This window comes from Bubalus kerabau, chromosome 9 (assembly GCF_029407905.1).
Source record: "Bubalus kerabau isolate K-KA32 ecotype Philippines breed swamp buffalo chromosome 9, PCC_UOA_SB_1v2, whole genome shotgun sequence".
Classification (NCBI taxonomy): domain Eukaryota; kingdom Metazoa; phylum Chordata; class Mammalia; order Artiodactyla; family Bovidae; genus Bubalus; species Bubalus kerabau.
In genome coordinates, this window is record NC_073632.1 from 55528063 (window position 1) to 55600151 (window position 72089).

The window sequence follows — 72089 nt, forward strand, 5'->3', positions numbered from 1 at the left end:
TGACTCATAGCGACCCCATGGACTGCAGCCTACCAGGCTCCTCCATCCATGGGACTTTCCAGGCAAGAGTACTGGAGTGGCCTGCCGTTGCCTACACTACTGTAAAAAATCTACTGTCAGACATCATGATACAAACTAATACATACATTTGGCTAAACTATTGATAGTGACACTCAAAGAAGTTTACCATTTTTTTATTTTAAAACTCCTTTTAATTAATATAGTAATTTTATTCTGAACATCAATATCTTGAAATGAATTTTGACAGTGTTTTTCCTCCTGAGTTGTTTTTAAAAATACTGTGTAATAGATATAAGAAAAATCCTTCTAAAATAGAAAAAGTACTGCCTATCTAAGCTACTCAATGGAGAAGGCAACGGCACCCCACTCCAGTACTCTTGCCTGGAAAATCCCATGGACGGAGGAGCCTGGTGGGTTGCAGTCCATGGGGTCGCAAAGAGCCGGACACGACCTAGCGACTTCACTTTCACTTTTCCCTTTCATGCATTGGAGAAGGAAATGGCAACCCACTCCAGTGTTCTTGCCTGGAGAATCCCAGGGATGGGGGAGCCTGGTGGGCTGCCGTCTATGGGGTCGCACAGAGTCGGACACGACTGAAGCGACTTAGCAGCAGCAGCAAGCTACTCAAATATAATCCGCTCTAACGTGTGGGTCATTGATTACATTTCTGTTAGCTTCTTAAGTTGTTACTAGCACTGACATTTTAATATTATCTTTTGTTGAGAGAAAATTTAGGTAATGAAAAGTTTGTATTTGATTAGCTTGCATAGATTTTATTGTTTGGATGCCAAATCAATTTCTTTAATATATACAACTAAAGGAGAAACAAGCACTACCTCATTTAGTCTATTGATTCCCCCCAGGTTTTTGCTACCTCACTTTTGGTTATTTTTTTTTATAGTTTTCTTGTCATGCTTGGATTGAAACCTAGACCTCTAGCCACAGTAGTGACCGTTCAAGCTAGTCCTACATGCAAAGTAAAGTATAGTCTCCTTGCTGACCTTCCTGGCCTTAGCTTAGAATTAGACAACTTATTTTCTTTTCTCTTATGCCAGTGGCAGAGCTACTTCCTTCATGAAAAGCTCCTGCATCCATATGTATTAGACGAAGCATGAAGCCTTGGCTGCTGTGTACTGCTTTTCTAGCACATAGAGCTTGCTCAGTGCTTATATCTCAGCTCAGGAGACAAATAGAAGGCTTAAGAAGGCTTCTATTTGTTCTTAGGTCTTAGTTTACTCTGCCAAGTAGAACAACAAAGGGCTTTGTATTTCTATATCTTTTTGATGATGAGTCCACAAAGGAAATAATTTGTATGCTTCCCTCCTGGTGTGTTCCCTCTTCATCAAAAGAAATACACTTAAATGCAATAGGTATAATTAAATTAAACACTCCAATACAGGCATAAACTCTAGGCTTTGTTTATAAACTGATGATCAGAATTCCATGTTAATGCAACAGAGCTATTGCTTTCTAAATTGAGGCTAAAACAAATGAAAAGGCAGTCCTCATTTGTGCGTTGTCAAGTTGCATTATTCTTCTGCTGAGGTGTAGCAGTACAGCTATTCTGAAACATTTCCACGTGCCAACCTCAATAATGATAATACAGCTACAACTATGTCTATAAAAATCCTTTACACTTCACAGTGTATGTATTGGATCCTATGATATGTATACATATTTAATTTTATAGTCACTAAAACTGGGACTGAGACCACTTGGATCCAGTAGTTTCTTAACATTAAAAAACGTTACTGGATAGATCACACTTTTATTTTGCAGCTGTTATTTTCCAGAGGCAATATGTCATAGTGGTTAAGGACTAGGATTTTGAAGTCAGGGTGTCTGGTTCTTTGCTTGTTTGTTTCACAAATTCTGTCAGTTAGTAGCTGTGTATTTTTGACAGTTTACTTAACTTTCTATGCCACCTTCTGGAAGATACACTGAGAGCTCAATAGAGCAGATGGAATATAGGAGGACTCAAAATCAACAATAGCTGTGTGTTTGTGTGTGTGTTTTTAATATAATTTTCTTTTTTACCTGTTGTGTAATTTTGCCACATTGTCTATTTGTGTTGCACTACAGGGTCCCCTAACCAGTTCTGAATGGCAATTTCCGGCAAGCATTTAAGTAGGCACAGCATGGTGGTGTGTGATGGGGAAAGTATGAAAGAATTGAAGAAACAGTATATCTTCCCTTTGCCACACAGACAGATCAGGATTGGTACCTGGCATGTATTAAATTGCATTATGTTTAAATTTGTATTATCTTCCACAAATGGTTCTTTAGTTTAAATTTCAATATTCTCTTAACAACAAAAAGGGACGGAAATTTAGTAGGATGTTCTTTCTTGTAGGTGTATGTATGTCTTCTATTTCTATAACTATATAGTATGTTCATCCACAAATATAAACATGTACTTTTCTCTTTCTCTGTATGTGTCAAAGGATAAGGACAAGTATAGGTGAGAAAGTTATCTCAAAATAGGTAAAATTAAACTCTACCAACAACAGGGAAGGCGAGAACATACTAAAGAGCATACATGATAATCAGGTAGGAAACAGGATCTACTTCCAAAGTAGATCTTCCAGAGTAGACTCACTTTACTTTAAGCCCCCAGCAGATTGATTACATCTTTGCAGCCAAAGATGGAGAAGCTCTATACAGTCAGCAAAAAAAAGACCAGGAGATGACTGTGGCTCAGATCATGAACTCCTCATTGTCAAATTCAGACTTAAATTGAAGAAAGTGGGGAAAACCACTAGACCATTCAGGTATGACCTAAATCAAATCCCTTTTGACTACTGAGTGGATGTGAGAAATAGATTTAAAGGAATAGATCTGATAGAAAGAGTGCCTGATGAACAATGGAAGGAGATTCATGACATTGTAAGGAGACAGGAATCAAGACCATCGCCAAGGGAAAAAAAAAAATGCAAAAAAGCAAAATGGCTGTCTGGGGAGGCTTTACAAATAGCTGTGAAAAGAAGAGAAGCGAAAAGCAAAGGAGAAAGGAAAAGATATACCCATGTGAATGCAGAGTTCCAAAGAATAGCAAGGAGAGATAAGAAAACTTTCCTCAGTGATCAGTGCAAAGAAATAGAGGAAAACAACAGAATGGGAAAGACTAGAGATCTCTTCAAGAAAATTAGAGATACCAAGGGAACATTTCATACAAAGATAGGCTCAATAAAGGACAGAAAAGGTATAGATCTAACATAAGCAGAAGATATTAAGAAAAGGTGGCAAGAATACACAGAAGAACTATACAAAAAAAATCTTCACGACCCAGATAATCATGATGGTGTGATCACTTACCTAGAGCCAGACATCCTGGAATGTGAAGTCAAGTGGGCCTTAGAAAGAATCACTATGAACAAAGCTACTGGAGGTGATGGAATTCCAGTTGAGCTCTTTCAAATCCTGAAAGATGATGCTGTGAAAGGGCTGCACTCAATATGCCAGCAAATTTGGAAAACTCAGTAGTGGCCACAGGACTGGAAAAGGTCAGTTTTCATTCCAATCCCAAAGAAAGGCAATGCCAAAGAATGCTCAAACTACCACACAACTGCACTCATCTCACACACTAGTAAAGAAATGCTCAAAATTCTCCAAGACAGGTTTCAGCAATACGTGAACTGTGAACTTCCAGATGTTCAAGCTGGTTTTAGAAAAGGCAGAGGAACCAGAGATCAAATTGCCAATATCCACTGGATCAGCAAAAAAGCAAGAGAGTTCCAGAAAAATATTTATTTCTGCTTTATTGACTATGCCAAAACCTTTGACTGTGGAAAAATCTGAAAAAGATGGGGACATCAGACCACCTGACCTGCCTCTTGAGAAGTCTGTATGCAGGTCAGGAAGCAACAGTTAGAACTGGACATGGAACAACAGACTGCTTCCAAATAGGAAAAGGAGTACTCCAAGGCTGTATTTTGTCACCCTGCTTATGTAACTTATACTCAGAGTACATCATGAGAAATGCTGGGCTCAAGGAAGCATAAGCTGGAATCCTGATTGCTGGGAGAAATATCAATAACCTCAGATATGTAGATGACACCACCCTTATGGCAGAAAGTGAAGAAAAACTAAAGAGCCTCTTGATGAAAGTGAAAGAGGAGAGTGAAAATTTTGGCTTAAAGCTCAACATTCAGAAAACTAAGATTATGGCATCCAGTCCCATCACTTCATGGCAAATAGATGGGGAAACAGTGGCTGACTGTATTTTTTGGGGCTCCAAAATCACTGCAGATGTTGATTGCAGCCATAAAATTAAAAGATGCTTACTCCTTGGAAGGAAAGTTATGATCAACCTAAACAGCATATAAAAAAGCAGAGACATTACTTTGCCAACAAAGGCCTGTCTAGTTAAGGCTATGGTTTTTCCAGTAGTTGTGTATGGATGTGAGAGTTAGACTGTGAAGAAAGCTGAGTGCCAAAGAATTTATGTTTTTGAACTGTGGTGTTGGAGAAGACTCTTGAGAGTCCCTTGAACTGCAAGGAGATCCAACCAGTTCATCCTAAAGGAGATCAGTCCTGGGTGTTCATTGGAAGGACTGATGTTGAAGCTGAAACTCCAATACTTTGGCCACCTGATGTGAAGAGCTGACTCATTTGAAAAGATCCTGATGTTGGGAAAGATTGAAGGCAGGAGGAGAAGAGGATGAGATGGCTGGATGCCATCACCGACTCAATGGACATGAGTCTGGGTAGACCCCCGCAGTTGGTGATGAAAAGGGAGGCCTGGAGTGCTGCGGTTCATGGGGTTGCAAAGTGTCGGACAGGACTGAGCAACTGAACTGAACTGAGCAGCAACTTTGGCATCTCTTCAAGACACGCCTCCCCCATATTATGTTTTCTGTCCACTGCTCATTCTCAAAGTAAATGCCATACATTTGGGTGTCATATTTCTTTCTTTCTTTTTTAAGAGCATTACCTCAACCCAGTCACAGATTTCTGTGCTGGGTATTATTTATATGTACAAATTATCCTAAAACTTAACAACTTAAAGCAATGATTTATTTTTATCATAACTTGATGAGTCAGTGAGTCATGAACAACTGAGTTTGGCAGTTCCGACTTGGCGTTTCTTTTGTGTTTGTGGCCACATGTCAGCTAGGGCTTTAATCTTCTGTAAATTCTTCTGGGCTGAATGACCAAAATGGCTCCCTCACGTGGACACCAAGCTATAAACTGAGGGGCTCCGCGGGAACTGTGGACTGGAACCCCTATACGTTGCATCTAAGGCATGTAAAACTTCTTACACAAAGGTTTTGGATCCAAACTGGAAAACAAAACAGAAACTGTATTGCCCTTTATAACCTAGCCTTATAAGTCACATAGTATCAATTCCCTCATAAATTATGCTACAAGTGTATCACAAGCCCACCTCAGTTCAGTTCAGTTCAGTCTCTCAGTCATGTGGGACTCTTTGCAACCCCATGAATCACAGCATGCCAAGCCTCCCTGTCCTTCACCAACTCCTGGAGTTCACTCAAACTCAAGTCCATGGAGTCAGTGATGCCATCCAAGCGATCCCGTCCTTTGTCGTCTCCTGCCCCCAATCCCTCCCAGCACCAGAGTCTTTTCCAATGAGTCAACCCTTCTCATGAGGTGGCCAAAGTACTGGAGTTTCAGCTTTAGCATCATTCCTTCCAAAGAAATCCCAGGACTGATCTCCTTCAGAATGGACTGGTTGGATCTCCTTGCAGTCCAACAGACTCTCAAGAGTCTTCTCCAACACCACAGTTCAAAACCATCAACTCTTCGTTGCTCAGCTTTCTTCACAGTCCAACACTCACATCCATACACGACTACTGGAAAAATCACAGCCTTGACTAGACGGACCTTTGTTGGCAAAGTAATATCTCTGTTTTTCAATATGCTATCTAGGTTGGGCATAACTTTCCTTCGAAGCAGTAAGCGTCTTTTAATTTCATGGCTGCAATCACCATCTGCAATAATTTTGGAGCCCAAAAAAATAAAGTTTGACACTGTTTCCACTGTTTCCCCATCTATTTCCCAAGAAGTGATGGGACCAGATGCTATGATCTTAGTTTTCTGAATGTTGAGCTTTAAGCCAACTTTTTCACTCTCCTCTTTCACTTTCATCAAGAGGCTCTTTAGTTCCTCTTCACTTTCTGCCATAAGGGTGGTGTCATCTGCATATCTGAGGTTATTGATATTTCTCCTGGCAATCTTGTTTCCAGCTTGTGTTTCTTCCAGCCCAGAGTTTCTCATGATGTACTCTGCATAGAAGTTAAATAAGCAGGGTGACAATATACAGCCTTGACGTACTCCTTTTCCTATTTGGAAGCAGTCTGTTGTTCCATGTCCAGTTCTAACTGTTGCTTCCTGACCTGCATACAGGTTTCTCAAGAGGCAGGTCAGGTGGTCTGGTATTCCCATCTCTTTCAGAATTTTCCAGTTTATTGTGATCCACACAGTCAAAGGCTTTGGTATAGTCAATAAAGCAGAAATAGATGTTTTTCTGGAACTCTACTAGACTCAAAGAAGTCAATATAACCCCTACCTCTTGGTGGAAATGTGACAGGTCAAATTGTATCTAGGTGAGATTGGGAATTTTGTGGCCATTTTCATGGCAAAACACAATTTTTGACAGTATAGAATATTCTTTTAATCTTGATACATGTTAGTGCTCTTAAAATGTGTTGCCTCTAAGTGAATATTTTTAATTCTCCCTTAGTAATTAACACATTTAAAATGTATAAGACATAGGTGATTCTTAACATGTATGTAAATATTTTTATTTGATTTTAAAAGGTAATTATGTTGACAGGCAGTTGATTTGAAAATGAAAGATGCTTGTGAAAGATTAATGTCATTATTAATGAGCATAAAGGCTCTTAAAAATACGATAATGAAATGAAATGTAGAAGTCACTTTGGCATAATTTCTTTGGCATAACTTTTTTCAGCTTTATATTTTATCACATAACCAAACAAAGAAATCTTTCTTGAAATCTTTACTCACAGGTCAAATTAAAGATTAGTAATTAGCTATATAAATGGTGAGAGAAGATAATAGTATTATGAGCCCACATAGTCGTGGCAAGAGATACTGCCCTATTCTCAGTGAACTAATGGTGATTCAAAGAATTTAATGATAAATACTTATGTACTGGGAAACTTTACAAGATGGAAAGAGAGCTTTGGAGTATAAAATTAGACTTATGTGGTAAAATGTTACTGTATGATATAAGCTTTCGAAATAGTTAAATAACTGAAGTTTCCTAGATGGCACTGGTACATTTCCTACCTGCTGTAAGTTTATCTCGCTATGTACTTTACATAAGATTCATGATAAAGTAATATGCTTTAACTGTTTAAAGCTTTGCTATTTTTCAAATGGCTTAATGATTTCATCCTCTAAACCACAATAAAATCACAAAGCTGCAAGTGAACCAGCTAGCACTCTGGAAGAATTATAACTTTATCTTGTATAATATAGAAAAACACAACAACAACAAAAGGGAATGCTAGCCTTTTATGATGATTGAAACCCACAAGCGAGAAGAAGCTGACTGTAGGTACTAAAGCATAGAGCTGGGTATTATTAAATAGATGAGAACAGACACTGGTGGTTTAAAATATAAATTTTAAATTCTAGAGAGATCATTTGTTTTGAGAAAACTTAATAGCTCTGAGAGTCTTTAAAGCTCAGAATAAGCAGCAAATGTGTACTAATAAGTTATGTAATACCTTCATTCCAACTATTAGGTGCATATAAGCAAAAACAATGGTCCTAAAAAAAGAGTGGCTGAGATTTATCATAGCTAACAGAAGGATAAAAAATACAAAAACAAGCAATAAGACAGATGAGTTGCAAATGAGAGCTGTGGTTATTAACGCAATCTCAATTTCAAATTAGACTTGTTTCTTTTAACACTTACTCTAACGTTTTTCATTGGATGTTTAAAAAAAGAATTAAGCAATTTGGGAGATATTATCTAAAGAATGAGTACTATTTTTATGTATTAAAAAGCACAACTAAGCAAGGTAACTCTTATCTAATGAAATTATATATCTCTAGTTTCTTCTTCTACCCATATTGGATATATATCATTTTACTTATTTCAATTATTTGTATCTAAATTCTCCAAGTCATGCTTCAGCAATATGTGAACCGTGTACTTCCAGATGTTCAAGCTGGTTTTAGAAAAGGCAGAGGAACCAAAGATCAAATTACCAACATCCACTGGATCATCGAAAAAGCAAGCGAGTTCCAGAAAAATATCTATTTCTCCTTTATTGACTATGCCAAAGCCTTTGACTGTGTGGATCACAATAAACTGTGGAAAATCCTGAAAGAGATGGGAATACCAGACCACCTGACCTGCCTTTTGAGAAACCTATATGCAGGTCAGGAAGCAACAGTTAGAACTGGACATGGAACAACAGACTGCTTCCAAATAGGAAAAGGAGTACGTCAAGGCTGTATATTGTCACCCTGTGTATTTAACTTCTATGCAGAGTACATCATGAGAAACGCTGGGCTGGAAGAAACACAAGCTGGAAACAAGATTGCCAGGAGAAATATCAATAACCTCAGATATGCAGATGACACCACCCTTATGGCAGAAAGTGAAGAGGAACTAAAGAGCCTCTTGATGAAAGTGAAAGAGGAGAGTGAAAAAGTTGGCTTAAAGCTCAACATTCACAAAACTAAGATCATGGCATCTGGTCCCATCACTTCTTGGGAAATAGATGGGGAAACAGTGGAAACAGTGTCAAACTTTATTTTTTTGGGCTCCAAAATCACTGCAGATGGTGATTGCAGCCATGAAATTAAAAGACGCTTACTGCTTCGAAGGAAAGTTATGCCCAACCTAGATAGCATATTGAAAAACAGAGATATTACTTTGCCAACAAAGGTCCGTCTAGTCAAGGCTGTGGTTTTTCCAGTAGTCATGTATGGATGTGAGAGTTGGACTGTGAAGAAAGCTGAGCGCCGAAGAATTGATGCTTTCAAACTGTGGTATTGGAAGACTCTTGAGAGTCCGTTGGACTGCAAGGAGATCCAACCAGTCCTTTCTAAAGGAGACCAGTCCTGGGTGTTCTTTGGAAAGAATGATGCTAAAGCTGAAACTCCACTACTTTGGCTACCTTATATGAAGAGTTTACTCATTGGAAAAGACTCTGGTGCTGGGAGGGATTGGGGGCAGGAGGAGAAAGGGACAACAGAGGATGAGATGGCTGGATGGCATCACTGACTTGATGGACGTGATTTTGAGTGAACTCCGGCAATTGGTGATGGACTGGGAGGCCTGACGTGCTGCAATTCATGAGGTCTCAAAGAGTCAGACATGACTGAGCAACTGAACTGAACTGAACTGAACTGACTGAGGGAGAGCTCTCAGGAGAGGAGTGTAGGAAACAGAGAAGGTTATGGGAAGAAAGGTGGAAAAGAGTGGTATATTGGCAGAGGATTAACTCTAACTTGGAGCTTCACTGTTTTTCCTATTTCTTTTCCCCACCTCCTCTGATTATTTAATCACCAGATTACCCCAAGGAGTAGGCATTCACACTGTTAATCCTAAATACACAAAGAGGGATCATAGAAAATTCTTATCAGTTTCCAAAGTTATCACTCTTATGTCTGACTTTCTTTTCTGCCCTGAGGGACTTCTCTTTCCTTGTCTTTTATATGAACCCGCACACCAACCCCTAGTTTAATACCCTCAAGCTCTGCGTATATCAGACATAAATAAAATAAATAAAAGTTGTCCCATCTAATGCCAGTGGCCAGATTTTTTTTTTTTTTTAACTTCTTAGGTGAAGAGCATAGTATTTCCTCACAAGACAGAGTGTCTGCCTGTTAAGAGCTGTTCTCCAGGAAGTAGTAGGTCAGAGTTGCCAGAGCATCACTGGCTGAAGTAATAGGGAGGAAAAACATCAACTGCATTGGTGACAATTGAAAACCAGATTTGTGCGTTTACATGTTAATTTTGTATTTACCAAATATGAAGCTTCCATAGAACCTCTTTTATACTACATATGTGCTACTACATTTAAAATTATATTACATCTTCAAAACATAGCTCAAAATATATGAAAATTTCTTCTTACTCTCATCTATTTCATAATTTCCAGTTATCCAGTGTTCTTTCTAATTCAGTTGGAAAAAATATATAGTTACCCTTTAAACATTAAATGCCAATCTAAAAATGTTCATATTACAGTTTTCAATCCTTGAAAAAATAGAGGTTACAGTGGAAGTGCTGATAAAACCTTAATTATAGCACTGGGAAAAGTAATGCTCTAATAGCTATATAGCAGATTGTATTTCAGGTGAAGAAACAATAAAATTGTAAACCACGAAGTGCAAGCAGGGGATAAGACATATGTCTCAGGCATTCAGCCTCGACTAAAGTGACAATTTTCAGGCACTGTTGGGTTCTTAATCAGATAACTTTATCAGGTACAAAGAGCTGTCATTCTCACTGGCCATTAAAAAATAGCCCTTAAATAGTGCCAAAAGAAGATCATTTTTTACTTTCCTATTCATTGGCACTGGAGTTTTCCAGCAGTATATCCATGCCACTAAAGAATTTAATCATGCATCATTCACAGCAAAAGAATAACTAAAATATTTTCACATTTGCAGTGCTTTTTTTTTTTGAGGATAAAGTCATAGACTTTTTTAAAAGTGATAACTTTTTAATTCAAATAAGGGTTGAAAGGCTTCTGGATAGCAGGTGAAGAAATCTATTTGTCTCGTGTGGGTCACTGTGACAACAAGCTGTGAAGATCTAAAACAACTGGGTAAAACTAGTTCAATGTTACATTCAGTGCCAGAGTTTCTCTAGAAATGAATTAAGATGTAAACATAGAGGCAAACAAACTACATAACCTCCTTTTTTCCAAGATACAAGAAGGAAAGGAAGACTTAAAGATAAGAAAAAAAGGAATATATTCACATACACAACATCTTGCTGCTGCTGCGTCCCTTTAGCCATGTCCGACTCTGTGCGACCCCATAGACGGCAGCCAACCAGGCTTCCAGTTCCTGGGATTCTCCAGGCAAGAACACTGGAGTGGGTTGCCATTTCCTTCTCCAATGCATGAAAGTGAAAAGTGAAAGTGAAGTCACTCAGTCGTGTCCGACTCTAGCGACTCCATGAACTGCAGCCCACCAGGCTCCTCCGTCCACGAGATTTTCCAGGCAAAAGTACTGGAGTGGGGTGCCATTGCTTTCTCCGACACAACATCTTATACAAGTCTTATTCCCAACCACAAAAATATGAAGCATGTCTTCATTTATCACAATGAAACCTAAATTTGCTTTTATAATCAAGTTTGATTCCTACTGTATTTACTAAAAATTTTTGTATAAGGGATGATAGGTAATAGTTTATACATTAATAAAAGTTTTGTAATGAGTTTTTAATTTCAAAAATTCCTTCAGATTTATGTTTTCTATTTAGTAATCCAGTTTTCCTTCTGATAAGCATGAGAGTGACAGACTGAATGAATGTGTATTAATTTAGAAATGGAAAAGACAGGCTATATGAGTGTCTTAGCCAGGAAAAAGGGAAAGAAGAAAGCACATCTCTTCTGTTCCATGGATTGTCAAAAGCAGAAGGGGAAAAGCTGACTCCTGCCACTCAGTGGAATTGGGGGAGGAAGAGTGGGGATTTTCAGAAGGCAGAGAAGCTGTGACCTCTCATTTTTTTGCTTGACTACATTCCCAGGGGCCCTGAGGAATGATCAACAGGTTGAAGACACAGACTAAGGAAGAGGGGTTATTTCAGTTTAGTTTCATTTGTTGTGGGAAGATTTCTAGACTTGTAGACTGTATCTTTCACATTATACCCGCCATGAGAATAAAATGAGTTTTGAGACATGCTGAGACAGAAGGAAGACTTGAGGGTCTCTTCCGCACCATGTCACATGAGTCAGATTGTTCTGTTTGGAAAGCTTACTGGGGATTTCAGTGAAGTGAGAGAGAAAGTACCTTGTAAGTGGAATCTCCAGAGCAGAAGGCCAAGGTCAGACCTCAGGGGGATTGCAGTGCTGGCATAATCAAGCTGAGGTTAAGCGACCTCTGAGAAACCAAGAGATCCCAGCAGCCATCATCTTGACCTGCACAGGCCCAAGAAGAGGTTCTGCTCTGCCTTTTTTCTGGGAATAGTAGTCAGTATATATTTTCCAAAATATGATTACACAAAATTCAATATACTGATACTATCTTGGAAAAAATATGGGAGTACAATTCAAACATGAAATGTTGAATTATCATAAACAGATTGACCACATAAACCAATGGTAAAAACTATTTGTCCATTCTAAGCTTATCAAATAATCTTACACTACACTTGCAGTGTATGCATATGTGTGTGTATGTTTGTGTGTGAGTTGGGTGTGCATGCATGTGAGTGTGAATCTGTTTAACATTCGAGGGAAGAAGTTACATGGAAACGATCAAATCAATTATGGAGAAGTTAAAGAAGCTAAATTTGCCCACCTGAGTAAAGTGTGGATAAATCTGCAACTTCATTGTAGTCAACAATTAGAAATTCTAACTGGAATACCAATTCTCCAGCAAAACCATAAAATATGAGTATACATACCTTACAGTCTCCCATGCCTGCTTTTTGTCATTGCTGCTGCTGCTGCTAAGTCGCTTCAGTCATGTCCAACTCTTAGCGACCCCATGGACTGCAGGCCACCAGGCTCCTCGGTCCCTGGGATTCTCCAGGCAAGAACACTGGAGTGGGTTGCCATTTCCTTCTCCAATGCATAAAAGTGAAAAGTGAAAGTGAAGTCGCTCAGTCGTGTCCGACTCTTGGCGACCCCATGGACTGCAGCCTACCAGGCTCCTCCGTCCATGGGATTTTCCAGGCAAGAGTACTGAAGTGGGGTGCCATCACCTTCTCCGGTCACTACTTTAGCTATTACTGAAAAAACTAAAGGAGATTTGTGCTTGTGTTTTTGAATTAGATAAAAGGCAAATTATTCAAAGCCTAATATTCTATTCTATTAATATTCCTAGCCAGATAATCAAAGTGTGATTCTCAGGACACAAATCATCCATAAGTAATTTAGACTCAGTTTTAAAAGTATCTCAATATTAAACACTTTGTGCTGAGTTCCTTCACAGTTGCTTTTCATTTCCTTATTCCATTGTCACTGCAAAGGGATACACATTGTACAGATGGGAAGACTGAGGTTCTGAGAGGTGAGATGAATTATCTATATTCACATCATTGTTGTTTAGTCACTAAGTTGCATCTGACTCTTTTGTGACCCCATGGACTGTAGCCCGCCAGGTTCTTTTGTTCATCGATTTCCCAGACAAGAATACTGGAGTGCCATTTCCTTCTCCTGGGATCTTCCCAACCCAAGGATCAGATCCATGTTTTCTGCATTGGCAAGTGGCTTCTTTACCACTGAGCCACCTAGGAATCCCCTGCATTCACATAGCTAGAAGTAACAGTCTCTGTTTGAATGCAGAGACCATGGCCTTTTTGCTACAGGTACTCATAAATTACATTCTCAAGGGCAGGGATAGTACTAGAGAACTTTGATTATAGCCAAGAGATGATATATGAGGGAACATAGCAGAGAGCCCCTACTCTGACTGTGGGGAATGGGATTTAGAAGATGGGGACGGGAAACTATGAAGCTCTGGAAGAGAAATCGTAAGGGCAAATATAAATTGTGCCATAATGTGCATTCATTAGAATCACTTTACAATTTAATATCCATTACAGAGCTAATAAGAAGATTAAAAACTAAAGCCAATTGACCCCTCTCATCCTAACCAGAAATTGAATTGAGATACAGCATTAGTTTAGATTATTGGTCCCCAGTCATGTCAGAGTGATTTTAAACTGACTATATGCATTTCTAGAAGCACATTAGTAAGAATTGCTGTGGTATTTTAAAAAGCTTGTACTTCATTAGAAGTTCCAATCCATCTTAAAAAGTCCCCTTCCTAGGAAAAGCAATTCAGTTGCTATTTAATAGAGATAGCCATACCTAGCTCCCACGGACCAGTTTTTCCAGTTTCTCCTGAGGCATGGGCTTCTATTTATTCACCTACTTCTGACTGCATATATGATTTTATATTCAAAATCTTTGGAGATGTGTTTCATTTTTAAAAATAGAATACAAGTGATTTTATACTTTATGAACTGAAGAAGTAAAAGGCTTAAGAAGATTATAGATTATCATAACAATCTGCATATAAGATGTCTTTCATCTGGAGAACATTAAAAATCAAGAGAGATTAAAGATAACAAAGAGGGGGCAATGAGCCATTAATACACAGAACACCATCAGAATTTGCCACATTCATAAAACTTATTTAGAATTCAGTGAACTAGAAAATGAAAAAAAAAAATGGTAAAGCAACCCACTCAAAAAATAAAGGAGGCAAAAAACAATTCATTAACATGGCAAAGCTTGATATAACCAAAATGAGAACTGACTATTAAAACTATAGCTTATGAAAAATCAAATATGAGTTTAAAAAACTGCATGTAAACATGCACCATGCACTACTCTTTTTTTGTGTTTACAGTGTTTGTAAATAACCCTTCAAATGCAGTAAAGATTACATATAGGAGGAAATTCCAAACAACTTAATTTACCTAAGTAATCATATAGTAGTACTGAATGTGAATGGTTATACATATATTTGTTTCAACTAAATGGCCAAACTTTTTTTTTTTTTTAACGTCCATTCATAGATTCTATGAGTGAAAATTTTGTTGAAAGTAGATCAGGGGATTGGCTCAGACAATAAAGAATCTGCCTGAAATGCGGGAGACCTGGCTTTGATTCCTGGGTCTGGAACATACCCTGGAGAAAGAAATGGCAACCCACTCCAATATTCTTGCCTGGGAAATCCCTTGGATAGAGGACCCTGGCAGGCTACAATCTGTGGGGTCACAAAGAGTTGGACATGACTGAGTGAGTGACAAACAGGGGATATGGATGATTCATTTTCTGATTGTAAAACTTACCCATTAAGAAATTTCGCATAGTACTATGCACAGGTATTTATTTGGAACTAATCACATTATTAGACGCTAATCACACATGAGACGCTTCCCTGGTGGCTCAGACGGTAAAGCGTCTGCCTGCAATGCAGGAGACTCTGGTTCAATCCCTGGGTTGGGAAGATCCCCTGGAGAAGGAATGGCAACCCACTCCAGTATTCTTGCAACCCACTCCAGAATTCTTGCCTGGAAAATCCCATGGACGGAGAAGCCTGGTAGGCTACAGTCCATGGGGTCGCAGAGTCGGACACGACTGAGCGACTTCACTTCACTTCACTTCAATCACTTTATGTTATGGTCATCTCTTTACCTGTTTATTATAATAGGAGTTTAAATTGATTCAGAGAAGAGCATTTGCTAAAAGGATATATTCAAATGCTTAGACCAGATGAGAGAGTTATATGGAGAAGAGGCTAGATAGATAGATAGATAATACACAGAACTATGGGGAAAGTATGTTGAGTTTAATGATAAAAATAAAAAATATATCAAAATTGTGGGGGGAAATGCCATTTTCATAAAGCCAGATTTTAAAGTAAGTCTTTTACTTATCTGAATTGTGAAAAGTTTTATTCTTTAACATAGCATATCAATTTTATTCCTAATGGGGAGAATTGATATTCTAGTTATCTGTCAAATGCACCCTTCTCAATCCATTCCCTCAACCCAAACTCCACACAATCATTGTGAAAAAAAAAAAAAAAAGATTCACTCTAGTTTCTTGGAAATCACTGGTTCACCATAATTGTTTTTCTGTCCACTCCAGTTTTGAATACATTTGCTCCGGAGGATTTAAACAATAAATGAGATTAGTAGGAAGAATAAATTAAGGGGCATGAATAAATCTTCCAAATTTCACAGTAGAAATTTTTATACAGTATTATAAAAATACTATAAAACATTTCCTTCTGCAAAATTCTTCTCAAGTATGTATGCATATTATATTGTAACCACAACACATATAACATTCTCTTTCTCTCTCTCTCTCTTTTGCTATTAGTGGAAGTCTGATTACCTCGTTTGGTAGTAATAAAGAATTATAGAAGCTATACAGTGGTTATTACTACTAAATATCAGTATTCTAAAAACTTATATGTTAAATATTTACCTAAACATTGACATTTAGTTAATTTATTTTTTACTAATTTCTAAATGTAGCATGTGTTTGAAAAGGTATTTTTCTGATATTTCAATAATTTTGTAGGGAAGTGTTATAAATGACCATCATTAAAAAACTTAACAGGATTGGTAATATATATTTCACATAATTTAGAGCATTGACACTTATGTCTGTGTTAGATTACAAAAGACAATAATATAGAATTAATTTTTAAAAGAAAATCTATGTATTTTAATATCTATCCCCATGGCCTTATGTTTTTATAGTTGCCATCAAATTAAAAACATGAAGACAAGCAAATAAAATTTTCTTTCTAATAAATAGGGTAGCTTTTTCTACAATGTCTTCATGGTGAATTCTTTCATTCCATAATGTGTGCTTCATTTTTTATGCATGATCATTGTAATTGATAAAAAATCATATAAACATCTCTAGAAATTTATTTTTTTAAAGTGAAACTCTGATTATAATTTGATCAGCTAATGAGTTATAATAAATGTAATCCAACTAATGTATCTCTTGCCATTAATTCTGAGGCCATGTTTGTTATATAAATTAGTACCATTTTAGAAATAATAGAATACTAAAACCAAAAGGATACTTTGTCAATTTAAGTAAAGTATTTAGAATACGAATTCACTATTATAACATGATCAGTATTTCAGCTTTGAACTTAAAACATTGTCCATTAACTCATTTAATTTTTAAAACTGCCTCAGGTTATAAAGCAGTCCCTCATTTCTAGGAAGTCACTATTATTTTCATATATAGTCATTGATAAAAAACAAGCTTCTACTTAGACTGGAAAAAATTATCTTTCCAAGGAAAACCAATTATTCAAATATTAAATTCCTAGAAAGTCCTAATTCATACTTGAAAAATAAAATAATATGGTCAATTAAAAAAGAATTCAATACATTAGAAAATCACAGCCAGAAATTTATACTTAAATCAATTCAGAGATGTCCATTGCCTACTGGAAATGGTACTCCAATGATCCTATCCTATAAGTAATTTATATTCTATGAATTATATTCTATAAATCTATGACCTTCTCAACCTACTAACCAACCTCCACCCTTCTGTTTCAGATTTGGATTGAATAATAATCCATCAGAGGGCAGACAGAATGAAAACCACATTCAGAAAACTAACAAATCTGATCACATGGGCCACAGGCTTGTCTAGCTAAATTAAACTATGAGCCATGTGGTGTAGGGCCAAACAAGACAGATGGATCATGGTGGAGAGTTCTGACAAAATGCGGTCCACTGGAAAAGGGAATGGCAAACGACTTCAGTATTCTTGTATTGAGAACCCCATGAACAGTATGAAAAGGCAAAAAGGTATGACATTGAAAGATGAACTCTCCAGGTCAGTAGGTGCCCAAAATGCTAATGGAGAAGGGTGGAGAAATAACTCCAGAAAGAAGGAAGAGATAGAGCCAAAGCAAAATCAACACCCAGTTGTGGATGTGACGGGTGATGGAAGTAAAGTTTGATGCTGCAAAGAGCAATGTTGCATAGGAACCTGGAATGTTAGGTTCATGAATCAAGGCAATTGAAAGTGGTCAAAAAGGAGATGGCAAGAGTGAATGTTGACATTTTAGGAATCAGTGAACTTAAATGGACTGGAATAGGTGAATTTAACTCAGAAGACCTTTACGTCTATGACTGTGGGCAAGAATCCCTTAGAAGCAATGGAGTAGCCATCATAGTCAACAAAAGAGTCCAAAATGCGGTACTTGAATGCAATTGCAAAAATGACAGAATGAGCTCTGTTCGTTTCAAGGCAAACCATTCAATATCCAAGTCTATGCCCCTACCAGTAATGCTGAAGAGGCAGAAGTTGAACAATTCTGTGAAGACTTACAAAAGCTTCTAGAACTAACACCCAAAAAGGATGTCCTTTTCATTGTAGGGGACTGGAATGCAAAAGTAGGAAGTCAAGAAAAAACGGGAGTTACAGGCAAATTTGGTCTTGGAGTACAGAATGAAGCAGGGCAAAGGCTAAGAGAGTTCTGCCAAGAGAACACACTGGTCATAGCAAACACCCCTTTCCGGTTCCATTATTCATAGCCTAAACAATAATACAAGAGAAGACTCTATACGTGGACATCACCAGATGGTCAATACCGAAATCAGATTGATTATATTCTTTGCAGCCAAAGATGGAGAAGCTCTATACAGTCAGCAGAATCAAGACCAGGAACTGACTGTGACTAAGATCATGAATTAGTTATTGCCAAATTCAGACATAAACTGAAGAAAGTAGGGAAAACCACTAGACCATTCAGGTATGACCAAAATCAAATCCCTTTTGACTACACAGTGGAAGTGACAAATAGATTCAAGGGATTAGACCTGATAGACAGAGTGCCTGAAGAACTATGGACAGAGTTTCCTGACATTGTACATGAGGCAGTGATCCAGACCATCCCCAAGATAAAGAAATGCAAAGAGGCAAAATGGTTGTCTGAGGAGACCTTACTAATAGCTGTGAAAAGAAGAGAAGTGAAAGGCAAAGAACAAATGGAAAGATATACCCATTTGAATGCAGAGTTCCAAAGAAGAGCAAGGAGAGATAAGAAAGCCTTCCTCAGTGATCACTGCACAGAAATAGAGAAAAACAATAGAATGGGAAAGACTAGAGATAACTTCTAGAAAATTAGAGATACCAAGAGAACATTTCATGCAAAGATGGGCTAAATAAAGGACAGAAATGACATGGGCCTAACAGAAGGAAAAGTTATTAAGAAGAGGCAGTGAGAATACACAAAAGAACTATACAAAAAAGATCTTCATGACCCAGATAATCATGATGCTGTGATCACTCACATAGAGCAAGACATTCTGAAATGCAAAGTCAAGTGGGCCTTAGAAAGCATCAATACGAATAGAGCTAGTGGACATGAAGGAATTCCAGTTGAGCTATTTCAAATCCTGAAAGATGATGCTGTGAAAGTGCTGCACTCAATATGCCAGCAAATTTGGAAAACTCAGCAGTGGCCACAGGACTGGGAAAGGTCAGTTTTCATTCCAATCCCTAAAAAAGGCAATGCCAAAAAATGCTCAAACTACTGCACAATTGCACTCATCTCACATACTAGTAAAGTAATGCTCAAAATTCTCCAAGCCAGGCTCCAACAGTATGTGAACCATGAGCTTCCAGATGTTCAAGCTGAATTTTGAAAAGGCAGAGGAGCCAGAGATCAAATTTACAACATCTGTTGGATCATCGAAAAAGCAAGAGAGAAAACTAGAAAAACTAGAAAACAAGAAAAACTACTTCTGCTTTATTGACTATGCCAAAGCCTTTGACTGTGTGGATCACAAGAATCTGTGGAAAATTCTTCAACAGATGGGAATACCAGACCACATGACTTGCCCCCTGAGACATCTGTATTCAGGTCAAGAAACAACAGTTAGAACTGAACATGCAACAACAGACTCGTTCCAAATCAGGAAAGGAGTACATCAAGTCTGTATTTTGTCACACTGTTTATTTAACTTATATGCATAACACATCATGTGAAATGCTTGCCTGGATGAAGCACAAGCTGGAATCAAGATTTCTGGGAGAAATATCAATAACCTCAGATATGCAGATGACACCACTCTTATGGCAGAAAGTGAAGAAGAACATAAGAGCCTCTTGATGAAAGTGAAAGAGGAAAGTGAAAAATTTGGTTTAAAACTCAACATTCAGAAAACTAAGTTTATGGCATCTGGTCCCATCTCTTCATGTCAAATAGATAGGTAAACAGTGGAAACAGTGACAGATTTTTATTTTTGGTGGTGGGGGGGGGGGGGTGGGGCTCCAAAATCATTGCAGATGTTGACTGTAGCCATGAAATTAAAAGACACTTGCTTCTTGGAAGAAAAGTTATGACCTATTTAGACTGCATATTAAATATCAAAGACATTATTTTGCCAACAAAGGTCCATCTAGTCAAAGCTATGGTTTTTCCAGTAGTCATGTATGGATGTGAGAGTTGGACTGTAAAGAAAGCTGAGCACCGAAGAATTGATGCTTTAGAACTGTGGTGTTGGAAGAGACTCTTGAGAGTCCCTTGGACTGTAAGAAGATCCAACCAGTCCTTCCTAAATGAAATCAGTCCTGAATATTCATTGGATGGACTGATGCTGAACTTAAACTCTTATACTTTGACCAACTGATGCGAAGAACTGACTCATTTGAAAAGATTCTGATGCTGGGAAAGATTGAAGGCGGGAGAAGGGGACTACAGAGGATGAGATGGTTGGATGGCATCACCGACTCAATGGACATGAATTTGAGTAGGCTCCAGCAGCTGGTGATGGACAGGTAAGCCTGGCGTGCTGCACTCCAAGGGGCCTCAAAGAGTCGAACACCACTGAGCGACTGAACTAAACTAATGCCACCTGCACTGAAAGGGCTGCTCCACTCAGTCCTTTATCTTCGTAGGAGTATTTCAAGTTGATTAGAAGAAATTACTCCATTCCTAACTACCTTCAACTTAGCCATACAAATCCATGTGAATGCACTTTAAGAGTCTTGTTTGCATTCAAGTATACTGAAGTGCCAGCAATTGAAAGGAGAAAATACAATGCCAATTTTCTCAAATCGACCTCTTAGTGTATCTTATAATACAAATAATGGACCAAAAATGCAACACACTATTTCTCCATGGTTTTCTGTTCTGTCCAAAAAAGCAAAGGAATAATTTTTTCACTCATGAGAAATATAAAAGTTAGAGTAGGTTGATAAAACTCCTCTCAGAATTATAAAGAAGTGTTAACATGACATTTAATATCTTTGCTGTAATAATCACCTGGCAATACTTAGAGATAAGTCAAGATTTTAGAAGCCAAAGGTTTCAAAATTAAGCAGCAGCCTCAAGCAGAGCTGTAGATAGATTTCAAAAAACCTCAGAGTTTGAAAAATATTTTAAAGAGTTTTAGTAAGAGTACGAGATGATGTCTGAATTTCTTCTATTAGATCCCCACCAAGTGGTTGCACAGTCAACTTGATAACCTTCAGTGACAGTGAATCTACCATCTTTAGAGGTAGCCCCTTTTATCAGGATTATGATAAGGTTCATTTTTATAAGCCAAAATCTATCTTCTTGTAGCGTTCTGTAACTGTACCTCATTAGGTCATATAAACCAATATTTCACTTCTTTTCTATTCTGTAAATGTAAATATTATATTTCCAAATACTTCTCTACTTTTCTATCTCATTTTTACCCTACTTGTTAAATAACCTCAATAAAGCTAAAGAAAATAAAAATATTCAAAATTAAAAATAAAATAAATTCACTGCATGGAATATAGCTGGAATTTATAAAAATCTCTTAAGATATAGACCCTGAAAAATAGACCAACATACTTCATCATATATCTTCCTTCTTGATACTGCCAGCATTTAAAATACCTCCTTATACCTTCTGGCAGAGGGGATGCACCTCTGTGATATACAGTTCTCCAAACCAGTGGTTGTCCACTGCTGTGTCATCATACATTAGTGTGTACTGGAGGACCAAGAGGGAGGGGGAGAATTAGAGCTGGCACAGCATTGCGTGAACCCCCATCCCCATGTCTTCACCCCTGCCCCCTCTGTTACTTCAGCAATGCATAAGTGAGCCTCTAGGAGTGAATTGTGCATTGAATACTATACTTTATGTGAGTCACAGCCTCAATGTTCACACGACAGATTCACACATACCTTTCCCTTCATCACCAACAAAATGGATAGCAATTTAACAATTTGAGCAAAGATGCTAATGGTTTTATTACCTCAATTTTCATGCACTCAGATACATCTGCTATTAAATAAAAGTGTGCTTTTTCCCTTAGACACTGTTTGTTTCAAAAATGATTGAAGGAATTTTAATGGAATAAATTGGGTCATCTGGTTCGAGACAAGAAAGTGATTAAACATATTTACCTTTCTCTATTCAAATAAGTAAATATCTTCAAACTCTGCAGCACAAATGATAGTGGGGAAAACACTGTCATATTACTATCCATGGACTTCTGGAGACAAATGATACATCAGAGCATCATATTAATGGGTAAACCAGTAGTTGAAAGTAGGAGGAAGGTTTCAGGGAGAAAATATTTTTACATGAGGGAAATGCCAAAAGTGCTATGTTCAAAATATGCACTCATCCTGAAATTATCATTTGGAGTAAGTAGGTCCCCTAGCCCACTTGCTTGGTCTCCCATCAAGGCATTTCTTGCTTCAAGTGTGTGTGCATCCTATTAGTAGAAAGGCAGATTGGAGAAGACTGATGATGTTACAGAGAAAACACAGGCTAGTCCTCCATATTAATGGCATATTCCCCTATTCATTTGGAGAAGCAGAGTGAATGCAAAAGTTATTACATCAAGGAATCTTTTGGCGAATTTTTAGTTAATTAAAATAAACCTTAGAGTATAAAAGATTCCAGAGAGAAAAATAGGGCTTCCCTGGTGGCTCAGATGGTAAAGACTCTGCCTGCAATGTGGGAGACCTGGGTTTGATCCTTGGGTGGGGAAGTTCCCCTGGAGAAGTGAATGGCACCCCACTCCAGTATTCTTGGCTGGAAAATTCCAAGGACCGAGGAACCTGGTGGGCTACCATCTGTGGAGTTGCAAAGGGTTAGACATGACTGAGCAATTAACACAGACAGAAAAATCAGACTAGGTGCTACATCAGCAACACTGTGCAAGAGAGAGAGGGCAAATGTATCTCAAATGTATCAGAAAAAAAAAATTCAGTATAGAATTCTATATCATGCCATATTGCAACATTAAGTGACAGGGCATTTTTAGACAAGAGCTATCATAAATTTACAGAAATAAGCTTAAAAATGAATTATAATCTTTCAGGGAAAGTATATCTCAGTTTTTCTGAAACACTTATTAAAGGGAACTTGCAAGCAACATAACATGAAATACACCTAAGAGGTATCTTGACTATTCTAAAAACCTAAGATTTTAACATATATATATATATAACTTTAAAAATGTTAAATTTATACATATGAAAATATATATGTTTATACATACATATAATGAGTCTATTAGCTTAGTTCAGTCAATCAGTCATGTCCAACTCTTTGCGACCCCATGGACTGCAGCACACTATGCTTCCCTGCTGCTGCTGCTAAGTCGCTTCAGTCGTGTCCAACTCTGTGCGACCCCAAAGACGGCAGCCCACCAGGCTCCCCCGTCCCTGGGATTCTCTAGGCAAGACTGGAGTGGGTTGCCATTTCCTTCTCCAATGCATTAAAGTGAAAAGTGAAAGTGAAGTCGCTTAGTAAGTGTCCGACTCTTCGTGACCCCATGGACTGCGGCCTACCAGGCTCCTCCATCCATGGTATTTTCCAGGCAAAAGTACTGGAGTGGGTTGCCATTGCCTTCTCCGCTATGCTTCCCTATCCATCACCAACTCTTGGAACCTACTCAAACTCATGTCCATTGAGTCGGTGATGCCATCTGACCATCTCATCCTCTGTCATCCCCTTTTCCTCCCACTGTCAATCTTTCCCAGCATCAGGGTCTTTTCAACCGAGTCAGTTCTTCGCATCAGGTGGTCAAAGTATAGGAGTTTAATCTTCAGCATCAGCCCATCCAATGAATATTCAGGACTTATTTCATTTAGGATGGACTGGTTGGATCTCCTTGCTGTCCAAGGGACTCTCAAGAGTTTTCACCAACATCACAGTTCAAAAGCTTCAATTCTTTGCCACTCAACATTCTTTACACTCCAATTCTCACATCCATACATGACTACTGGAAAAAACACAGCTTTGACTAGATAGACCTTTGTCAGCAAAGTCATGTCTTTGGTTTTTAATATGCTGTCTAGGTTGGTCATAACTTTTCTTCCAAGGAGCAAGCATCTTTTAATTTCATGGCTGCAGTCACCATCTGCAGTGATTTTGGAGCCCCTGAAAATAAAGTCTGTCACTGTTTCCATTGATTCCCCATCTATTTGCCATGAAGTGAAGGAACCATATACCATGATCTTAGTTTTCTGAATGTTGAGGTTTAAGTCAACTTTTTCATTTTCCTCTTTCACTTTCAAAAGAGGCTCTTCAGTTCTTCACTTTCTGCCATAAGGGTAATGTCATCTGCATATCTGAGGTTATTGATATTTCTCCCAGCAATCTTGATTTCAGCTTGTTCTTCATGCAGCCCAGCATTTCACATGATGTATTATACATATAAGTTAAATAAGCCAGGTGACAAAATATAGTCTTGGCATACTCCTTTCCCGATTTGAAATGACTCTGTTGTTGCATGTCCAGTTCTAATTGTTGCTTCTTGACCTGAATATAGTTTTCTCAGAAGGCAGGTCAGGTAGTCTGGTATTCTCATGTCTTTAAGACTTTTCCACAGTTTGTTGTTATCCACACAATCAATCCCTTGGAAAAGGAGATGGCAGCCCACTCCAGTATTCTTGCCTGGAAAATCCCATGGACGGCAGAACCTGGTAGGCTGCTGTCCATGGGGTTGCAAAGAGTTGGACACGACTGAGCGACTTCACTTCACACAATCAAAGGCTTTGGCATAGTCAATAAAGCAAAAGTAAATGCTTTTCTGGAACTCTCTTGCTTTGTCCTCCAGTGGATGTTGGCAATTTGATCTCGGTTCCTCTACCTTTTCTAAATCCAGCTTGAACATCTGAAGTTCATGGGTCACATACTTTGGAAGCCTGGCTAGGAGAATTTTGAGCATTACTTTACTAGTGTGTGAGATGAGAGCAATTGTGCCATAGTTTGAGCATTTTTTGGCCTTGCCTTTTTTAGGGATTGGAATGAAAACTGACCTTTTCCAGTCGTGTAGCCACTGCTGAGTTTTCCAAATTTGCTGGCATATTAAGTGCAGCACTTTCACAGCATCATCTTTTAGGATTTGAAATAGCTCAACTGGAATACCATCATTTCCACTAGCTTTACTTGTAATGATGCTTCCTAAGGCCCACTTGACTTTGCATTCCAGGATGTCTGGCTCAAGGTGAGTGATTACACCATCATGATTATCTGAGTCATGAAGATCTTTTTTTGTATAGTTCTTCTGTGTATTTTTGCCACCTCTTAATATCTTCTGTTTCTTTTAGGTTCATATTCATTTCTGTTTTTTTTGTACTCGTCTTTGAATGAAATGTTCCCTTGATGTTTCTAATTTTCTTGAGTTACCTCTAGTCTTTCCTATTCTATCGTTTTCCTCTAATTCTTTGCATTCATTGCTGAGGAAGACTTTCCTATCTCTCCTTGCATTTCTTTGGAACTCTACATTCAAATGGGTATATCTTTCCTTTTCTCCTTTGCCTTAGCTTTTCTTCTTTTCTTAGCTATTTGTAAGGACTCCTCAGGCAACAATTTGCCTCTTTGCATTTCTTTTTCCTGGGGATGGTCTTGCTCACTGCCTCATGCACAATATCAGGAAACTCTGTCCATAGTTCTTCAGGCACTCTGTCTATCAGGTTTAATCCCTTGAATCCATTTGTGACTTCCACTGTGTAACCATAAGGGATTTGATTTAGGTCATACCTGAATGGTCTAGTGGTTTTCCCTACTTCAATTTAAGTCTGAATTTGGCAATAAGGAATTCATGCTCTTTGCTACAGTCAGCTCCCAGTCTTGATTTTGCTGACTGTATAGAGCTTCTCCATGTTTTGTTGCAAAGAATATAATCAATCTGATTTCAGTATTGACTATCTGGTGATGTCTATGTGTAGAGTCTTCTCTTGTATTGTTGGAAGAGAGTTTTTGCAATGACCAGTGAGTTCTCTTGGCAAAACTCTGTTAGCCTTTGACTTGTTTTGTTTTATATTACATGACCAAATTTGCCTGCTATTCCAGGTATCTCTTGACTTCCTACTTTTGCATCCCAGCCCCCTGTAATGAAGAGGACATCATTTTTTTTTTTTTTTTTTTTTTTTTTTTGGTGTTAGTTCTAGAAGGTTTTGCAGGTCTTCATAGAACCATTCAACTTCAGGTTCTTCAGCTTACTGGTAAGACTATAGACTTGGATTACTGTGATATTGAATGGTTTGTCTTGGAAAAGGACAGAGATCATTCTATCATTTGTGAGATTGCATCCAAGTACTGCCTTTTGGACTCTTTTGTTGACTATGATGGCTACTTCATTTCTTCTAAGGGATTCTTGCCCACAGTAGGAGATATAATGGTCATCTGAGTTAAATTCACCCATTCCAGTCCATTTTAGTTCATTAATTCCTAAAATGTCAATATTCAGTCTTGCCATCTCCTGTTTGCCTCGATTCATGAACCTAACTTTCCAGGTTCCTATGCAATATTGTTCTTACAGCATCAGACTTTACTTCCATCATCCATCACATCCACAACTGGGTCTTGGTTTTGCTTTGGCTCCATCTCTTCCTTCTTTCTGGAGTTATTCCTCCACTCTTCTACAATAGCATTTTGGGCACCTACTGACCTGGGGAGCTCATCTTTCAGTGTCATACTTTTTTCCTTTTCATACTGTTCATGGGGATCTCAATACAGGAATACTGAAGTCATTTGCCATTCCCTTCTCCAGTAGACTACGTTTTGCCAGAACTCTACACCATAGTCTGTCCATCTTGGGTGGCCCTACATGGCATGGCTCATAGTTTCATTGAGCTAGACAAGGCTGTGGTCCATGTGATCAGATTGGTTAGTTTTCTGTGATTGTGGTTTTCATTCTATCTACCCTCTAATGGATAAGGATAAGAGACTTATGGAAGCTTAGGATGGACTGCTCAGGGTGAGGGTAGGGGGTGGTGTGTGGTATCTGAGTCTAGTTCTGATGGGTGGGGCCATGTTCAGTAAATCTTTATTCCAATTTTCTGTTGATTAGCAGGGCTGTGTTTGCTTCCTGTTGCTTGACGTGAAGTCAAACTATGGTGTGGTTGTTATGTGTATATATTAAAGATATGTGGTGAGAAATGATTAACAAAACCACAAAGTGTTTATCTCAAATTAAATCAGAAACTCAGAAGAATAAAGGAAGAACAACTAAAAAAAAGAATGTGGATTGAACAAAATGTTTCTGATATTCCTACATTTTTTGTGTAATAGGAATAAAATAAATAGTATTGTAAAGAAAACTATACAGGTTATGATTCAGTCAACGTGAAAATAAAGCTAAATTTTTCTATAGTTTTGAAATTGCCATAATACCTAAGGAAAGAAAATAATTTTTTAAAATTTTGGAAAGTTCATGGCTTGACATAGAATTGATGGTTTAGAGACGATTAAACCTGTATACAGGTCAGGAAGCAACAGTTAGAACTAGTCATGGAGTAACAGACTGGTTCCAAATAGGAAAAGGAGTACGTCAAGGCTATATATTGTCACCCTGCTTATTTAACTTCTATGCAAAGTACATCATGAGAAATGCTGGCCTTGAGAAAGTCATTTCCTAGGCAGGTTGATAGGGAGTCTAGGGGTCCCCAAGGAGAGAGGGGTCTGGAATTCTCAAGGAGGAAGAAATGACAAACTTTTTTTCTTTCTCCACATTCCTTAGGATTATATAACAATAATGTATCCTGCCTAAGGACAGTCTTTGGATTAAACCTTCTGTTATCTTAAAATGTTAATTATGGGAGTAGACCTGGTCTTTACAAGGATGTATCTTGCCTGAGGACAGTGTTATCTTAAAATGTAAATTATGGGAGTAGGTATGATGAGGTCTTTACAACCTCCAGACATTCTTTGGATTATATAACTTCATTGTTAACACTAGCAAGCGGGTACTCTTTCTGCCCCCTTCTGATGCCTATGTCAGAAGCTTTCTCTATCTCCTTTGTACTTTAATAAAACTTTATTACACAAAAGCTCTGAGTGATCAAGCCTCGTCTCTGGCCCCGGATTGAATTCTTCTCCTCCAGGGGCCAAGAATCCCGGTGTCTTCGTGTGATTCAACAACAACCTTTCAGCCTGGAAGAAGCACAAGTAGAATCAAGATTGCTGGGAGAAATATCAATAACCTCAAATATGCAGATGACACCATCCTTATGTCAGAAAGTGAAGAAGAACTAAAGAGCCTCTTGATGAAAGTGAAAGAGCAGAGTGAAAAAGTTGGCATCAAGCTCAACTTTCAGAAAACTAAGATCATGGCCTTCGGTTCCATCACTTCATGGCAAATAGATGCGGAATCAGTGGCTGACTTTATTTTTTGGGGCTCCAAAATCACTGCAGATGGTGATTGCAGCCATGGAATTAAAAGACGCTTACTCCTTGGAAGGAAAGTTATAACCAACCTAAACAGCATATTAAAAAGCAGAGACATTACTTTCTCAACAAAGTCAAAGCTTTGTTTTTTACTAAAGCTAGTCAAAGCTATGGTTTTTCCAGTAGTCATGTATGGATGTGAGCATTGGACTATAAAGAAATCTGAGCACCAAAGAATACATGCTTTTGAACTGTGGTGTTGGATAAGACTCTTGAGAGTCCCTTGGACTGCAAGGAGATCCAACCAGTCCATTCTAAAGGAGATCAGTCCTGGGTGTTCATTGGAAGGACTGATGCTGAGGCTGAAGCTCCAATACTTTGGCCACCTGATGCGAAGAGCTGACTCATTTGAAAAGACTCTGCTGATGGGATGGATTGGGGGCAGGAGGAGAAGGGGAAGATGAAGGATTAGATGGTTGGATGGCATCACTGACTCAATGGACATGACTTTGGGTAAACTCTGGGAGTTGGTGATGGACAGGGAGACCTGGCATGCTGTGGTTCATTGGGTCGCAAAATGTCGGACACATCTTATCAACTAAACTGAACTGAAGTATATTCATATTACTTTTTTTACTCTGTGAATTTCCAGTGTGTGTTTATTTTGGAATTATCATAATTATCCTATGTGTATGTGATAAAAACAAAAAAATGCAAAGTAGTTTATTATTTTATGGTGAATGTTACAAATCTAATTGCTTAAAACAAAATACTAGAGCAAGACTTTATATGACAGTGATTATATTATTTAATTATTTTTTAAAATTTATTTATTTTAATTGGAGGTTAATTACTTTACAATATTGTATTGGTTTTGCCATACATCAACATGAATCTGCCACGGGTGTACACGTGTTCCCAATCTTGAACCCCCCTCACCTCCTTCCCCGTACCATCCCTCTGGGTCATCCCAGTGCACCAGCCCTAAGCATCCTGTATCATGCATCAAACCTGGACTGGTGATTCATTTCATATGTGAACTCCGGGAGTTGGTGGTGGACAGGGAGGCCTTGTGTGCTGTGATTTGTGGGGTCGCAAAGAGTCAGACACAACTGAGCAACTGATCTGATCTGATCTGATTATACATGTTTCAATGCCATTCTCCCAAATCATCCCACCCTCTCTCTCTCCCACTGAGTCCAAAAGACTGTTCTATACATCTGTGTCTCTTTTGCTGTCTCGCTTACAGGGTTATCATTACCATCTTCTAAATTCCATATATATGCATTAGTATACTGTATTGGTGATTTTCTTTCTGGCTTACTTCACTCTGTATAATAGGCTCCAGTTTCATCCACCTCATTAGAACTGATTCAAATGTATTCTTTTTAATGGCTGAGTAATACTCTATTGTGTATATGTACCACAGCTTTCTTATCCATTCATCTGCTGATGGACATCTAGGTTGCTTCCATGTCCTGGCTATTATAAACAGTGCTGTGATGAACATTGGGGTACACGTGTCTCTTTCAATTCTGGTTTCCTCGGTGTGTATCCCCAGCAGTGGGATTGCTGGGTCATAAGCAGAGATATTACTTTGCCAACAGAGGTCCATCTAGTCAAGGCTATGGTTTTTCTTGTGGTCATGTATGGATGTGAGAGTTGGACTGTGAAGAAGGCTGAGCGCTGAAGAATGGACGCTTTTGAACTGTGGTGTTGGAGAAGACTCTTGAGAGCTCTTTGGACTGCAAGGAGATCCAACCAGTCCATTCTGAAGGAGATCAGCCCTGGGTGTTCTTTGGAAGGAATGATGCTAAAGCTGAAACTCCAGTACTTTGGCCACCTCATGTGAAGAGTTGACTCATTGGAAAAGACTCTGATGCTGGGAGGGATTGGGGGCAGGAGGAGAAGGGGACGACAGAGGATGAGATGGCTGGATGGCATTACTGACTCGATGGACGTGAGTCTGAGCGAACTCCGGGAGTTGTTGACGGACAGGGAGGCCTGGCGTGCTGCAATTCATGGGGTCGCAAAGAGTTGGATACAACTGAGCGACTGAACTGAACTGAAAGGCAGTTCTATTTCCAGTTTTTTAAGGAATCTCCACACTGTTCTCCATAGTGGCTGTACTAGTTTGCATTCCCACCAACAGTGTAAGAGGGTTCCCTTTTCTCCACACCCTCTCCAGCATTTATTGCTTGTAGACTTTTGGATAGCAGCCATTCTAACTGGCGTGAAATGGTACCTCTTTGTAGTTTTGATTTGCATTTCTCTGATAATGAGTGATGTTGAGCATCTTTTCATGTGTTTGTTAGCCATCTGTATGTCTTCTTTGGAGAAATGTCTGTTTAGTTCTTTGGCCCATTTTTTGATTGGGTCGTTTATTTTTCTGAAATTGAGCTGCAGGATTTGCTTGTATATTTTTGAGATTAGTCCTTTGTGAGTTGCTTCATTTGCTATTATTTTCTCCCATTCTGAAGACTGTCTTTTCACCTTGCTTATGGTTTCCTTTGTTGTGCAGAAGCTTTTAATTTTAATTAGGTCCCATTTGTTTATTTTTGCTTTTATTTCCAATATTCTGGGAGATGGGTCATAGAGGATCATGCTGTGATTTATGTCGGAGAGTGTTTTGCCTATGTTCTCCTCTAGGAGTTTTATAGTTTCTGGTCTTATGTTTAGATCTTTAATCCATTTTGAGTTTATTTTGTGTATGGTGTTAGAAAGTGTTCTAATTTCATTCTTTTACAGGTGGTTGACTATATTATTTAAAATGTGTTCAAATCTCTTTTTTACTTTTAAATTATCTCTTCTTCCCCTGTAGGGTAGATTTTTGTTTTATCTTCATCTTTCTCCGTCATGTCAGTGACAAATATAGTGATACATTTGGGTAATATCTGGAATAGGAAATGGCAACCCACTCTAGTGTTCTTTCCTGGAGTATCCCACGGACAGAGGAGACTGGCACACTGAAGTCTGTGGTGTTGCAAAAAGTCGATCAAGACTGAAGTAACTTAACATGCATGCATGGGTAATATATCAACGGATTCTAATAATATCATCAAGGTTATAAATAAAGGCCTGAGGAAGACAGTGGATTTTCCTCTGCCATTGGATAAACAGTTTTCTCTCTCAGTTGGTGTCTCTCTTCAGTATAAATCCTGGGTGAGATTTATATATTTACAGTGTATAGGTTACAGTAAGTGGTCCTGGACATGTCCTAAAGTCTTCAAAAATCAGAAAAGCTGAGCTTTTCCCTGAGACATTCACATCTGCAGAATAAATATTTCTTTTAAAATCACCTGTTTGTTTGTTTTTTCTCCTGAATAAGGGACATACAGACTTTGTCAGATGATAAACCTCATGTGAGCTCTACTGTGTGGAGAAGACCTAGGATGGCCAAGGAGCACAGTGAAATCATAAATAGAACCTCAGGTAAATTTCCTCTGCCAGCCCTGTTTCTATTTTCATTCATGTTCCTGCTGATGCTGGAAAAATGACTGAGATTATAATAACCAGATGGACTTTCATTTTTTTTTAACTATTTCAGGATAAATTGCCACTAATTTTATTTAATAACATAAAATCTTATCATGAAAATATTAACACATATTCTTTGGTCTAGACATTAAAATGATCTGATCAGATGAATTCCTAGTCAGTAACCATGCAAGTGTTAAAAAACAATCTCATAATCCTTAATGAGAAATTATCCTATGATTTACACTAGCTGGAGATAAATATTGTATTTTTATAAATATCTTTGGTCATTTATATTATATACTATACTTATATATACACATATATAATATGTATATATAAATGTAATATACATATATAGGATATACTGTAATATAATAGATTATTTAATATATTAATATAATTCACTTACCTTCAGTCTAAATATTTTAGAAAAAAATTTTAAATATCTGTGTAATTATTTGTTAGTGAAATAATATTTTCATCTCAAAGCATAGATGTATCTTGTTTGTTATAATGTTCAGCACCCTAGTTATTTTATAATACCCCTACTCCAAAGCAATAGGTTTTAAAGCCTAAAATATCATTTAAAATTAGTTTAAAATAAGAACTATGTTACCCAAGTAATTTCAGACAATGAAAATTTTATTTAACTCTGAAATGATCTCAAGAATATTCTGACTTCCCTTTTTCTTATAATTGAAAGCTGTGGTGATGTTGTATTTCTTAAAATTACATACTTATTATTAATTTTATTTGATTCAAACATTTTAATTTCACAAAATATAATTTATCCTTTGTTTTTCCCTTTTTGTTCTCCCAAAAGCCTCAATATTTCACTTTTTGATAAGAAAATACTTCTGCTTCCAGGTGTGTTCTTATATTTGTTTGCATTGGAGCCACAGTGGAAAAGAAGAGTTGACAGATACTTTCTAGACTTTCTTCTAACTCTAGAGGTGTGTGAAGATTTGATATCTTTCCTGAAAGAGTAACTTCGGAATTCTCCAAGAGCATATGCAGAGCCACATAAATTAGAGGTTATGATTCAATGAGACAAAACTGAGTACAGAGAAATGAGTATTGATCATTACAACTGTTCCAGATAATGGAAGCTCGCTGTGTCTTCCTGAGGACATCACTTGGCTGGCAAGCTAAAAGCTGGTGGCTGATGATCAAAGTCTCAGTGGTCTTGGCACGTCAGCATCTATGCCTGGGAGTTAGACTTTCACTCTACTATAGCTGTGAATGATGTGTTGTTGCCTTTCAAAATTCTGGGCATACTTGGTGCTCCCAGTGAGGGCTATTGTGTTTCAGGAGTTTAATTTTAAATCTGAATTGAAAACAACTGACAGTTGTAGTCAAAGAGAAAAATTATCCCAACAAGCAAGGTTTTCCTTCACAGTCTATTCCAAACCTGTACTAGTGCATTTGTGCAAAAATTACACCAAAATAATCCAAATCAAACAAAATACAATGTGCACACCCACAAAATACTATTATTTTTATAAATTATTCTTTTGTGTTCCTTTTATTTAATCACTATAATCCCAAATATCTCTCTTTTAATTTATTTATGTTTAATTAGAGGATAATTGATTTACAATATTGTGTTGGTTTCTGCCATACATCAATATGAAATTGTTTTGAAAATGGCAAAATGCTGGTTAACTCTACAGCTAGGGGAGATACTAGTCCATAATAATCAACAGTCCATTAAAGTTCTAACCACCTTTTGAAAGTTAGTACACTTGGAGAAGGCAATGGCATCCCACTCCAGTACTCTTGCCTGGAAAATCCTATGGACAGAGGAGTCTGGTAGGCTGTAGTCCATGGGGTCATATATATGCAGTCCATATATAATTTTTATATTTGGATGATTTATTTGCATAGAAGAGATATTTAAAAGTAAGATGAACTATCTGCTAAACTCATATATAATAAAATAAAAAAATTCAGCTAAAGGGAGTTTTAGTTTGGTGCATTAAGCAAAGTAACTTAATTTAAAAGGGGGAAAAAACACATAAGAACCTATAATAGAAGTTTAGATTTTTCAAACATAAAATTCAAAGTATTTAATTACATTAATTTGGAGCTAGAATTTTCAGTTAGGAGGGTTAGTTCCACAAAATTCATTTTTCCAGCTTCTTGGAATTACTTTGAAATTCTAAATTTCCATATTTTGGAACAGATGTTGTATTGAGTGAGTTATGTGCTTGTGTGACTTTATGAAACAAAAATTACAAGGATATATAATAGGATTTTCATTTCCCAAATGATTCACTCTGCCATGGGTCACAAGACTAAGCACTTTGGATTGCTAAATTCATTCATATAGAAGGAAAAGAGTGTCAAGAATGAAAATTGAACTACTTAATTTGTATGGAAAAGATTAGTTTATTGAGGGGCTTATACTCCTTGGAAGGAAAGTTATGACCAACCTAGACAGCATATTAAAAAACAGAGACATTACTTTGTCAACAAAGGTCTGTCTAGTCAAGGCTATGGTTTTTTCAGTGGTCATGTATGGATGTGAGAGTTGGAATGTGAAGAAAGCTGAGCGCCGAAGAATTGATGCTTCTGAACTGTGGTGTTGGAGAAGACTCTTGAGAGTCCCTTGGACTGCAAGGAGATCCAACCAGTCCATTCTAAAGGAGATCAGTCCTGGGTGTTCATTGGAAGGACTGATGCTGAGGCTGAAGCTCCAATACTTTGGCTACGTGATGCGAAGAGCTGACTCATTTGAAAAGACTCTGCCGCTGGGAGGCATTGGGGGCAGGAGGAGAAGAGGGGCAACAGAGGATGAGATGGTTGGATGGCATTACTGACTCAATGGACATGGGTTTGGGTGGACTCCGGGAGTTGGTGATAGACAGGGAGTCCTGGTGTGCTGCCGTTCATGGGGTCACAAAGAGTTGGACACGACTGAGTGACTGAACTGAACTGACTGAAAATAATAAGAAGCATAGCTTTTTTAATGCCACAATAGTTATTTTCAAAAGTTTAGGAACTCCAAAGAACACACATTGAACTGGCAACAAGGAACACTTCTAGGTTTCACCAATATCTGAAATTTATCTTCAGATTATGAACCCATTTTCAGATTTCTTCTCTGTTCCTTTTAAATTAGAAAATTTAAGGAGATTAAGATAACCTGTATGTTTCTTGGTACCCTTATTAATGTAAGTTATTAAGTTTTAGCAATTAAGTGCTGCAACAGCCTGCTATCAGAACTGAGAGTAAACTGTTAATGTTCAAGAATTTTTGAACTTTGTTGTCCATATGAAACTAACAACATGGTAAATCAACTATGTGTGCATGTGCTAAGTCGCTCAGTCGTGTCTGACTCTTTGCAACTCTATGGACTGTAGCCTGCCAGGCTCCTCTGTCCATGGGGATTCTCCAGGCAAGAATACTGGAGTGGGTTACCAGTTCCTCCTCCAGGGGATCTTCCAGACCCAGGGATTGAACCCTCCACTCCTGTGTCTCCTGAACTGGTAGGTAGGTTCTTTACCACTAGCACCGCCTGAGAATTGCGACCCGATGGACTGTAGCCTACCAGGCTACTCTGTCCATGGGATTTCCCAGGCAAGAATACTTGAGTGGGTGCCATTTCCTTCTCCAGGGGATCTTCTGGATCCAGGAATCCAACCCGGGCCTCCTGCATTTCAGGCGGGTTCTTTACCACTAGGACTACCTAGGAAGCCTGCATTTCAACTAAAAAACAAGGATGAAAGGAAGGAAGAAAGGAAGGAATGGAGAGAGAGAGAAAGAAAAAAAGAAAGGTAAACAGAAAGAGTTTTGTGAGCACATTGATTGTACGAAATTGGCCATAGTATATTTACACTGTAATTGGCCATTGTCTGAGTATTTACACTATGTACTTAGCAAATGCAGTATATCTATTTTTTTTTTCCTGCTTTCCCCTGGAGAAACCATTGTTAGTCATTTACCAGCACAATATTGGTTTTATAGTTCCCAGTGCTCATATGTGTGAGCAATTTTTGAAATAGCCCTAACTCTAAATGGAGTGGTTGGTGAATTTCTTTGTGAATGAACTGTTGGTTTCTCATCAAATTCTACCCTTCCTTCTCTACTCCCATCATTTTGCACAAGGCCAGCATCCCTGAATATTATTATTTACATCAGACACATCGTCCCAGAATGATACTTTGAGCATATAATTTTTCTGCTTCCATATCTGATACTTTTGTTTGTCTGGAAAGTGAAAGTGTTAGTCGCTTCAGTTGTGGCTGACTCTTTGCAACCCCATAGGCTGTAGCCCACTGGACTCCTCTATCCATGGAATTCGCCAGGCAAGAATACTCGAATGGGCTCCCACGCCCTTCTCCGAGCGATCTTCCAAACCAAGGATTGAACCCAGGTCTCCTGCATTGCAGGCAGATTCTTTATTTTTTGAGCCACCAACTCTGGTCCTAAAACTGTCTCTTCAGGTTTCTATTTCTTTGTACCCTACACTCTGCTTGAGCCAAATGACTTAACTTGCTAGTGCCATCTTTTTTTTTTTTTTAATCCATAGCCTTTCTCCTTTCTTAAAAAGTCCTCCATGTTCTCTAAATTTATTGAAATAGTACTTATTCAATAAATAGGCATTTCAATATGTAGGTATTGAAATTCTTCTATTAAATGTTAAATAATAATGTTAAATGTTAAACATTTAACCTATCGTTCTTATACATCCCTTTAGTACAGCACTTTCCAATCCCTTTTCTTGTCTGGACTATTACAAGATTGCTTTACCCTGCTGACCTCTCATATCGACGCTAGAGTCACCTAGCATAAAGGTAGACCTGCAACATATCACTCCCACACAGAAGCCCAAAGAAGAATAAGGTTCAAACTGTGGTCACCATCCGTATCTGCAGGTCTCACACATGTTGATTCAACCAACTATTGGTCACAAATATTGCCCCCAAATTCCAGAAATTTACAAAAAATAAACCTTGAATTGCCCCACTCTGGGAACTACTTACATAGCATTTACATTGTATCAAGTATTACAAATAGTCTGAGATGAGTTAAAGTATATGGGAAGACATGCAAAGGTTATATGCAAACACTATGCCATTTTACACAAAGAACATGAGCATCAACAGATTGTTTACAGAGGAGTCCTGGAACCCATCCTCCATGGATGCTAAGGGACAATTGTATTTTGCAAGGAAAACAAAATCCATCACTAGTTATCTCTACTTACTTTTCACGCTCTTCTGCCAAATGTGGCATTGCAGGTTTTTCAAATATCTGTATTTGTGTTCATTCATCATTCTATATGGAATATTATTTGTGCTTTTCTTCATTTCACAAATGCCCAGACATCTATTAAGAGCTAGGTCCTCTGTCATTATTTGTTTCGTGAAGACAAATCATTTCACCTCTTCCAAGTAAGAGAGTTATTTTGCATTGCCACGAAAGTGTATTCACATAGCCTATGTTTATATGGGACTTAATAGTTTCCTAAAATGTGAATTCTAATTTAGAGATTGTGCCTTATTCACTTTTAATGAGAGAGAAAAAGTTCTGACCAAGCAAGTCTCTGTATCCCTATAGTTTGCGACTGGTGGCCATTTCTAACTTTCTGTTTCATCACAGAAACAAACAAATACACTCACACAGCTATAACAAAAAAGAATTAACAGGAGTTGGACACTCAAAAGGATAGATAATGTGCACTAAATGACCTTTGACCCTGTAGATCTGCATGTCTTATAATGTAACAGATTATTATTATAGAAACTTAATTGGGCAGAGGAACCAGAGATCAAATTGCCAACATCTTTTGGATTATCAAAAAAGCAAGAAAGTTCCAGAAAAATATCTATTTCTGCTGTATTGACTATGACAAAGCCTTTGACTGTGTGGATCACCACAAACTGTAGAAAATTCTTAAAGAGACAGGGATACCAAACAATCTGACCTACCTCTTGAGAAATCTGTATGCAGGTCAGGAAGCAACAGTTAGGACTGGACATGGAACAACAGACTGATTCCAAATAGGGAAAGAAGTATGTCAAGGCTGTATATTGTCACCCTGTTTATTTAACTTATATGCAGAGTATATTATGTGAAATGCTGGGCTGGATGAAGCACAAGCTGGAATCAAGATTGCCAGAAGAAATGTCAATAACCTCAGATATGCAGATGACACCACCCTTTTGGCAGAAAGCTGAGAAGAACTTAAGAGCGTCTTGATGACAGTGAAAACGGAGGGTGAAAAAGTTGGCTTAAAGCTCAACATTCAGAAAACTAAGATCATTGGCATCTGGTCCCATCACTTCATGGCAAATAGATGGGGAAACAGTGAGAGACTTTATTTTTGGGAGGCTCCAGAATCACTGCAGATGGTGACTGTAGCCATGAAATTAAAAGACGCTTGATCCTTGGAAGAAAAGTTATGAACAACTTAGGCAACATATTAAAAAGCAGAGATATTACTTTGTCAACAAAGGTCTATCTAGTTAAGGCTATGGTTTTTCCAGTAGTCATGTACAGATGTGAGAGTTGAACTATTAAGAAAGCTGAGTGCCAAAGAATTGATGCTTTAAAACTGTGGTGTTGGAGAAGACTCTTGAGAGTCCCTTGGACTGTAAGGAGATTCAACCAGTCCATCCTAAAGGAGATCAGTCCTGAGTGTTCATTGGAAGGACTGATGTTGAAGCTGAAACTCCAATAATTTGGCCACCTTATGTGAAGAGCTGAATCATTTGAAAAGACCCTGATGCTGGGAAAGATTGAAGGCAGGAGGAGAAGGGGATGACAGAAGGTGAGATGGTTCGATGGCATCACCGACTCAATGGGCATGAGCTTGAGTAAACTCCAGGAGTTGGTGATGGACAGGGAGGCCTGGCATGTTGCAGTTCATGGGGTCGCAAAGAGTCAGACACGACTGAGTGACTGAACTGAACTGAATTATTATATAACAAAAGTTTATAATTATTCTATCACTTTTGTTATGAGAAAATAAATCCAGTCAAATAAATTTCTTCAAAAGTGACCATATTTTATTTAATGATGCATTTCAGTAGCTATATGTGTGTGTGTATATATATATATACATATATACATTTTTTTTCCATGGGTGAGTGCAACAGAAAATATTTTAGGATGTGGCAGGCATTATTATACATAACAAAGTGAAAATAGGCAGTATACTCTAATGAAAGATGACAAATCATAAATAAATACAGTGGGATAACATGGCACTTATTTAAGAGAAAAAAATAGAGGTAGTATAACCCAGTGTCTTACAGCCAATTAGATGTAGTATCAATATAAATGTACATAATTTGTATAAATGTATATAATTTGTATAAATACAAATGTAGAATGGTAGGTGTCACTTTTCATACACTTCTTTTTTAGGTCAAACTACTATTTATAACAGAGCAGGATTTAAAACAAAACACTAATGGCATCTTCAAAGAAATCAAAACTAAAATGAATTATAGTCCTTGCTCAATGGAGAAGTGGTGGTGGGAGCCACTTTGCCTCTGCTTCTTTCCTAGTGCTGTATTTTCTTATTTGCTCAAAGCACATAGAGCAAACCACACCATGGGTCTAGACACATCAGCATGAATTATTTGATTGAGATATGTCTAGACCTCTCATTTTTATATTTATTAATTACTGTATTTGCATTGTTAATCTGAATTGACAAATTATTTTATTTCATACACAGGCTGGCACAGCCAACCTGAGCTATGGCATGAGTTGAATTAGAACAGTGAGCTATTCCAATCACAGTAATCTAGAAAGAATCCTAAAGTGACTGAATCTATAATGGTCAGTGGCTTAGTGGACTGGAAGCCAGGGAGATATTTAGAAGTTTGACAATAATTGATTTTGCTTTAATTTGAACCAAAAAGAGAGCAAAGGGCAAGTAATATCTCATAAATGAAGGGCTTCCCAGGTGTCACTAGTAGTAAAGAACCCACCTACCAACCCAGGAGATGTAAGAGACGTGGGTTCAATCTCTGAGTCAGGAAGATCCCCTAGAGGAGTGCTTGGCAACCCTCTCCAGTATTCTTGCCTGGAGAATCCCATGGACAGAGGAGCATGGAGGGCTGCAGTCCATAGGGTCACAAAGAGTCAGACACAGCATGAGCAAAGAATCAGGAAATTATTTAAAGGGAGAGAAGACAGTAGTTAACATGAGACTGGATTCTTGAATACCAAATGGGCAGTTCAGTGTCTAACAGTACTGATTACATAGAAAAACCTCTGCAAGTCATCAGTACTCAAGCATATAGAAGTCATGTTAGTTGGCACTGCTGCTGCTTCACAGAACAGAGGGACTGATGTTGGAGGGATTGATGTTGAAGCTGAAACTCCAATACTTTGGCCACCTGATGTGAAGAGCTGACTTATTTGAAAAGACCCTGTTGCTGGGAAAGATTGAAGACAGGAGGAGAAGGGGACGACAGAGGTTGAGATGGTTGGATGGCATCACTGACTCAATGGAGATGAGTTTGAGTAAACTCTGGGAGTTGGTGATGGACAGGGAGGCCTGGCGTGCTGCAGTCCATGGGGTCCCAAAGAGTCAGACATGGCGACTGAACGGAACTGAACTGCTGCTTCACATTTACTTACCATCCAAATTAACCATCTTGAGAGACTGACTTAATAATATTAATGCGCCTAGAAGAGACATTGAAAAAACTGCCAACACATTTTGGGACTTGTTCTCTAATCTCAAGAAATTTTAATTTCAAGTAGTTGTATCGAAATGTATAACAAAGCGTGTACCTAGCACTTATACAGAGCACACATACAGAGAGTTGGACTTCTCTGGTAGCTCAGATAGTAAAAAATCCCCCTACAGTGCAGGAGACCTGGGTTCGATCCCTGGGTTGGGAAGATCCCCTGGAGGAGGGTATGGCAACTCACTCCAATATTCTTACCTGGAGAATCCCATGGACAGAGGAGCCTGGAGGGCTACATGGAGTTGCAGAGTTGAGCACGACTGAGTGGCCAAGCACACACACACAGAGTTAAAGATAAAGCAGGGTCTCATTATTATGTTTCTTTAAGCAAGAAAGTCAGAGAGACAACTCATGCAACCAAATCTGCACATGTTTTAGGTGTCCTTAATGAGGAAAATATTACATTATATACATTTATTTAATTTTCTGTATACTGAACATAAGTGGGGGTGAATGTAGCAATGTACCATCAGCTTAAGAAGGAATGTAACTTGGATGATTAATTTTGTGTCTGACTGTCTCAAGGGATGCCCAATACTCATATAAACTGGATACTATATATTCATGTTTGTATACACATGCCCTCATAATCACATATATTTTTGCAAGTCTCGTCAATATAATTTTTTCAGCAGTGTTATAAATATGAATTGATATCCATGGAAAGCAGTGCTTATAGGCTAATGCAACTGCTGTAACCAGATTTCTAAACCTTGCCTTCCTTCTACTACAGAGGCTATAAAAAGTCAGCTGATTTCTTTTGTAGCCTCTTACAGCTCAAGGTGCCAGTGTAGCAATTGTCTCCCTAACATGCAAAGGAAGTTTACAATCCAATAATAATAAGGCAAATGATCCAATAAAAATGGGCAAAAGATTTGAACAAACACTTCATGAAAGAAGACACACAAGTGGCCAATAAACACATATAAAGTTGCTAAAACATTAGCCATCTGAGAAATGTATGTTAAAACCAGGTGAAAATATCACTACATACCTGCTATAATTGATGCTACCATGCATTGGGGAGGTTATGGGCAACTAGAATTTCATGCAATCAGAGATCTTGAGGATAAATATAAGTTAGTTTAACTTTAGATTTCTCATATTTTAAATTGCGTCAAATAAGACCATTAAAATCCAATATGAACTTCAAGGATATTCATGCCCCTGTAAGAATTTTAGTCTGCTTCTGGAGTTGAATACAAATTCAGTAGTAATGTGATAATAATTGTGATAGAGGAAGTATGTACACTTCCACAGCTGCTAGAAGAGTAAAATGCTTTACACTGATGCAACTACAGTAATTGGTTTGTTCTGCTCTGAGTTCAATTTAAAATGGCAATTATTTTTTGACTATGTGATTTAAATCTTTCAAGATATATTACAGTAAAAAGGGGAAAAGCCTTAGAATTGAAATGTAGACTCACAACTAGTTATGGAGGAGGAAATTAGTGTCCATGCAATAACATTTAAACTCTGTTGTGACTTCAGTCAAGAATGAATCTGAATTTTTAGAATGTATTATAAGAGCATTTGAATATATAAGATTAACCATTTAAAAATGAATTTTAAACTTACAGTTAAACTCTAATTAAAGATACTGAATGAGGTCTCATTCAAAATTGCCAGCTGTGCCACCCCCGAATATAAAAACATCCATCTAAGGCAGTTCCATGTGTTATCACATTAACGTTTTCACAATTGCATAATATTATATTGCAAGTAAGACAGTCTAGGTTAAACGATCTCAGCTCACTAATTCTAATGTTTAAAACTGTTTGTCAAGGAATAATGGTTTGTTCCTTTTTATCACAAATGATCATCTGCAAATAAATGCAATAGAGATGAAGATTTAGAAATACCTTTGTGATTTTACAGAGCGATGGAGCCTGCTTACAATAATTCATGGTGCAGTTTAAAACACCAATATCAGCATTATAATCAAAATTCAATAGGATATGAATTTTGGGAACTAATAAATTATAAATGAGGCTCATGATAGTGAAATCACACAAGTTATATCACTTTGACTTAAGCCAGGATAATTAATAAATCATTTAATAATTCAAAAACATATTGGAACATGTCATGTATTAATATTGGGGATTATTCCAAGGAATTTTCTTAAATTCATTTTACTAAAGAGATTTATTATTATTTTTCCTTTTCATTAATTTTCCTTTTTTGTATTACTCACTTTTCTTTTACTACAATGTGGCTATTTTCCCAGCAAGTTTACCAAAACAAATTAAAAAATTAAGCTGATCTAGAGCTACCCTATTACTACCAATATTATTTCATATTTATCATATGGAAGGAGACTGACAAGAGCATACCAGCTATTTTTTAAATCTACATTTTAATTTTAATTTCTTTAGTCTCACATCTTAGGGATGATTTTTAACTCTCATAGTTACTAATGTAATGTTGGCATAATGATGGGAGAATGGAAGCATACATAGCATCTTTATAGGAGGCAATGTCAGAGAAACTGGCTTAATGACTACGGGTCTTCTAGCAAGGGAGAGGGTGGGAAGATTTGGGAGAATGGCATTGAAACATGTAAAATATCATGTATTAAACGAGTTGCCAGTCAAAAAAAAAAAAAAAAAAGAAAAGAAATAAAAGCAGAACAGTTTGGGTATGGGGGAAGTTTTAATAATTCTATATATTTCTTACTTTTTTTCTAGACACTATGTTATGTATTTCATAATTGGTCTGATCGCCAACAAAATATATATTAACTGGTTATCATTATCATCAGTTTAAAGGTAAAGAAATCAAATAGGAAATGTTTAAGCTCTGTGCTAACCAGATGGTGAAAATTTAAAGTGTGATATTTTGCACACACATATACATTTTCAAACACTACTTAGTTTTTCAAAATAATCTTATTTGTTAATTTCATATTCAAGGCTTCATATCTGTGCCACATTCCATATGAGAAATAGATTATATCTACTAGGTAAAATCTTGCAGACCCTTTGACAAAATAAAACATACTCAAAATTTTTCAATAAACCCCATTTGTATTAGTTTCTTAGGGCTGCCATAACAAATTTCAGACTGAATATATTAAACAATAGGAACTTATTTTCTCACAGTTCTGTAAAATGAAGGTCCAAGACCAAAGGTCAGCAGGTTTTGATTTCTTCTGAAGTTTATTTTCTTGGCTTGAGTATGGCCACTTCCTGTGGTCTTCCCTCTGAACTTGCCTATCCATGTCCAAATATCCTTTTATTCTAAAGATACCAATAATATTGATTAATGACCTCTTTTAAGCATAACTACTTCTTTAAAAGGACTTATTGCAAAATATAATCAAATTCCAAGGTACTGCAGTTTAAGATTTCAATGTATGAACTGGAGGGACACAACTCAGCGTATATACCATCTCACCAAATCCCCTCATTATCCCTATATGATTCTTTCCCTTTAATATATCTCAGAATTATTATTTTACACAAGCAAAAAGGCAATATGCTGCTGCTGCTGCTAAGTCGCTTCAGTCATGTCCAACTCTGTGCGACCCCATAGATGGCAGCCCACCAGGCTCCCCCGTCCCTGGGATTCTCCAGGCAAGAACACTGGAGTGGGTTGCCATTTCCTTCTCCAATGCATGAAAGGGAAAAGTGAAAGTGAAGTTGCTCAGTCATGTCCAACTCTTCACGACCCCATGGACTGCAGCCCACCAGGCTCCTAGTATCAAAACAAAATTTCCAATTAGATGATTTCTTCTTGAAATATGTTTACTATCTTGTTAAATACAAATATTCAAAGGAAAAAAAGCAATGATTGCACTTTCATCAAATTATGAAATATTTTAGATTTATTTCCAGTGAAACAGCTGTATCAGATCAAAATTTAGTAGGGACAAACTTTTAACCACTCTGAAACATCTTCAGACTACACATATTGGAAGAAGATGCTGCCTTGGCATCTTGCAATTAAAGGTGTGGTTCACAGCAGGAGCATTAGCATACTCTAGGCACTACTAGAAATGCAGAAACTTGTGCTCCAGTCTTTCTAAATCAGAATCTTCATTTTAACTTTCTCTGAGGTGATTCTTATGTACAATAACCTTTGCAAACCTCTGATCTGAAATATAGCAAGTTTTCCCCAAAAGAACCATATATAAGGAATCAAAGGATATACAAGTGGGAGCAAGATTAGGGGCAAGGGAAAATGATGAAGTTTGTTTTTCCTCTCATCTTTATCTTTTTTATCCAGACCTACCCAATCTGTATATGCACATACATCATATCAAATAGTATTGTTTAAAAATGCTTCATAATTGTTACATTTGTTGCACTGGAATAAGTAGACTCCAATATTCACAGTTTTATGTGTGTTATAACAGCAGCTCATAAATGAATTCCTTGAAATCCTAGTACTAAAAATATTTTGTAGGAGGATGAATGATTGTTTGGTCAATAAGTTTAGGCAGGTTGACATATCATATCCTTCTTTTATAGGGTGCATTATTCACAATGTGTGGTGGTGGTGGTGGTGGTGGTTTAGTCTTTAAGTCATGTCCAACTCTTACAATCCCATGGACTGTAGCCTGTGAGGCTCCTCTGTCCATGGGATTCTCCAGGCAAGAAGATTGGAGTGGGTTGCCATTTCCTTCTCCATCACAATGTGTATGAGCATATCAAAGACTTTGACCATTTCAGCAATAAAGTAATATTGCAATTAAAGGCATGGTTCTGTATCCTAATAATGTCTGTATCCTAAACTAATTTTACCATAGATACCTTTCATCTAAACTTCTATCAGTATGTGAGAGGATCAGTGTAAGAGATAAGTCTTCATAGACTTTGGTACACACATATGTATGTGTGTGTGTGTAATTATATCATATATACATATATGTAGTGTATACATAGAGAGTAGTAATATATGTATATTATGGAGGAGGGGATGGTAACCCGCTCAAGTATTCTTGCCTGGAGAATCCCATGGACAGAGGAGCCTGGCAGGCTATGACTCACTGGGTTGCAAAGAGTCGGATATGATCGAAGTGACTCAGCAATGCATATGTATATAAACTTATATATAAAGTAAGTATAAATTATATAGAGTTCTATAGTCAGTCTGTGATTTCCAAATTCCTAAAACATTAGCACTCTTCTTGCTTCACTTAAGTCTCAACTTAATGTATAAAAATGTACTCACTTCATCAGCGACTTTTATTTTAAGAATGCATGGTTTATCAAGTTTTATCCATGAAAGTGTTGAAAGTGTTGGTGGTGCAGTCATGTCTGATTCTTTCTGACCCCATGGACTGTAGTATCAGTTCATGGAATTATCCATGCAAGAATACTACAGTGGGTTGCCATTCCCTTCTCCAGGGTATCTTGCAGATCCAGGGTTCGAACCTGGGTCTCCCACATTGCAGGCAGATTCTTTACTGTCTGAGCCATCAGGGAAGCCCCAAAATTTTATGATATTACTCTGAAATTCTCTTTGCTCTCATTCTATAACTCTTCTGTCAGAATAATCTTAAATGATTATTTTCTATAATGATATTCTATAATTTCTATAATGATTATTTTTTATAATTTTCTGTAATATTATTTTATATAATTATTTTTTAATTTTGATAATATTTTCTTAGTCTTACTAAGAGGAAAAATAAAAATTACTGGGAAGCCTAAGACGCAGTTTGAAAAATGGATTTCTAATTTTGCATTAATGGACAAAATTATAGCTTTTCATGTAGGCAGAAAAGAGCCTATGCTCAGGTTCTAAAGAGATGTGGCTCAGTGATTTCTTCGCTAGTTCTTAGTTCAGTTCAGTTCAGTCACTAAGTCGTGTCTGACTCTTTGAAACTCCATGGGCTGTAGCATGACAGGCCTCCCTGTCCATCACCAAGTCTCAAGAGTTTACTCAAACTCATGTCCATTGAGTTGGAGATGTCATCCAATGTATCATCCTCTGTCATCCCCTTTTCCTCCCACCTTCAATCTTTCCCAGCATCAGGGTCATTTCAAATGAGTCAGCTCTTTGCATCAGGTGGCCAAAGTATTGGAGTTTCAGCTTCAACATCAGTCCTTCCAATGAACACCTAGGACTGATCTCCTTGCAGTCCAAGGGACTCTCAAGAGTCTTCTTCAACACCACAGTTCAAAAGCATAAATTCTTTATTGCTCAGCTTTCTTCATAGTCCAACTCTCACATCTATACATGACTACTGGACAAACCATAGCCTTGACTAGATGGACCTTTGGACGTGGTAAATTCTTGGTAAATTACTATTCATGTATTCAAAAACTAACTATACAATAAAACTGAACAAGAACTACAAAGTTTAGATAAAACCAGATTAACCTACTTTCAAAGTCCCCTCTTTCAAAACTTCTCTAAAACTGATCTGAAATCAAAAATTTTAAAGACTTCTTTCAAGTAGTGCCAAAGAATATATAAAGATATTTTCTAGTGAGATATATATTTTTAAAGTCTTAATTCTATGTCCCAAAGAAGTATTTAACTTGGGAGAATATAAACCAACTTCATATAGATCTTATGTGATGTGTTATTTGTCAAGATTTTTCTTTTTGGAAAGGGGAATTAATTCTCTGCAACTTTTAAAGTTACTTGTATTTTGTGTATTAAAATTTCCATTTAAATTTAGACTTGCTGCTGAATATCAATGTCTTTGACATCCATTAATTATAAAATAAAATAAACTTTCTTTAGTCATTGACAGTGTATATTTTACTTATAGGATTTCTATCACAGTGAATCATTTTTGCATTACTGAAACAAAACTAGCTCAGGGTGTTAAAATGTTTAGTATATTATCATGTTTAATATATTTTCTTAACATTGCATCCATAATCAGAAGTCTTTGTTTGTTTTGCTTGTTTTGTCTTATGGTCTATTATGTTTTTATTATTGCAAAACAGATGGGAAATTTCAAAATATTCTAATAATGTAACAACCCGATGAACCAAACCAATATGATGTCAGTCGGATATTAAGAACTTGGATTTTGGATGACCATTAACAAAGACTCACAATCTGATCCCAGAATCATATCTGACTTGTCCTCTTACAACAACTTTGTGCCTCGTAAGAGATTTAGCTACTGACTTTTCATTCAGGAAGAATATATGTTAGACATCAGAAATTGAAATTAGCTTTATTGAAGCTACATCTAAAATAATTTTCTAGTCCCTTGTTTGGAGAGTATTGACTGGAATCAATGGACCTAGGTTTCCTATCTGTCATTTGACTTCATGATACCTCTTCATTCAAAGTATCCTAAATTTGTAAGGAGAGATACAAACTAATGCAATTATTTACTCTCATTTGTCATTGAGCACTGTATCTGAATTAAGAAAGATATTTACTAACAAATTTTCATTGTCACTGATTGTATGAAATGTTTAATCAAAGCTGTTCCTTAGTTGTATGTAGTCATAAGCTTTCCTTCAAACTTTCTCAGTGACATTCAATTGTTTTTTTTTTTTATTTGTTTAAATGTTGATTAGTGTAGGCAGAATCAAGTTTTCATTTCTTTTCCCATTTTCTTTTCCAGAGAGAAAAAAATAGAAAGATAAAAAAGAAAATCTTAGTGAAACAGTTCTCAGGAAAGGCAATTACAATCTTCACTTTATATACTTTATAAGAGAAGTATATGAACTGAATTTAAATACATATTCTCAAAAGATGGGACTGTCAGCATTTTAAAGAAATAATAATGATTGTTAATACATGGCAGGAAAGTGCATTATGAAAAGAACTCTTTGAGGAAGAGGCTTATCCTCAGTTCACATTTCACTGGAAATTGTTAGCTATTTTTCCCAAGGTCTTGAAATAATAAGTAGCTGTGCATAAATTCAAATCCAAGCTAACTCTAGAGCATGCATGTTGTTGGATAATCTATTCCAAAATAAGATAAAGTAGAGGTTTATGTAAATGATACAGTATATATTGATAAAGATCTTCATAAAAAAAAAAACTCAGAAAACCCTGACATATAATCAAATAGTAAAAGCAGAAAACAAAAAATAAAATCAATCAACAGCTGTCAATGGTCTTTAAAGGCTAAATACAAAGCCTCAATACCCAGGCTTATCACTGCTACTCCATAATGTAAGAAAAGAAAAATGAAAAGTACATAAACACCAGTAAAAAAGGCCAAAGCTAACTGTATAACAGAATATGAAAAATTTAATGACTTATTATAAATGAGATTATTTCCTATTTTAGTATGTGGCATTTCATGAAGAGATAAAGAGTACTAAAATGTTACAGGCATCAGTATTTGAAGCTAAATCTGAAAAAGTTTGAAAAAGTAGGTGGCAGAAGGATATGAAAGGAAATAGAAAAATATAAGTATCATTTACTTATTCAATATATAATTAATCACTAAATATTTCAAGCACTGTTCTAGGGTTTGGGGACTGTGATGCACAAGACAGAGTCCTTGTCATTAACCTCAGTCTTGAGATGTGACTTATATGGTGATCACTGAACATCATGAAGAGATAGTCTATTTGAACCATTCATTATATATAACTACTAAACTCCAAATCCTCTCTAGACTATTAGCTTCAAAGAGGGTCCAAAAGCTTTGGAGGAAATGATTGCACTTCAGACACCCCAGATGTCCAAGCATTCTGGCATAATCTCAGAAATGTTCAGAAGATTTGCTATTTACAAAGTGTGGAAAAAGAATAGGGAATGCCAGTTCAAGTGATTCCAAGAGATAATCTTGGCCAGTGTGAGAACATACTGTAATCTTTATCCCTACACCAACAAAATATAACAGGGGGTAGGAATAGTCACCAAAACAGAGCTGAGGATTAGTAATTTTAATTAATTAAAAGTCAAAAAAGAGTAAAACAGAGTTTCACACTTGGTGGAAAGTGCAAAAGTTAGGAAATGCTTAGGAATATCAAAAGAAAAAGAGTAGAAGGAAGACTTACAAGAACACAGAAACTAACTTTTATGAGAAGTTATTTCCCCATTAGCAGGAAGTGGGCAATTAGTTATTCTCATATTTTATTATTGAGGTATAATTGATTTACAATATTATATTAGTTTCAGCAGACAACATAATGATTCAGTATTTCTATGAATTACATTCTATTTAAAGTCATTATAAAATATTGGCTTTATTTCCCTGTGCTGCACAATCTATACTTATTTGTTTTATGAATAGCAGTTTGTACCACTTAATTCTCCACCCTTATATTGCCTCTCCTCTCTGGTCAACACAAGCTTGTTCTCTATATCTGTGAGTATTAGCTGTGCATTTGTCATATAACTTTTATTATATTACATTATGATTTCTCCATATTGAATTTGTTGAGAGAGTTAATCATGAAAAAATGCTTATTTTTTTTTTGTTAAACACTTTTCTGCATCTGTTGAGAGGATCATAGGATTTTTATTCTTCACTTCATTAATGTAGTGTTCTTGACATTTTGGGGAATTCAAATTAATTTCAATAATAGGTTCTTAAAATTATTAGAAATAAAATTGCTGAGCTCAATAATGTAAAAGTATTGTTACACCAAATTAAATAAATGATTTAATTAATAGATTACAGAATTTACAGGAGGATTGTAACAGTGTAACTTTAACTAATATTGCTTAAGACTGTCTCTTTCTAACAATATTAACCAGAATTAAATAGTACAATATTAAAATATTTTCAAAAATTATTACTTGTCTAAACAAGTAAAGTTTTTTACTTTTATCTATTTTTTACTGAAGTTAAACTTTAAAAAAATATTTTTAAATCTTTTGCATTTTTTCAAGTATAAATGTTCTCTTCTTGGTCTTTGCTATTCTTTTCTAGTTCAGCGTATAGAAAGGTCTTTATCAATGGATATTTAAAATTGCATATTAAAATATCAATCCATTTTTGTACTTATATCAAATATTTTCACCTAAATTTGTTTAGGTTTTTTTTAATTGTAAGCTTGTTGTGGTTCCATGGTTTTTTTTTCTAACAGATAATTTTATGGTTTTATAGTGAAAAATCTGTCAATATTTTACTTTGAGATTGATTTTGCACTTAATAAAAACATGTCTAAATTCACCACACATATTCTAATTTTAACAATTTTACCTGGTATTTTGTGTGTGTTTGCATATGTGTGCACATTTTGGGCTGATGATCTAGATATCTATTTCTCTCTCAAATTGTTAAATCACTTGTTCAATAATTACTCTCTTACATGTTAAAATTTTACATGAAATAAGATTTATTTCTGGAGTATCAAGCCAAGCAATAATATTTACTATTATTATGACCACATAATATTATCAGTACTTTTCAAGGAGAAGTTGTTTTCATTACTTTCTGTTACATAACATCACTCAGCACAGTTTAAAAATATTCTACCCAAGAATGTTCATTAATTTTCTTTCTAATACACAGAGTCATTTCTGTTTAGTTTCACTCATGCTAAAACCAAATCAGAGCAATATGACACCTGAAAAATCATTCTGGAATGCATCAGTTGGCTTTCCTTTACCACATGTGATCAATCCATAGACAGAAAAGACCTTGCATATTTTGTTTTTGTTCCCTTGCCATCCCAAGCTAAGCTAAGTGAATATAGAGAAAGAAATATCAAAGGTGATAGTTGAAGAGAAAAAAATACATTTCTACATTATAAATGTATTATATAATATATTTATACATTTGATAAATTTATATAATATATTTATAAAGATATACATTTATTTGTTCATGTTATTGTGCCATATATTTGCTATATATAATTATAATATATTGTTTTAAAAGTCATATAGCATTGTATATATTATTCCATATGAATGGAATTATATACATATGTGTATATATATACATATAGAATCTCTACCACCCTCTTTTCTTCCTTTCTCTTATTTTTAATTAATTAGTATTTTATATGAATATATTTCCACAGCAAAAGCTGATATTTGTTTCAAAAAGACAACATAGAAGATGGCGGAGGAGTAGGACGGGGAGAACACTTTCTCCCCCACAAATTCATCAAAAGAGCATTTAAACGTCGAGTAAATTCCACAAAACAACTTCTGAATGCTGGCAGAGGACATCAGGCACCCAGAAAAGCAACCCAACTCTTCTAAAGGAGGTAGGAAAAAATATAAAAGACAAAAAAAGAGTCAAAAGAGGGAGGGACGGAGTTCCTTCCCGGGAAGGGAGTCTTAAAAAGAGAGAAGTTTCCAAACACCAGGAAACCTTCTCACTGCCGAATCTGTGCTGAGCTTTGGAAGCACAGAGGGCAACATAAAAGGGAGAAAAAAATAAACAAACAATTAAAAATCGCAGATTGTGAGCCCTACGGTAACTCCCCCAGCGGAGAAGCAGCGCAGACGCCTGCACACGGCATTAGCAAGCGGGGGCTGGGCAGGGAAGCGCGGCGCGGGCTGCGTCGCTTAGAGTAAGAATCTGGCCCAAATGTCCTGAGCGCTATCTGAGCGAAATAATTTGGGCTAGCAAACCAGACTGTGGGATATCTACCACGCGAAAAGCCAGCCCTAACCTAAGACACCGCCAGGCCCGCGCACGGAACAAAGGACTGAACAGAGATAGCCAGCTGCAGACCTTCCCCCTCTGGTGACAGGCAGCCAGAGCCGGAAGGGGGCAATCGCAGCCCCAGAGAGACACTATCTATAAAACTGTAAGCAGGCTTCTTTGCTAACTAAAACTTCTTGGGGGTCTGGATGGTCAACATCTGCCTGAGAAAGTGCGCCGGTTTTACACCCAGATAACCGAGTGGTGGGGAGGCGATAAGTCGCAGCATTGGCGCCCACCAAACACTTCATCACCTGAGCTGCTCAGACCTGGGAAGAGCACAAAACGCAGACCCAACCGAGTCTGCGCCTCTGAGGACTACCCGAGTGCCTGAACCTGAGCGGCTTGGACCTGGGAGCTCAGCCCAGGGCCGGCCTCTGATTGTTCCCGGCGGAACAACCTAGAGCCCGAGCAGTGTGGGCAGGGAGGCTACACGCGCCGTGAGCGGGGGGCAGACCAAGTGTGGCTGAGGCACTGCGACCGCACGCCAGTGTTATCTGTTTGCAGCATCCCTCCCTCCCTCCCCACAGCGCAACTGAACAAATGAGCCTAAATTAAAAAAAAAAAAAAAGCGTCCTCCACCATCCCCTTTCTGTCAGGGCAGAAATCAGACACTGAAGAGACCAGCAAACAGAAGAAGCTATAACAGAGGGAAACGCCTTGGAAGCTACAGGCCATAGATTAAAACCCTGTGGTTACTACGAACTACATAGGAAGGGGCCTATAAATCTTGAGAAATATAAGTCGGACCAAGGAACTAGCCAAAAATGAACTGAACCCACAATACTCACAACAAAACCAGAGAAAGACCTAAATATATTTTTACTGTTTTTACGATCAATCTTTCTTTCTTCTTTTTTTTTAAATTTTTTTTTAAAATTTTAAGTCCTCTATTGTCCTTTAATTTTCACATTTATAACCTATTACTTTGCAAAAAAAAAAAAAAAGACCCTATTTTTTTTCTTCTTCAGCAAACTTCATATATATATTTTATAATTTTTTTGACCATGTTTTGTTTTTTTTCTTTTTCTTCTTTTCTTTAACATTGTATTTTTGAAATTCCAAACTCTACTCTAGATTTTTAATTTTAGCCTTTTGGTATATGTTATCAATTTTGTACCTATAGGTTTTTTTTTATAATTTCTGTGACTTTTTTTTTCCCTCTGTTTCTTTCTCTTCTTCTTTTATATAACATCGTATATCTGCAATTCCAAACTCTACTCAAGATTTTTAATTTATGCTTTTTGGTATTTGATATCAATTTTGTACCTGTATTTTCTTTATAATTTTTGCGACATTGTTTTTGTTGGTTTGTTTGTTTTCTCTCTTTATTTTTCTTCTTCTTTTTTTTAACATTGTATTTTTGAAATTCCAAACTCTACTCTAGATTTTTAATTTTTGCTTTTTGGTATTAGTTATCAATTTTGTACCTGTAGTTTCTTTATAATTTTCACTACCTTGTTTGTTTTTCTTTGTTCTTTTTTTCTCTCTTTCTTTTCCTTCTTCTTTTCAATAACATCATATTTTTGAAATTCCAAACTCTACTCTAGATTTTTAATTTTTGCTTTTATGTATTTGTTACCAATTTTGTACCTTTAAGAACCCAATCTTCAGGACCCATTTTTCACTAGGGAGCGAGATTACTGGCTTGACTGCTCTCTCTCCCTTTGGACTCTCCGTTTTCTCCACCAGGTCGCCTGTGTCTCCTCCCTAACCCCTCTCTACTCTACCCAACTCTGTGAATTTCTGTGAGTTCCAGACGGTGGAAAACACTTAGGGAACTGATTAATGGCTGGATCTGTCTCCCTCCTTTTCATTTCCCCCTTTTATCCTTCTGGCCACCTCTGTCTCCTACCTCCTTCTTCTCTTCTCTGTATAACTCCGTGAACATCTCTGAGCGGTCCAGTTGTGGAGTGCGCATAAGGAAGCGACTACTGGCTAGCCCACTCTCTCCACTATTGATTCCACCTCATCTCATTTGGGTCACCTCTAAATCCGTCCTCCCTCTTCTCTTCTCCATGTAACGCTGTGAACCTCTGAGTGACCCTCACAGTAGAGAAACTTTTCATCTTTAACGTAGATGTTTTATCAATGGTGCTGTATAGAAGGAGAAGCTTTGAAACTACTATAAAAATAAGACCAATAACTCTAAGTAGGAGGCTTAAGTCCAAACCCTGACTCCAGGGAACTCCTGACTCCAAGGAACATTAATTGACAGGACCTCATCAAATGCCTCCATACCGACACTGAAACCAAGCACCACACAAGGGCCAACAAGTTCCAGGGCAAGACATACCAAGCAAATTCTCCAGCAACAAAGGAACACAGCCCTGAGCTTCTAGATACAGGCTGCCCAAAGTCACCCCAAAACCATAGACATCTCATAACTCATTACTGGACATTTCATTACACTCCAGAGAGAAGAAATACAGCTCCATCCACCAGAACATCGACACAAGCTTCCCTAACCAGGAAACCTTGACAAGCCACCTGTACAAACCCACACACAGCAAGGAAACGCCACAATAAAGAGAACTCCACAAACTGCCAGAATACAGAAAGGACACCCCAAACTCAGCAATTTAAACAAGATGAAGAGACAGAGGAATACCCAGCAGATAAAGGAACAGGATAAATGCCCATCAAACCAAACAAAAGAGGAAAAGATAGGGAATCTACCTGATAAAGAATCCCGAATAATGATAGTGAAATTGATCCAAAATCTTGAAATTAAAATGGAATCACAGATAAATAGCCTGGAGGCAAGGATTGAGAAGATGCAAGAAAGGTTTAACAAGGACTTAGAAGAAATAAAAAAGAGTCAATATATAATGAATAATGCAATAAGTGAAATTAAAAACACTCTGGAGGCAACAAATAGTAGAATAACAGAGGCAGAAGATAGGATTAGTGAATTAGAAGATAGAATGGTAGAAATAAATGAATCAGAGAGGATAAAAGAAAAACGAATTAAAAGAAATGAGGACAATCTCAGAGACCTCCAGGACAATATTAAACACTACAACATTCGAATCATAGGGGTCCCAGAAGAAGAAGACAAAAAGAAAGACCATGAGAAAATACTTGAGGAGATAATAGTTGAAAACTTCCCTAAAATGGGGAAGGAAATAATCACCCAAGTTCAAGAAACCCAGAGAGTCCCAAACAGGATAAACCCAAGGCAAAACACCCCAATACACATATTAATCAAATTAACAAAGATCAAACACAAAGAACAAATATTAAAAGCAGCAAGGGAAAAACAACAAATAACACACAAGGGAATTCCCATAAGGATAACAGCTGATCTTTCAATAGAAGTTCTTCAAGCCAGGAGGGAATGGCAAGACATATTTAAAATGATGAAAGAAAATAACCTACAGCCCAGATTATTGTACCCAGCAAGGATCTCATTCAAGTATGAAGGAGAAATCAAAAGCTGAGAGAATTCTGCACCACCAAACCAGCTCTCCAACAAATACTAAAGGATATTCTCTAGACAGGAAACACAAAAACAGTGTATAAATTCAAACCCAAAACAATAAAGTAAATGGCAACGGGATCATACTTATCAGTAATTACCTTAAACGTAAATGGGTTGAATGCCCCAACCAAAAGACAAAGACTGGCTGAATGGATACAAAAACAAGACCCCTACATATGTTGTCTACAAGAGACCCACCTCAAAACAGGGGACACATACAGACAGAAAGTGAAGGGCTGGAAAAAGGTTTTCCATGCAAATAGGGACCAAAAGAAAGCAGGAGTAGCAATACTCATATCAGATAAAATAGACTTTAAAACAAAGGCTGTGAAAAGAGACAAAGAAGGTCACTACATAATAATCAAAGGATCAATCCAAGAAGAAGATATAACAATTATAAACATATATGCACCCAACACGGGAGCACCGCAGTATGTAAGACAAATGCTAACAAGTATGAAAGGAGAAATTAACAATAACACAATAATAGTGGGAGACTTTAATACCCCACTCACACCTATGGATAGATCAACTAAACAGAAAATTAACAGGGAAACACAAACTTTAAATGATACAATAGACCAGTTAGACCTAATTGATATCTATAGGACATTTCATCCCAAAACAATGAATTTCACCTTTTTCTCAAGTGCACATGGAACCTTCTCCAGGATAGATCAAATCCTGGGCCATAAAGCTAGCCTTGGTAAATTCAAAAAAATAGAAATCATTCCAAGCATCTTTTCTGACCACAATGCAGTAAGATTAGATCTCAATTACAGGAGACAAACTATTAAAAAATCCAACATATGGAGGCTGAACAACACGCTGCTGAATAACCAACAAATCACAGAAGAAATCAAAAAAGAAATCAAAATTTGCATAGAAACGAATGAAAATGAAAACACAACAACCCAAAACCTGTGGGACACGGTAAAAGCAGTCCTAAGGGGAAAGTTCATAGCAATACAGGCACACCTCAAGAAACAAGAAAAAAGTCAAATAAATAACCTAACTCTACACCTAAAGCAACTAGAAAAGGAAGAAATGAAGAACCCCAGGGTTAGTAGAAGGAAAGAAATCTTAAAACTTAGAGCAGAAATAAATTCAAAAGAAACAAAAGAGATCATAGCAAAAATCAACAAAGCCAAAAGCTGGTTCTTTGAAAGGATAAATAAAATTGACAAACCATTAGCCAGACTCATCAAGAAACAAAGGGAGAAAAATCAAATCCATAAAATTAGAAATGAAAATGGAGAGATCACAACAGACAACACAGAAATACAAAGGATCATAAGAGAGTACTATCAACAATTATATGCCAATAAAATGGACAACGTGGAAGAAATGGACAAATTCTTAGAAAAGTACAACTTTCCAAAACTGGACCAGGAAGAAATAGAAAATCTTAACAGACCCATCACAAGCACGGAAATTGAAACTGTAATCAGAAATCTTCCAGCAAACAAAAGCCCAGGTCCAGACGGCTTCACAGCTGAATTCTACCAAAAATTTAGAGAAGAGCTAACACCTATCCTGCTCAAACTCTTCCAGAAAATTGCAGAGGATGGTAAACTTCCAAACTCATTCTATGAGGCCACCATCACCCTAATACCAAAACCTGACAAAGATCCCATAAAAAAAGAAAACTACAGGCCAATATCACTGATGAACATAGATGCAAAAATCCTTAACAAAATTCTAGCAATCAGAATCCAACAACACATTAAAAAGATCATACACCATGACCAAGTGGGCTTTATCACAGGGATTCAAGGATTCTTCAATATCTGCAAATCAATCAATGTAATACACCACATTAACAAATTGAAAAATAAAAACCATATGATTATCTCAATAGATGCAGAGAAAGCCTTTGACAAAATTCAACATCCATTTATGATAAAAACTCTCCAGAAAGCAGGAATAGAAGGAACATACCTCAACATAATAAAAGCTATATATGACAAACCCACAGCAAACATTATCCTCAATGGTGAAAAATTGAAAGCATTTCCTCTAAAGTCAGGAACAAGACAAGGGTGCCCACTTGCACCATTACTATTCAACATAGTTTTGGAAGTTTTGGCCACAGCATTCAGAGCAGAAAAAGAAATAAAAGGAATCCAAATTGGAAAAGAAGAAGTAAAGCTCTCACTATTTGCAGATGACATGATCCTCTACATAGAAAACCCTAAAGACTCCACCAGAAAATTACTAGAACTAATCAATGAATATAGTAAAGTTGCAGGATATAAAATCAACACACAGAAATCCCTTGCATTCCTATACACTAATAATGAGAAAACAGAAAGAGAAATTAAGGAAACAATTCCATTCACCATTGCAATGGAAAGAATAAAATACTTAGGAATATATCTACCTAAAGAAATTAAAGACCTATATATAGAAAACTATAAAACACTGGTGAAAGAAATCAAAGAGGACACTAACAGATGGAGAAATATACCATGTTCATGGATTGGAAGAATCAATATAGTGAAAATGAGTATACTACCCAAAGCAATCTATAGATTCAATGCAATCCCTATCAAGCTACCAACAGCATTCTTCACAGAGCTAGAACAAATAATTTCACAATTTGTATGGAAAAACAAAAAACCTCGACTAGCCAAAGCGATCTTGAGAAAGAAGAATGGAACTGGAGGAATCAACCTACCTGACTTCAGGCTCTACTACAAAGCCACAGTTATCAAGACAGTATGGTACTGGCACAAAGACAGAAATATAGATCAGTGGAACAAAATAGAAAGCCCAGAGATAAACCCATGCACATATGGATACCTTATCTTTGACAAAGGAGGCAAGAATATACAATGGATTAAAGACAATCTCTTTAACAAGTGGTGCTGGGAACTCTGGTCAACCACTTGTAAAAGAATGAAACTAGAACACTTTCTAACACCATACACAAAAATAAATTCAAAATGGATTAAAGATCTAAACGTAAGACCAGAAACTATAAAACTCCTAGAGGAGAACATAGGCAAAACACTCTCTGACATACATCACAGCAGGATCCTCTATGACCCACCTCCCAGAATATTGGAAATAAAAGCAAAAATAAACAAATGGGACCTAATTAACCTTAAAAGCTTCTGCACATCAAAGGAAACTATTAGCAAGGTGAAAAGACAGCCTTCAGAATGGGAGAAGATAATAGCAAATGAAGCAACTGACAAACAACTAATCTCGAGAATATACAAGCAACTCCTGCAGCTCAACTCCAGAAAAATAAATGACCCAATCAAAAAATGGGCCAAAGAACTAAATAGACATTTCTCCAAAGAAGACATACAGATGGCTAACAAACACATGAAAAGATGCTCAACATCACTCATTATCAGAGAATTGCAAATCAAAACCACTATGAGGTACCATTTCACACCAGTCAGAATGGCTGCGATCCAAAAGTCTTCAAGTAATAAATGCTGGAGAGGGTGTGGAGAAAAGGGAACCCTCTTACACTGTTGGTGGGAATGCAAACTAGTACAGCCACTATGGAGAACAGTGTGGAGATTCCTTAAAAAACTGGAACTAGAACTGCCTTATGATCCAGCAATCCCACTGCTGGGCATACACACTGAGGAAACCAGAAGGGAAAGAGACACGTGTACCCCAATGTTCATCGCAGCACTGTTTATAATAGCCAGGACATGGAAGCAACCTAGATGCCCATCAGCAGATGAATGGATAAGAAAATGGTGGTACATATACACAATGGAGTATTATTCAGCCATTAAAAAGAACACATTTGAATCAGTTCTAATGAGGTGGATGAAACTGGAGCCTATTATACAGAGTGAAGTAAGCCAGAAAGAAAAATACCAATACAGTATACTAACGCATATATATGGAATTTAGAAAGATGGTAACAATAACCCTGTGTACAAGACAGCAAAAGAGATACTGATGTATAGAACAGTCTTATGGACTCTGTGGGAGAGGGAGAGGGTGGGAAGATTTGGGAGAATGGCATTGAATCATGTAAAATATCATGTATGAAATGAGTTGCCAGTCCAGGTTCGATGCACGATACTGGATGCTTGGGGCTGGTGCACTGGGATGACCCAGAGGGATGGTATGGGGAGGGATGAGGGAGGAGGGTTCAGGATGGGGAACACACGTATACCTGTGGCAGATTCATTTTGATATTTGGCAAAACTAATACAATTATGTAAAGTTTAAAAATAAAATAAAATTAAAAAAAAAAAAAGACAACATAGGAAAAACTGTAGAGGAAAATGTTACGTCTTTTTCTATTTCCACCAAATATAACAAATGTTTTAACCTACAAAATCAGAAAGAGAAACCTGGGATGAATGATAAATGGTTTCTTCTCCCTACCACTGCAAATATATAGCAAAAAAGAATCATTTTAAAGCACTATACAAAAGTGATTTTTTTTTCCCCAATTGTGAGATTTTTATATACTCACTTATATTTTAAATTAATCTTTTGTCATCCTACCTTGCTGCACTATTCTGGCAATCTGATAACCTCTTCTCTTTTGACTTTTCCCTGATTGTAAGGGTTGGGCACCTTTTATGTTCTTTGGCACCATATACAGTATTTTAAGTATGGTCTCAGTTGTGCCATTGATAGAAAGGTCAACACTCTAGCATCATAACATAATGTCTCTGTGTACCCTGGGGTGTATTTCTTTACTCATATTGTTTCCTTGATTGTTTTAACAGAGTTGATGTGTTTTCTTAGGGTTCATCTATCACAAAACAATTTAAAATGCCTCACAAAACCCCACTATCTTGGAAAGAATGTATTTATGTTTTCTTTGGCTCAGAGTGAATAACTCAGGTAGTACCATGTCCCTGAGGCCTTGTTTTTTAGGTTCTTTCTGTTTAAAGAAAATACACTTAGGTCAAACACTGAAAAAGGAACTATGTTTACAGCAGTGAAAACTTGTGAAAAATTGTTGGCAAGCAAACTTTCTTAGCAAAGTTCTCTTGCTGAATTTAAGAACCTTAAAGCTTAAGGAGCCCATAGCCTTATGTTATTTAAAACTACAGATAATTTAAAATTAGTATTAAAGAAAACAAAGCCTTTGATTAATGAAAAGAAAGATATTGTTTGATTTTCTACCTGTGTCAATAGTACTTGTCCAAGACTAAAATGAAAGATTGTTTCATTCCTGTGACAATCTTAAATGGGCTGAGCATGTCTTACATGCCTGGTTTGCACTTCTGTGTCTGGAGCATAAGAATGCATTAACATGCAGGACTTGAGAGACTATGTCTTTTATTTTTTGCCTATACAGTTTTGTAAACACACAATCATAAATGTGTATGTATATAGAATAGAGGAGTTTCACAAGTCACTGTAAATTGCTTTATGATAAATTGAGGTAAGTTGGAAACATATTCCCTAGTTTTCCATTTCCTGTATGTTTCTGGGTTAGGTTTGGTCACAGGAGGAATCTGTGCTAGATTTAGAAGTTGGAAGCAAGTGATCTGCACAGAGCTACAGGCATTATTGCAGTCCACACACACTGTTGATAGCCATCTCAGACGGAAGACACCTATGTTTTAAATCCTACTCTGCAATTTGGGGTGCTGGATTTTGCATTAAGAAAAATGTTTAATCAAAGCCACAGATTGGGTTTCTGGTTGTTTAGTACCTTATGTTCTTAAAATGCTTAGAAGGACTGTTCTTGTTTTGCAATATCAATTTAAAAAGATTCTACAAACACTGGAAGAATCCACGGAAGAGGACAAAACTGAAAAGAAATAAAAAAGAAATTATAGGCAAATGAGAAAGACCTAGCTGACTCAAACTCATGTCCATCAAGTCGGTGATGCCATCCAACCATCTCATTCTCTGTCATCCCCTTCTCCCCCTGCCTTCAATCTTTCCCAGTATCAGGGTCTTTTCAATTGAAGTCAGCTCTTCACATCAGGTGGCCAAAGTATTGGAGTTTCAGCTTCAGCATTAGTCCTTCCAATGAACACCCAGGACTGATCTCCTTTAGAGTGGACTGGATACATCTCCTTAGAGTCAAAGGGACTCGCAAGAGTCTTCTCCAACACCACAGTTCGAAAGCATCAATTCTTCAGTGCTCAGCTTTCTTTATAATACAACTCTCACATCCATACATGGGCTACTGGAAAAACCAACAGACCTTTGTTGGCAAAGTAATGTCTCTGCTTTTTAATATGCTGTCTTGGTAGGTCATAACTTTTCTTCCAAGGACCGAGTGTCTTTTAATTTCATGGCTGCAGTCACCATCTGGAGTAATTTTGGAACACCCAAAAATAAAGTCTCTCACTGTTTTCATTGTTTCCCTATCTATTTCCCATGAAGTGATGGGACCAGATGCCATGATCTTAGTTTTCTGAATGTTGAGTTTTAAGCCAACTTTTTCACTCTCCTCTTTCACTTTCATCAAGAAACTATTTATTTCTTCGCTTTCTGCCATAAGAGTGGTGTCATCTGCGTATCTGAGGTTACTGATATTCTTCCCAGCAATCTTGATTTCAGCTTGTGCTTCATCCATCCCAGTGTGTCTCATGATGTGCTCTGCATATAAGTTAAGTAAGCAGGGTGACAATATACAGCCTTGATGTACTCCTTTTCCTATTTGGAACCAGCGTGTTGTTCCATGTCCAGTTCTAACTGTTGCTTCTTGACCTGCATACAGATTTCTCAGGAGGCAGGTCAGGTGGTCTGGTAGTCTCATCTCTTTAGAAATTTTCCATAGTGTGTTGTGATCCACATAGTAATATTAAAAAATAAAATAATACCATGAAAATTTTTATTATTATATATTCTTTAAAGACAATTTAGACATAATAATCACCTATGAACTATGCAATTTAAATTTATAATTTAAATATCCAAACCTAACATAAAATAAAATTATAAAAAAGTTTTCCAGTGTATTTCACAAAAATTATTAACACATTTTGCTTCATTTGAACCTAAAAATTAGCCAGAAAAATGTGCAAAATTAAAGCTCTGACCAAGTTTATTATCCACATTGTCTCAAATTCAGCAAATCAAATTTCAAATATTTCATAAAGTACAAATGTATATATTAGTATAAAACAGAATGAGGAAACAGCTACACAAGTATCCTAAAGGAGAAATAATAAATAGTTAATAGTGAAACATTGACCAAGACTTAATCAAAGCTTAATTTTTCTGTATATAAAGTGAGATAAAACAAACCCCCCATATATGCATTAATTTACATTTTTATGGCATTTTTAAAACTTATTCAGGTTTTATGTCTAGGCTTTCCCTTTGCAAAATTCTAAGCACTTGACTTCTCATCATTTTCTTGACATTTGAATTATTTTTCAAATAATGAAAGCTTGTATTTTGCCAATTGAAAGCTATTTTTTCCTGTCAAATGGGGAAAAAAATTGTAACAAGACAATTTGAAAAGCAAACAGGAATAGAACCTATCTTTTCTACTCTTTACAGATAAATCCAGTATGATCCTCTCTCACATACTTTATTTCTCTCACATACTGACCTTAGGGAAATCCCCCATCTTATTTTGACCATTTCAACCAAGGAGTGGGGGGGGAGGAATATTATACATCCTCAATGCCAGGATTACATGAAACACAATGATTACATTGTTCATATCTGTCTTTCCAATTTGTTCCTAATATTATCCATGATCTTGTTTTATTTCTTACAATTCGATTTATTTAAATATGTGTACTTTGCAAAGCATTGTTGCTTATTGTGTTCTTTGAAATGTTTAAATGGAATGTAATTTTAACTTCTGAAATATATAATTATGGAGACTTAAGGAATCTTAGCTTTCTTAAGCAAATCTGCCCTTTTATAAGAAAACCCATTGAATATGCTAATTATTTAAATCCTTCGTAATGCAATGTTAATAAATGTAGATTTAATTTTAAAACATTATTTATAACTACATTAAAATAGACATCTACATTTCAGAAGTCTGTGAGATACATTAAATCTCTAACTCAACAAATAGTAAGCATCAAGGATATACCTGGCACCATGCTAGTTACCAAATATACAGAGACACTTGTATTATGATGACATCATCAGTCCTTTCTACTAAAACAGAGGTTCACCCTGAGTTATTATTTTGATATCTGGGAGTTGAGTATATGAAAGATTAATTTTATCTTGATAGATACTGGTGGCCAAGTAACTCTCTGAAGTGAAGAGGTGAAGTGAAGTCACTCAGTCATGTCCAACTTTTTGCAACCCCTTGGACTATAGCCTACCAGGCTCCTCTGTCCATGGGATTTTCCAGGCAAGAGTACTGGAGTGGGTTGCCATTGCCTTCTCCAGGGGATCTTCCCAACCCAGGGACTGAACCCAGGATCCCACATTATAGGCAGATGCTTTACCATCTCAGCTACCAGGGAAGGGAAGTAACTCTCTACTAAGTCACTTCAGTCGTGTCTGACTCTGTGCGACCCCATAGACTCCCCTGTCCCTGGGACTCTCCAGGCAAGAACACAGTGGGTTGCCAGTAACTGTCTATATTACCTTAAAGAGCCCTACAACTGTTCATCCATACTTTTGGCGATATGTACTCCAGTAGGCTTCCCTAGTGGCTCAGTTGATAAATAATCTGCCTGCAATGCAGGAGACCCGGGTTCAATCTCTGGGTTGGGAAGATCCTCTGGAGAAGGGAAAGGCTATCCACTCCAGTATTCTTACCTGCAGAATTCCATGGACAGAGGAGCCTGGCAGGCTACAGTCCTTAGGATCACAAAGAGTAGGACATGACTGTGAGACTAATTTTCACTCGGAGAAGGCAATGGCACCCCACTCCAGTACTCTTGCCTGGAAAATCCCATGGATGGAGGAGCCTGGTGGGTTGCAGTCCATGGTGTCGCTAAGAGTTGGACACGACTGAGCGACTTCACTTTCACTTTTTCACTTTCATGCATTGGGGAAGGAAATGGCAATCCACTCCAGTGTTCTTGCCTGGAGAATCCCAGGGGCAGGAGAGCCTAGTGGGCTGACGTGTATGGGGTCACACAGAGTCGGACATGACTGAATTGACTTAGCAGTAGCAGTAGCAGTAACAGTAGACCAGGCTTCCCAGGTGGTGCTAGTGCTGAAGAACTTGCCTGACAATGCAGCAGACATAAGAGATGCCAGTTCTATCCTTGGGTTGGAAAGATCCCCATCAAGGAGGGCATGGCAACCCACTCCAGTATTCTTGCCTTGAGAATCCTATGGACAGAGAAGCCTGGTGGGCTACAGTCCATGGGGTCACAAAGAGTTGGACCTGACTAAAGTGACTTAGCACACATGCACACACTCTGATAGACTCCTGGAGTAGTCACCTGGAGGACATTGATCCTTAGGCAAGTTATTTAACACTTTTGTGCTTAGGATGTATCATCTAGGTGATAGGGTTAATCCAAATGAATATTCCATGAACAACATTTTGCACTGGATCTCTCTCCATTACTAAAAGAATGAGTAGTTTCCTTAGCACCAAACAAGCAGATTCTTGCAAATTCATAAGAAACATGTTCAGTAATGTTAATCTATCTTAATCAATTGATTTCTCCTCAGTAACTTTTAATTTTAGGAAATAGTTGGGTTAAAACTTGATGTTTTTCCATGGATAAGCATAGATAATCCTATAAAAGGAGGACACATCATGTCTAATTTTATATTTTTCCCTGAAACATTCATATTTTTTTTAGTTTGATGTGTTACCATTTAGACTTCATGTTAGGCAGGTGATAATTGGTCAAGTTTTACACAGGACAGTGCTTTCAAAAAGTTTATGATATAAAGAGAAACTAAAATACATTGAAACTAAAGTACATTGATATAAAGAGAAACTAAAATACATTGAAGTGTGTTATACAAGTTTTAAAATTCATTTCATAGCTTCTTCTAGCATATTTTAAGTTATTTTCCCACTTTTTGTTTAATCCTCTCATTGGAGTACCCAATGGTGCAGAAAACTGTAACTGTTAGGTAAGTAAGCTTTAAGGAATGGTGCCATATTTTTTTTAACAACACAAAAATAGAAGACATTTTTTTCATGAATAAATTTGCAATCTCTGGAGATATATCTCATTTTATCTCATTTACTTCATTTTATCTCATTTACTTCATTTTATCTCATTTACTTCATTTTATCTCATCTTCAGAGAATTATGCCCATAATGAGTTATGTTGTAGAGTTTTATGCCTTTTACAGATAAATAAGGATTTATATAAATTGTTAACCCATTCCATTCATGTCAAAGTGGATACACCATTCCATGTATTGCTCTTTGAAAATTAGTTCTTTAAAATTGTCCATTATCTTCATTAAAGAACATACATTTTAAGGTATATGCCAGACTTTTTCAAAATTGTAAGAAAAGATGCTCAACTTTTACACTGAAAGAAAAAGTTAATTGAAACATTATAAATATTGTCATGTATGTGAAAGAAAAAGTTAATTGAAACATTATAAATATTGTCATGTATGTAAAACTAATGGATTAAAAGATACCAAATTTTATTGCTTTGAATTTGCAAGCTCTATTTTAAGATTATAAAAACAAGATAGATGATATACCTTTGATCCTTCTTTTCTTTTAATATTTGAATCCAATTTTGAATAAAATTGTTATATCACTTAATAATCATTAATGGGTAGATTTTCTCTTTTTTGCTTATTTCAAACATGTATATATGCTACTATGGAAATATACATACATATTTTATCATAAATCAAATGCATCTTATACCATATTTATTATAATTTTGTCTTAGAAATAATTTCATAAAATATAAAGCTTTAGCAACAGAAACATTTTACTAATAGCATTTTGTAACAAGATAATAGAGTATTAATACTTTCAAAAGTGTTATCCTTTTAGGTATAATATATGAAAGAGCCAACTACCAGGCAAGACCATAGGATTCTTGTTAGAGAATAACTAGTTGATTGCTTTGGAAGCATTTCTTTTCTTTTTTATTTAGTTGAGATATAATTGATGAATAAAATTGTATTAGTTCTATGTGTATAAGGTAAATATTTGATAAATGTTTATATTGCAAAATAATTACTACACTAAGTGTAGTTAACATTCATTGCTACACAATTATAATTTTTCCATGATAAATTTAAGATCTACTCTATTAGCATATTTCAAATATATAATACAGTATTGTTAGCCATAGTCTGGATTCGTGTACTAAATCCACAGGATAACTAGAAGTTTATACCTTTTGACCATCTTCATCCACTTCACTTGATTCTCCCAATATCTTAACTTCAGAATCCAGTGTCTTTATCTAAACTGCTACACAAAGTGAGTTCTACACACACTTGTAAATTTAAAGACTAGGTTGCTGAAACCCCTCCCAATTCATTATCAGAATTCATACTAATGACAATCAGCAGGCTTTTTTAAAAAGTTTGGAAGCAAGTTCAGTTCAGTTAAGTTGCTCAGCTGTATCCAACTCTTTGAGACCCCATGGACCACAGCATGCCAGGCTTCCCTGTCTGTCACCAACTCCCAGAGCTTGCTCAAACTCATGTCCATCGAACCAATGATGCCATCCAACCATCTCATCCTCTGTCGTCCCCTTGTCCTCCTACCTTCAGTCTTTCCCAGCATAAGGGTCTTTTCCAATGAGTCAGCTCTTTGCATCAGGTGGCCAAAGTATTGGATTTTCAGATTCAGCATCAGTCCTTCCAATGAATATTCAGGACTGATTTCCCTTAGGATTGGCTAGGTTGATCTCCTTGCAGTCCAAAGGACTCTCAAGAGTCTTCTCCAACACCACAGTTCAAAAACATCAATTCTTCGGAACTCAACTTTCTTTATGGTCCATCTCTCACATCCATACATGACTATGGGGAAAATGATAGCTTTGACTAGACAGACCTTTATCAGCATAGTAATGTCTCTGCTTTTTAATATGCTGTCTAGATTATTCATAACTTTTCTTCCAAGGAGCTGCTGCTGCTGCTAAGTCGCTTCAGTCTTGTCCAACTCTGTGCGACCACATAGACGGAAGCCCACTAGGTTCCCCCGTCCCTGGGATTCTCCAGGCAAGAACACTGGAGTGGGTTGCCATTTCCTTCTCCAATGCATGAAAACGAAAAGTGAAAGTGAAGTCGCTCAGTTGTGTCCAACTCTTAGTGACCGCATGGACTGCAGCCTACCAGGCTCCTCCGTCCGTGGGATTTTCCAGGCAAGCAAGTGTCTTTAAATTTCATGCCTGAAGTCACCATCTACAGTGACTTTGGAGTCCAAGAAACCAAAGACTGTCACTGTTTCCATTGTTTCCCCATCTATTTGCCATGAAATGATGGGACCAGATGCCATGATCTTCATTTTCTGAATGTTGAGTTTTAAGCCAGCTTTTTCACTCTCCTCTTTCACTTTCATAAGATGCTCTTTAGTTCCTCTTTGCTTTCTGCTGTAAGGGTGGTGTTATCTGCATAACTGAGGTTATTGATATTCTCCCAACAATCTTGATTCCAGCTTGGAATTCATCCAGCCCAGCATTTCGCTTGATGTACTCTGCAAATAAGTTAAATAAGTCAGGTGACAAAATATAGCCTTGATGTACTCCTTTCCCAATTTGAAACCAGTCCGTTGTTCCATATAAGGTTCTAACTGTTGCTTCTTGACCTGGATACAGATTTTAAAGGAAGCAGGTAAGGTGGTCTGGTATTTCCATCTCTAAGAATTTTCCACAGTTTATTATGATCCACACAGTCAAAGGCTTTAGCATAGTCAATGAAGCAGAAGTAAATATTTTTCTGGAGTTTTACTTTTTATGTGATCCAATGGATGTTGCCATTTTGATCTCTGGTTCCTCTGCCTTTTCTAAGTCCAGCTTGAAGGGTATACAAATATTGAAAATCATTGTATATTTAGTATTGTCTGGACACTGAGAAAGGGAAAATATAATTAGTAAAGATGTCAATGGACAAAGGAGGCAAGAATGTATATACAATGGATTAAAGACAATCTCTTTAACAAGTGGTGCTGGGAACTCTGGTCAACCACTTGTAAAAGAATGAAACTAGAACACTTTCTAACACCATACACAAAAATAAATTCAAAATGGATTAAAGATCTAAACATAAGACCAGAAACTATAAAACTCCTAGAGGAGAACATAGGCAAAACACTCTCTGACATACATCACAGCAGGATCCTCTATGACCCACCTCCCAGAATATTGGAAATAAAAGCAAAAATAAACAAATGGGACCTAATTAACCTTAAAAGCTTCTGCACATCAAAGGAAACTATTAGCAAGGTGAAAAGACAGCCTTCAGAATGGGAGAAGATAATAGCTTTTGAAGCAACTGACAAACAACTAATCTCGAGAATATACAAGCAACTCCTGCAGCTCAACTCCAGAAAAATAAATGACCCAATCAAAAAATGGGCCAAAGAACTAAATAGACATTTCTCCAAAGAAGACATACAGATGGCTAACAAACAATGAAAAGATGCTCAACATCACTCATTATCAGAGAAATGCAAATCAAAACCACAAAGAGGCACCATTTCACTCCAGTCAGAATGGCTGTGATACAAAAGTCTACAAATAATAAATGCTGGAGAGGGTGTGGAGAAAAGGGAACACTCTTACACTGTTGGTGGGAATGCAAACTAGTACAGCCACTATGGAGAACAGTGTGGAGATTCCTTAAAAAACTGGAAATAGAACTGCCCTATGATCCAGAAATCCCACTGCTGGGCATACATACTGAGGGAACCAGAAGGGAAAGAGACACGTGTACCCCAATGTTCATCGCAGCACTGTTTATAATAGCCAGGACATGGAAGCAACCTAGATGTCCATCAGCAGATGAATAGATAAGAAAGCTGTGATACATATACACAATGGAGTATTACTCAGCCATTAAAAAGAATGCATTTGAAGCAGTTCTAATGAGGTGGATGAAACTGGAGCCGATTATACAGAGTGAAGTAAGCCAGAAAGAAAAACACCAATACAGTATACTAACGCATATATATGGAATTTAGAAAGATGGCAACAATAACCCTGTGTATGAGACAGCAAAAGAGACACTGATGTATAGAACAGTCTTATGGACTCTGTGGGAGAGGGAGAGGGTGGGAAGATTTGGGAGAATGGCATTGAAACATGTCAAATATCATGTATGAAACGAGTTGCCAGTCCAGGTTCGATGCACGATACTGGATGCTTGGGGCTGGTGCACTGGGACGACCCAGAGGGATGGTATGGGGAGGGAGGAGGGAGGAGGGTTCAGGATGGGGAACATCCCATTTCAAGTGCTCAATAGCCACACATATCTACTTGCTACTGTTTTGGCCAGTACAGATACAGAACAGTTCGATGATAATGGAATATTTTGTGGAGCTGAATTGATCTAAATTAAACCTCAGTTTGTGATTTGTTCATAGAGAACTGTAAATAAAAAGGTTAGATGAAGAATAACAGGCTAGGCTGAAACCTGCAGAATGCCATCTTTCAATAGAAGTAAAATAGTTATGAAGGCCAGGAATAGTCTATATAATAAATCCAAGAAGAGAAATCTTCAAAATATAGGGATTTGTGAACAGGTTGACACCACCCTTACGGCAGAAGTGAAGAACTAAAGAGCTTCTTCATGAAAGTGAAGAGCTTCATAAAAGTGAAAGAGGAGAGTGAAAAAGTTGGCTTAAAGCTCAACATTCAGAAAATTAAAATCACAGCATCTGGTCCCATCACTTCATGGCAAATAGATGGGGAAACAGTGGCAGAATTTATTTTCGGGGGCTCCAAAATCACTGCAGATGGTGACTGGAGCCATGAAATTAAAAGATGCTTACTCTCTGGAAGGAAAGTTATGACCAACCTAGACAGCATAATAAAAAGCAGGGACATTACTTTGCCAACAAAGGTCCGTCTAGTCAAGCTATGCTTTTTCCAATAGTCATGTATGGATGTGAGTGTTGAACTATAGAGAAAGCTGAGCACTGAAGAATTGATGCGTTTGAACTGTGGTGTTGGAGATGATTGTCTTCTTAAGAGTCTTGAGAAAATTCAAGTCCCTTGAACTCAAGGAAATCCATCCAATCCATCCTAAAGGGATCAGTCCTGAGTATTCATTGGAAGGAATAATGTTGAAGCTGAAACTCCAATACTTTGGCCACCTGATGTGTAGAGTGACTCATTTGAAAAGACTCTGATGCTGGGAAAGATTGAAGGCAGGAGGAGAAAGGGATGACAGAGGATGAGATGGCTGGATGGCATCACCAACTCAATGGACATGAGTTTGGGTATACTCCAGGAGTTGTTGATGGACAAGAAGCCTTGGCGTGCTGCAGTCCATGGGGTTGCAAAGAGTTGGGCATGATTGAGTGACTGGACTGAACTGAACTGAACTGATCAGGTTTGAGGGCTTCTGAGAAGCTAAGTAAGATGAGAAAGTCAATATAGCCACTGGGGTTGGAAACAGAGACCTGTGCAAAAGTTAGTGAGACTTTCTATTTTCAGAAGCATATTACAGTGTAATCTAGAAGGGAGTGGCTTAAAGATCTAATGAGCATTACATTATGGACTTGTAGTTGTGAAAAGGAGAGAGATTGCAGTAGTTTCAAGATCATGAAAGGTTAAGTAGATTGATCTATCTATCCGTCTATCTATGATTTATTTTAAAAAATAAATTTTATTTTAAAAAAATTTAGAAAGAACAACTTGAAGAATTATCCTGTTGAAAGGAAAGGGAGATAAATACACAAGAGGAAGAAATAATATACAGTGTAAAGTCCATAGGAAAGAGAAGAGATTAAGACAAAGAAAAAAAAAAAAAAAAGGACATTATCCTGAGATAGATTTACCCAGTTTACCAAAGTTCCTGTGATTTTAACACCTTTTGAATGATCTTCAAATATATTGATTTTTTTTCTCTATTTTGAAGTAATCTGAACATCTAATTTATAAACACACATTAAATATATTTTATTTATATGTGTTTCTGTTTTTATACTTGTCTGTTGCTTATATTTGTTCTTCCATAACAACTTCAGTGAAATGAGGCAATGAAGTTTCGTTAATCCATGCAAGACTCCTCTGTATGTCTCCCACGTGGCAGTAACTTACCACACATTCACCCCTTTCTCTCTCCAAGGGAATGGAACATTGTTAATGAGTTAGATTTATTAACTGTGTAGTCAGATTTACGTCTTAGGTATTTCTTCCTCAGTTAAGTAGAGAAAAATTCTAAGCCAAAGAAAGACAAGTTAGGGAGGATAGTAGAAGGAGACTGAAATAAGCCAGAAGAGAAATGGTAACAGTCAGTGTTACTTGGGATAAGAATGAGGAATGTCAAGACAATGAACAGCAATAACAAAATCAGAATGCTATACAGAATTACTTAGAACATAAAAAATGTCAGTGGCTTCCTGACTGTGTTGCTTTTTAATATTTTAGTCTAAGATTTAGTATCAATAACAGGATTACAGTATGTATTAGCTCTGTCTAGTGTTTGTATACATAGATACATTACAGATACATAGTATATGTCGAGATAGTGAATAGATA

At 37.0% G+C, this 72089-nt stretch overlaps 1 long non-coding RNA gene across 1 annotated transcript; it reads left to right on the top strand.

Annotated features, from left to right (window-relative positions):
- The first annotated feature begins 31645 nt into the window (after positions 1-31645).
- LOC129660019 (uncharacterized) lies at positions 31646-35631 on the top strand. The gene is made up of 4 exons (XR_008718310.1): positions 31646-31750; positions 32666-32751; positions 35164-35289; positions 35418-35631. It is a non-coding gene; the product is annotated as an uncharacterized LOC129660019 (long non-coding RNA).
- The last annotated feature ends 36458 nt before the right edge of the window (positions 35632-72089 follow it).